The 53,846-nt window shown below is 42.9% G+C and overlaps 2 protein-coding genes across 22 annotated transcripts in view; both read left to right on the plus strand.

The window, feature by feature from the left end:
- Window positions 1–1,585, plus strand: part of LOC110491039 (CTD nuclear envelope phosphatase 1A) — an 8,630-nt gene extending 7,045 nt beyond the window's left edge. Inside the window, exons 7-8 of the mRNA XM_021564382.3 lie at window positions 609–693; window positions 811–1,585. Of these exons, the coding sequence (XP_021420057.1) occupies window positions 609–693; window positions 811–871 (146 nt within the window). The 3' untranslated portion in view covers window positions 872–1,585. The remainder of the gene's footprint in view (window positions 1–608; window positions 694–810) is intronic.
- Window positions 1,586–13,639: 12,054 nt separating this feature from the next.
- Window positions 13,640–43,898, plus strand: LOC110491040 (G protein pathway suppressor 2). Of its 21 annotated transcripts, none has more exons than XM_090201556.1 (13): window positions 13,640–14,014; window positions 28,856–28,973; window positions 29,209–29,318; window positions 29,412–29,524; window positions 29,817–29,896; window positions 30,040–30,119; window positions 30,411–30,588; window positions 30,878–30,961; window positions 31,159–31,235; window positions 31,453–31,548; window positions 31,826–31,909; window positions 37,457–37,527; window positions 43,547–43,898. In XM_090201556.1, the coding sequence occupies exons 2-12, from the start codon at window positions 28,880–28,882 to the stop codon at window positions 37,484–37,486; spliced, it is 1,026 nt and encodes a 341-aa protein (XP_090057682.1). In that variant the 5' UTR covers window positions 13,640–14,014; window positions 28,856–28,879; the 3' UTR covers window positions 37,487–37,527; window positions 43,547–43,898. The 21 variants fall into 21 exon arrangements, with proteins under 21 accessions (XP_090057682.1, XP_090057674.1, XP_090057677.1 ...); XM_090201560.1 differs by lacking the exon at window positions 13,640–14,014 and adding an exon at window positions 27,047–27,250 and having other exon boundaries at window positions 31,860–31,909; XM_090201555.1 differs by lacking the exon at window positions 13,640–14,014 and adding an exon at window positions 27,056–27,250.
- Window positions 43,899–53,846: the final 9,948 nt, after the last annotated feature.

Raw genomic sequence — 53,846 nt, forward strand, 5'->3', positions numbered from 1 at the left:
CCGAGGACAGACGATTTTTACACGCTACACGCTTCTGCACTCAATAGTCCTGTTCTGTGAGCTTGTGTTGCCTACCACTTACAGTTGACCGGGGCAGCTCTAGAAGGGCTGACATTTGACGAACTGACTTGTTGGAATCCATCATGGTGCCATGTTGAAAGGCACTGAGTTCTTCAGTAAGGCCATTCTACTGGCAATGTTTGTCTATGGAGATTGTATGGCTGTGTGCTCGATTTTATAGAACTGTCAGAAACGGATGTCTGAAATAGCCAAATCCACTAATTTGAAGGGGTGTCCACATACCTTTATATATGTATTGTATATTTGTGTTTTATTTTCAATAAATGTTTTAAAAAATCCTATAATTTTTCTTTCACTTTGACATAAATTGACATCCCACTTTGTAACATAACAATGTGTAAAAAGTCAAGGTGTGTGAATACAAGGCTCTGTGCTACAACTCACACAGCCAAATACACTTTAGATATAATTCCTATCTACCACACTATTATTCCAAACTAAGTTTCAAAAGGGGCTTTTCTTCTGTCATCGTGAATCTGTCCTGTCTCCTTATCCTCTTGTCAAACATCTGTGTGTTCACCTCACAGACAATGCAATACCCATCAAATCGTGGTTCAGCGACCCAAGCGACACAGCTCTTCTTAACCTGCTACCCATGCTAGACGCCCTGAGGTATGTCTCTTAGATATTACACCTGTGACCAAGTGGCCAAGACTAGTGGGAATTCATTAGTCTGTTGTTTTCCATAGTAATTCTCCAGTTTCTCTTCCATCTTCATCTCAATCTCAGGTTCACCTCAGATGTCCGGTCCGTCCTCAGTCGAAACCTCCATCAGCATCGGCTATGGTGATTCGCCATCGGCGCCAGCCTCAGCAGCTCCACTTCCTCTTTTTAGAATGCCTTCTCTGCTGCCCCCCCCCTCTGCTCACATCTCCCCCGCTCTGTGGTGTGTGTGAGTCTTTTTAAGAAGGGTGAGGACAAAGACTGGGGGCCACAAATACAGAGGAGGAAGCTATGTGTAAGGAAGGAAAACAAAGTGGAGAGGGCAAACTTTTTATTTGTATTTTTCCTGAATGGAAACTCTTGCCTTAAAGTCCTTGGATTCTGGGAGTGCATGTTGTGTGTTTGTGTAAACATGTGAGAGTATGCTTGCATTAGTCACTTTTTTGTTGTTGATGAAATATGAAATCTTTTAAACTATTGACTATGGAAATACTGATTATGAGACGATGAAGAAACCAGTCCTTATTTCAGAAAAATGACTTGAATGTTGTGTAGTTAATACAGATGTAAGATTTTGACCCTTCTTCTCCATCCACAGAGCAAAGTTAAGTTTTATTTTCATCAATCTTTCTATTCATGAGCATGTTTTCTTCCTTGGACTTTTTCAAGCCTGATTTACTCCCGTTCTCTTTAAACCATGTACCATGTACACATTATCCCATTTCCTTCAATGTAACTCCAACATCCTGGCCCATTGAAAAATGTAAGCTAAGGCCTTTGGTGGGTTTCTGTCGGTCAGACATCAAATCGATCAGTGTCCAATAAATTGCTTGGCATCATACTATTTTACTGACCTTAATTCATGATTGTTGTCTCATGTAGTGTTACTGCTTATATTTTGATCTTTGTTCGCTGCATTCCATGGTGAATCTCTGAAACATACATTTCTGAGCAATATTTAAAAAACAATATTGGCTGACATGGATCCATACGGTCTATGCATGGATCACACACAGCTGTGTTTGACTCGTGATTATTCTGCTTTTATTAATTATTGAATTGATAGACTTTTCCTGTCAGTGGAAATATATTTTTTGACGTACAGGTCTTTCATCCAACCTGGAGCAGGACAGAAGGGTTTGAATGGGTCAAATGTCCAAGGGGTGTTTCCTGAAAAGGGACCCCTTCTCATTTAGTCCTGTGAACTTGCCAAAAACTGTGATATTGACCATGATATTGCAATGAGGTGTAATTGCAGACTGTTAATTATCGATATCAACGCCCATTTGTACCTGCCATTGGTCAGTTCCCACACTGTCCACAAACTGTTTATAATCGAGGAAACTTGTTTTTTTACTTGAGTTTGAGTTATTTTTTATTTTTACAGGGACTGCACATTAATCAACGTTTCAGTAAAAGTGCCGGTTTTAGCCAGCCGGCTAATTTTCAACCGCAGTCCCTGGGCTGGTTATTTAAAAACAATTACAATATACAGTGGGGCAAAAAAGTATTTAGTCAGCCACCAATTGTGCAAGTTCTCCCACTTAAAAAGATGAGAGACCTGTAATTTCATCATAGATACACTTCAACTATGACAGACAAAATGAGAAAAAAATTAATTTATTTGCAAATTATGGTGGAAGATAAGTATATGGTCACCTACAAACAAGCAAGATTTCTGGATCTCACAGACCTGTAACTTCTTTAAGAGGCTCCTCTGTCCTCCACTCGTTACCTGTATTAATGGCACCTGTTTGAACTTGTTATCAGTATAAAAGACACCTGTCCACAACCTCAAACAGTCACACTCCAAACTCCACTATGGCCAAGACCAAAGAGCTGTCAAAGGACACCATAAACAAAATTGTAGACCTGCACCAGGTTGGGAAGACTGAATCTGCAATAGGTAAGCAGCTTGGTTTGAAGAAATCAACTGTGGGAACAATTATTAGGAAATGGAAGACATACAAGACTACTGATAATCTCCCTCGATCTGGGACTCCACGCAAGATCTCACCCCGTGGGGTCAAAATGATCAAAAGAACGGTGAGCAAAAATCCCAGAAAAACACGGGGGGACCTAGTGAATGACCTGCAGAGAGCTGGGACCAAAGTAACAGAGCCTACCATCAGTAACACACTACGCCGCCAGGGACTCAAATCCTGCAGTGCCAGACGTGTCCCCCTGCTTAAGCTAGTACATGTCCAGGCCCGTCTGAAGTTTGCTAAAGAGCATTTGGATGATCCAGAAGAAGATTGGGAGAATGTCATATAGTCAGATGAAACCAAAATAGAACTTTTTGGTAAAAACTCAACTCGTTGTGTTTGGAGAACAAAGAATGCTGAGTTGCATCCAAAGAACACCATACTTACTGTGAAGCATGGGGGTGGAAACATCATGCTTTGGGGCTGTTTTTCTGCAAAGGGACCAGGACGACTGATCCGTATAAAGGAAAGAATGAATGGGGCCATGTATCGTGAGATTTTGAGTGAAAACCTCCTTCCATCAGCAAGGGCATTGAAGATGAAACGTGGCTGGGTCTTTCAGCATGACAATGATCCCAAACACACCGCCCGGGCAACGAAGGAGTGGCTTCGTAAGAAGCATTTCAAGAGTGGCCTAGCCAGTCTCCAGATCTCAACCCCATAGAACATTTTTGGAGGGAGTTGAAAGTCTGTGTTGCCCAGCAACAGCCCCAAAACATCACTGCTCAAGAGGAGATCTGCAGGGAGCAATGGGCCAAAATACCAGCAACAGTGTGTGAAAACCTTGTGAAGACTTACAGAAAACGTTTGACCTCTGTCATTGCCAACAAAGGGTATATAACAAAGTATTGAGATAAACTTTTGCTATTGACCAAATACTTATTTTCCACCATAATTTGCTAATAAATTCATTAAAAATCCTACAATGTGATTTTCTGGATTTCTTTCTTAATTTTGTCTGTCATAGTTGAAGTGTACCTATGATGAAAATTACAGGCCTCTCTCATCTTTTTAAGTGGGAGAACTTGCACAATTGGTGGCTGACTAAATACTTTTTTGCCCCACTGTAGATAATCATTGAGCAGTGAGCACACGCAGTGCAACATAGGACAAGCAAGACGTTGCATACAGACAGAGCAGCAAAGAACAAAAAGCAGCAAGACAAAATTCATAAAAGCAACAAAGTGTTTCCACACCTCACAAGCTACAGACAACATGGAAAGTGGCAATACACAGCTAGGGATTATGTTCACAAATCTGAATGACCTTTAGCCATGTCTTCATGCATTTTGTGAAAGTGTGATATGTGGTGCAGTTATGTGTGTCTGATGGCAGTGTATTCCAGACATGGGAAGCTCTCACAGAGAAAGCGGATTTACTAAAGGTGCTTTTCCTTAAGGGAACTATACAGTCACCTCTCATGGCAGACCTTGTGGATCTGTTGCCATATGTTTGGGTTTTCTGTTTAACAAAAATACTGAGTGGAGGGGGAGCCAGGCCATTTAGGATCTTGAATACAAGACATGCGTCGGTGTATTGCACAAGATTTCCCCAACTCAGGAGCTCATGCTTTCTGAGGATGTAACAGTGATGATGGCTATTGGCTTTCCTATCAAGCACTTTGAGAGCCTATTTGTAGAGACTGAATAGGTTTTAATGTTGTACAGCAAGCTTAGGCCCAACTAGTCAAGCAGTATGTTAAGTGGGGGAGTATCATAGATTTGAAGTACAGTTTTATAACCTCTGTAGTCAAACAATGTTGTATAAATCGGAAATTAGCTAGGTTGAATTTGGTTATTTGAATTACCTTTTTCACGTGCTTTTTAAAAGAGAGGTTGGAATCAAGTATGATGCCAAGGCACTTAAAATCAGATACCACCTGTAGCTTCTCCCCTGACACATATACATCTGGCTCAGTAGCATCTGTTGCCCTCTTTATGAAGAACATGCAAACAGTTTTATTTCACATTGAGATGCAAACACGAGTAACTGAGCCACTTTGTAACCTGGACCATTACAGTAGTGAGTTATTGTGCAGCTTGTTGTTTGCTCTTTGCATGCACATATATCACTATCATCTGCATACATTTGAACTTCAGACCCAGTACAGACAGAGGGCAGATCATTAATGTACAGGCTGAACAGGAGGGGCACCAGTATTGACCCTTGGGGCACGCCCACATCATAGCTAAGAGTGGGCGACAGCTCATTGCTCACTCTGACAAACTGAGTTCTGCCTTCAAGGTAGGATTTCATCCATCTCAAGGCATCGTGGGGAAAAGTTTAACTTGGATAAATTTGTGATGAGAATCTCATGGTTAACGGTATCAAAAGCCTTCCTTAGGTACAGAAACACAGCCCCAACAACTCCCCCTTTGTCCATCTTGGACTTCACATTTTCCAGAAGAAAGCAGTTGGCCGTTTCTGTGGAGTGTTTCGCTCTGAAGCCAAACTGCATGGAGTGTAATGTGAAGGGGCTGTTTTTGAGGTGGGCAATCAGTTGTTCTGCTACACACTTTTCAACAACCTTTGACACCACAGGTAGTATACTAATGGGCCTGTAGTCACTCACGTCAGCAGGGTCCCCCGATTTAAAGATGGCCGTTATTATGGCCAACTTCCATAACCTTGGAAACACCCCGAGACCAATAGATGTGTTGGTGACCTTAGTAATGGGGGCAATGAGTAACTCTTTGTAGTTTTTAAGAAAGGTAGAGTCCAGCCCAAACACATATTTGGCTTTAGAGTTCTTTAGTGAGCTAATCACCTTGTTCACCTTTGACTCAGAAACCTCCCTTATGATGAAGACAGGTTGAGTGTCATTCACTAGCACTGAGCCCAAGAAACCAGCTGAGGGGTTCTGTGTCAGTACCCTGACAGAGTCAATAAAGTAGGAATTGAAGGTTATTGCTATTTCGACTGCATCCTGTGTTAGATTGTTATTCACCATGATTTCTAGTCTTTTTGCAGTGTTACTATGGTCTTTCCCTGTTAACTTTTTTAGATTCTCCCAGATAAATTTATGTTAATAAAAATGTTTGCCATGGCCTCTGATTTCTTTCATCAATTTCAATTTCTCCATTCAGCCAAGGAAGAGTGCTTTTTTGGCCTGGTTTGGATTTGATTTTCTTTAGGAAACCATTTATTGTAGTCTGGATTGTGGATAGAAAAACCTGACTATCAGCTTCCACGTCTGTATAGGACAAGAGGTCATTCCAGTTAATTCCCTTAATTGCGTTTTCAAAATAGTTTAATTCACTCTTAGGTATTCTTAGTTGATCCGGCTTTCTAACAGTAGAGAGGTTAAACCTGCTCTTAGACAGCTTTCTGGCTATAAGTGTCAGATTATGATCAGATAGCCCCGTAACCATATTGAATGATTTAGTCAATCTCTCTGGTTTATTACTGAACACTAAATCAATCTGTGTTTTAGAGCAACAAGTCACCCTGATTGGTCCTTTAACTAGCTGTGTAAGGTCAAAGGTATTAGTGATCCATTTGAGGGTTTTCCGACAAGACTTGTCTTCATAATTAATATTAAAATCTCCCATTAAGATGACCTCTTTCCCAAAATCACATTCCCTAAGCATGTTATTAAACTGATCAAAAAACACACTTTTGGTGGAAGTTGGCCTATACATTCCAATAAGGGTAAAAGACATTTGGGGAGACAGTGTAACGTTCAGGCCAATACATTCTAGTTCATTATCACATGACCACTCAATTTGTTTGCATCGGATATGTCCTGTAATGTAAATCATCACACCCCCTCCTCTTCCTTCAATCCTGTCTCTCCTGAGAACATTGTAGCCAGGCACAATCAAAGCAGCATATAGAGAGTTTTTATGGAGCCATGTCTCTGAGAGGCAGAGGAAGTCAAGGTTGGATTTGATCACTTTTTGGAATGACACTACGAATGTTCAAGTGCCCCCCTAGTAGTCCCTTGGGCTTAGCTCGTGGGTACCAGATGACTCGAGAGTGATTGACACATTGAAAAAAGTTACATTTTCTGTGTTTTCTGACGGCTAGGTTTAGGATGTTTTGTTTCGTTTTGATTAGGGGCAGTTCGGTAGCGCAATTAACAATCCCTCCCGCCTGCACTGGATGCGGGGAACTAATTTAAACAGCTTGCGTACCAGAAGCAGAGACAGGGATCGCATATAGCGACTTGGGTGTGTTTGAAGAGTCAAAATCTATCCTGGAGCCGGGTGAGTCGAGAGAAACCATGGGACCACAGCACTCACCCACTTACACAGCGGCGACGATCAGTGGACGAGGCCACCCACTGCTTTCCACTCCGGTGAGTATCGCTGGCTCGGTGATGTTAGGGCCAGGGTTGAGGCTGGCTCGGTGATGTTAGGCCCAGGGTTGAGGCTGGCTCGGTGATGTTAGGCTCAGGGTTGAGACTGGCTCAGTGATGTTAGGCCCAGGGTTGAGGCTGGCTCGGTGATATTAGGCCCAAGGTTGAGGCTGGCTCGGTGATGTTAGGCCCAGGGTTGAGGCTGGCTCAGTGATGTTAGGCCCAGGTTTGAGACTGGCTCGGTGATGTTAGTTCCAGGGTTGAGGCTGGCTCGGTGATGTTAGGCCCAGGATTGAGTTGCATATCCTCGGAGAGCAGGATGGTAGTGAACAGGTAGTTTAACAGTTTCCGATAAATATTGGACTTGTGTTTGTTACGCCTAAGCGGTTCAGTGGAATAGGGAGCGAGGTAGACTTGGCCATTATTCAGAACATTATGGTATGCTGTGTGCTGTCCTCTCCCGTGGAACGGTGAACCAATGTGTTTGGTGTTGGCATTCCCCAACAGTAGATTGATTGTGTCATCCCAGCAAGGACGCACTGAGATTATCAGTAGAGCAGCTACATAACTGACAATCATGGCAAAGTACTGGAGATAAAACACATCATTGCGCTTTAACTCTTTGCATGATTTACTTCGCTGGGGTCGGCGTACACCTGATGTTTTCGACAAAATAACAGCATTCGTATGAGAAGCGGCACCTGCCGCACCACCCTGTCTTCCGTCCGCCATTTTTCACCCACAGCAATTCAGCGTCATCCGCTATCCACTTCGCATAGCCTTCAACAAACAAACTGTAAAAAGGGTAGGTACACAGTTAACATTCACATTTATTGAAGACCATTAAAAGTTTAAAACTGTACAACAGTCTAACACTGACAAAATTAAACAAATGAGACAAGTGAATCTTAAAACATGATCTCTACTGTACAAATATACACTATATTTACAAAAGTATTTGAACACCCATTCAAATATGTAGATTTGGCTATTTCAGCACGCCGGTTGCTGACAGGTGTATAAAATCGGGCACACAGCCATGCAATCTCCATAGACAAACATTGGCAGTAGAATGGCCTTACTGAAGACCTCAGTTACTTTCAACGTGGCAATGTCATAGGATGCCACCTTTCCAACAAGTGAGTTCATCAAATGTCTGCCCTACTAGAGCTTCCCCGGTCAATTGTAAGTGCTGTTATTGTGAAGCGAAAATGTCAAAGTGGTAGGCCACACATGCTCACAGAACGGGACCCCGAGTGCTGAAGCGAGTAGCGTGTAAAAATAGTCTGTCCTCGGTTGCAATACTCACTACCGAGTTCCAAACTTCCTCTGAAAGCAACGTCAGCACAACAACATCGTCGGGAGCTTCATGAAATGCGTTTCCATGACCAAGCAGCCATACACAAGCCTAAGATCACCATGCGCAACGCCAACTGCGAGCCAGGCCTAATCGCCCAACATCAGTGCCCGACCTCAATAATGCTTGTCATGGAAATTACCACCAGGGACAGCTGAAGTCAATATTAAATGAATCATTATTTTATGTTAACTGGAGAGGTTCCAACAAACTCAATGCACCATAGTGCACGTCGGTCTGGAGCTCTACCAGGGCAGTCCCGTTAGTTCTCTTACATACTGCTTACACAGACAAGTTATATTTGCATGATTTACATTATTCATTATTCATAATTCATTCATCATTAATGTTTGGTTAATGCATTTGACTGACCAATACCTTACGAGTCTTCTTCTCTCCAAGCTGAAACCTTGAAACTGAGATACCCCTTTCACTTCTCAGAGTAATATTCTGTGCATACTGCCAAATTGCTTATACTGATAGTGAGGATTCCTCCCAGGCACAATCAATCAGTCACTTGCATGAACCCAGTCGAATTGGTTAATAGAAAAGCACAAATATACAATTTTACTTCACATACCCTCCTCTTATCAATCTGATAGTTGTCATACAATTTTAAGGTAAGCATAAGATTATAGCTTCTATTAAAAGGGGGTTCTATACTTCTATTAAAGTTAGTGAAATCAACACATAAAACCAGACATTTCATCCTTTCAAACCCTTTACTCTGGGTTGGACAATCTAAAATACACAAGGGATCTGTAGACTCACATTGTTTCTATAGCTTTTACCTATAAAACCATTGCAGTAGAATTTTTTAACTTAAGACCCTCTCTTCATACATTTACACATACAATGCTGTCGGAAAGTATTCAGACCCTTTGACTTTTTCCACAATTTGTTATGTTACAGCCTTATTCTAAAATGGATTAAACAAATTATAATTCAGCAATCTACACATAATACCCCATAATGACAAAGAGAAATCAGGTTTTTAGATAAAGAAAAAATTACTGATTGAGACTCGAAATTGAGCTCAGGTGCATCCTGTTTCCATTGATCATTCTTCCATTGATCATTGATCATTCTTGAGATGTTTCAGGTGTGTGCCTTTCCAAATATTGGACATGATTTGGAAAGGCAAACACCTGTCTATATAAGGTCCCGCATTTGACTGTGCATGTCTGCGGCAGGGTAGACTAGTAACCGGAAGGTTGCAAGTTCAAATCCCCGAGCTGTCGTTCTGCCCCTGAACAGGCAGTTAACCCACTGTTCCTAGGCCGTCATTGAAAATAAGAATTTGTTCTTAACTGACTTGCCTGGTTAAAAAAATAAAAAAACCAAGCTATGAGGTCGAAGGAATTGTCCGTAGAACTCCGAGACAGAATTGTGTTGAGGCACGGATCTGAGGAAGGGTACCAAAACATTTCTGCAGTATTGAAGGTCCCCAAGAACACAGTGGCCTCTATCATTCTTAAATGGAAGAAGTTTGGAACCACCAAGGCTCTTCCTAGATCTGGGGAGAAGGGCATTGGTCAGGGAGGTGACCAAGAACCCAATGGTCACTCTGACAGAGCTCTAAAGTTTCTCTGTGGAGATGGGAGGATCTTCCAGAAGGACCACAATCTCTGCAGGACTCCACCAATCGGGCCTTTATGGTGGAGTAGCCAGACTCTCAGACCATGAGAAACAAGATTCTCTGGTCAGATGAAACCAAAATTGAACTCTTTGGCCTGAAATCCAAGCGTCACATCTGGAGGAAACCTAGCACCATTCCTACGATGACGCATGGTGGTGGCAGCTTCCTGCTTTGGAGATGTTTTTCAGTGGCAGGGAGACTAGTCAGGATTGAGGCAAAGATGAATGGAGCAAAGTACAAAGAGATCCTTGAGGAAAACTCCAGTGCTTAGGATGTCAGACTGGGGTGACGGTTCACCTTCCAACAGGACAACAACCCTAAGCACACAGCCAAGACAATCCATGAGTGGCTTCGGGACAAGTCTCTGAATGTCCTTGAGTCGGAGCCCAGACTTGAACCTGATCGAACATCTCTGAAGGGACCTGAAAATAGCTGTGCAGCAACGCTCCCCATCTAAGCTGACAGAGCTCGAAAGGTTCTGCAGCGAAGAATGGGATAAACTCTCCAAATACAGGTGTGCCAAGCTCGAGGCTGTAATTTCTGCCAAAGGTGCTTCAACAAAGTACTGAGCAAAGGGTCTGAATACTTATGTTAATGTGATAATGTTTTTTTTTATCTCTCACCTAAGCCACCACCATCTTTAAGTTTAGTAAAAACAAGTCTCTATATGTTCAACATTCATTGGTTCTATTTAATTAACAGGGCATGGGTTTTGTTTCAAAATGTGGTGGGGTGAAGGAAATCCCATAAGCATTTATGGTGTTATTGGTTTGGGGTAAGTCAGGTCCTGTACTTTTACCAAAAGTGGACATGTGCCAATCTTTGTCTGAGACTTTATTTCTCAGACCATTTAGATTTTCATTCATTTTCATACAATGCGTTAACACTATCTTTTATCAAATAATCCATGAAAGGACTGAACATTTCTCAGAATACTTTCTACACCATTTACTATGTGGTGTGGGTATACATGTTGTATATTATTATATATTTCTTACCATTGTTACTTGATCAAATCTCTACTATTCATACAGCATATTTGGTAACAGTACTCTCTCCTTTCATATCTTCACATCACACAGAATCCCTACAAAACATTATAAATCAATCTAGGTATTTACATCCACACCACCAGCAACGATCACAGCACAGCCAGCACGAGAGGTACACATATCATGTTTGAGGAAATCTCAGTGTCCCGGGGCATCAATGAACAGCCCTTAGCCATTTAACAATATATATTTGACCTTTATTTAACTTGGCAAGTCAGTTAAGAATGATGGCCTAGGAACAGTGGGTTAACTTCCTGTTCAGGGGCAGAATGACAGATTTGTACCTTGGGGATTTGAATTTGCAACCTTTTAGTTACTAGTCCAACACTCTAACACTCCAACCACTAGGCTACCCTGCCGCCCCAGCTGTTACACTCTCAAACTTTTCAAGGGCTTCTCCTGTCAGTGCCTGTAGATCGCCGGGCGGTTGTGGACAGAACCCCTAGATAAAGTTATTGATAGAAAAACTCAGCTCACACAGAATTCATTGAGACATGAGACACAAATACACATTTCACCCCCGGGGCCAGTCCCCTGACAGATATCATTCACTTAGTTCTAATAATATATCTTATTCAGTGGCAACCCGTCATTCAGGGGGTTTTGAGCTCCACATTTTTTTTTTGTGGGGGATTGCCTGTTTTGCATGATATTTTGGCATTAATACGTGTCACATATCAGTTTGCAAACAATGTAAACAAAAATGTAAAAAATTAAGTTAATAATGCGGAATACAAACATGGTCCAGGGGTTGGTAATGTTCTCTAGCTGCGCAGTGATTGGCTCAGTGTTGTGTCACTCATAGGGGCACCACTGTGCATCACCGCAAAATATATGGGTAGAGCTCGAAAGTTCAAGCCCTTTGGGTGCTGCCATAGAGTTACATTAGAAGTGCCCATCCAAGAAGGCTTACGGTCATTGGACACAGATAAAATGATGTCAAATCACATTATATTTACAGTAGCTTTGCTTGGACTGATCATGTCAACATCATACTTTCAAAATCTTAGCTAGCAAGCTTGACAAGCAGTCATCATCATGCATCAAGTCGATAATCTAATGTCAATTCCTTTTCAATCCTTGTCATATGCCAATACATTAAAGATAAAATGTATCAGTGTCCATCGGCCATTGGACATAAACATTACACAACAAGTTGGAAATCGCAAATTCAACAATGAATGGTTTGGCCTGCTATTCAATGGAGTGGGTGTGTGGTCCAAGTCTGTGTTTAAGGGTCGCTTTTCCAAGCTTAAAAGGATAAACATTCAACACCATGGGCAAGAAAAGGTTGAATACATTGGCCATGTTGTCAATACAGCATGACTTCTGACGCATTCAAGACAACGGCGAACTCTGAAAAAAACTAGCTCCGACTAGGAAAATACGTTTTCAACGGTCATACAACTAGGGATTCCAAGTCGGGAACTAGGGCCTCTTTCTAGAGCTCCGACTAGAAGATCACTGACTTCATGATTCAACCTTGTTCCCAGTTGTCTTGAAAGCACCATAAATGCCAGACTAATGACAAAATTTGCCCACAAGGACCGCCGCACCACTTTCCTGTTCAATTGAGCGCAGCACAACAGGGTGATTCCAAAAATGTCTTCTATGCTGCTACATATATTATGTAATATGCCAGGGAGATACAGTTGAAGTAGGACGTTTGCATACACCTTAGCCAAACTCAGTTTTTCACAATTTCTGACATTTAATCCTAGTAAAAATTCCCTGTCTTAGGTCAGTTAGCTTCTTGAGGGCCAGGGGCAGTGTTTGGAAATTCGGATGACTGACGTGTCCAAAATAAACTGCCTGTTACTCAGGCCCAGAAACTAGGATATGCATATAATTGGTAGTATTGGATAGAAACCACTCTGACGTTTCCAAAACTGTTAACATAATGTCTGTGAGTATAACAGCACTGATATGGTAGGCGAAAACCCGATGAGAATCCATCCGGAATAGTTTTTTTGTTGAGGTGACCACCATTTAAAATGCCTGTCTATGGAAAAAAGAATACCTCCCAGATTGCAGTTCCTATGGCTTCCACTAGATGTCAACAGGCTTTCGAAAGTGTTTCAGGCTTGTTTTTTTTTTAAATAGCTAGAATTTGTAGTTTTTCTAGGTGGCTCTCATTTTGACTCTAGTGGCGCGCGTGGATGACGACGTGCATTTCGTTATTTATCTCCGGTAATGAACATACTATTCTCCGTCTTAACTTGTTGGGGATAGGGGGCAGTATTTTCACTTTGGATGAATTGCGTGCCCATAGTGAACTGCATCCTACTCTGTCCTAGATTACTAATATATGCATATTATTATTACTATTGGATAGAAAACACTGAAGTTTCTGTTTGAATTATGTCTGTGAGTATAACAGAACTCATAGGGCAGGCAATCTTCCAAACAGGAAGTGAAATTCTGAATACATGTCTAATTTCAAGTCATCGCCTATTCACTTACAAATAAGATATGGATCTGGTAGCACTTCCTACGCCTTCCACTAGATGTCCTCATTAAGTAGAACGTGGAATGGAGCTTCTGGTGTGAACTTTGACCGAATGGGAGGGGAAATAGTCACTGTCTTGGCAGAATACAATTTCCCTGTGGCGCATTTGTCTGTTGATATCACCATCGTTCCATTTGGCTGCAGATGAAAACGTATGATCCGGTTGGAACGTTATTGGATATATATGAAAATAACATCCTGAAGATTGATTCTCTACTTAGTTTGACCAGTTTATTCGACCTGGAATATACCTTTTAGAAGTTTTTGTCCGAGTTCTCCTGGACCAGCGTCAGCTTTTGGGCACGTGAGCTGAAAGTGCTAGCAAATGCAGCTAATTGGACACTAGTATTGGACATTATGGAACAAAACAACGATTTATTGTGGAACTAGGACTCCTTGCACTGCATTCTGATGAAAGATCATCAAAGGTAAGGGAATATTTATGATGTCATTTCGTATTTCTGTTGACTCCAACATGGCGGAGAAATATATTTACGTCTGAGCGCTGTCTCAGATTATTGCATGGTCGGATTTTTTCGTAACGTTTAAAAAAAAATCTGACACAGCGGTTGCATTAAGAACCAGTGTATCTTTAATTATATGTAGAACATGTATCTTTAGTCAAAGTTTATGATGAGTATTTCTGTTGCTTTCTATAATTCCTCCGGATATTTTGGAGGCATTTCTGAACATGGCGTCAATGTTGTAATGGAAATTTCCTGTATTACCAAATCATGAGAGAGCAAACCACACACAAGTCAGAGTTATCATAAAGTCCATCTTTAATTATATGAGCTCCATCACAACCCTGTGACTCTCAGATCAATTTGGTGTCTATAAATGAATTCTCTGAGAGTGCTTACACTTAACTGAGATCCTTTATAGCAAAGACACACATAGCCAGACAGCATTGGCAATAAATTATCGTTCAGCTTTGTCTCCTAAACTATGTTCTTATCTCGCTCTTGGTACCACTCAGGACCACAAAACAAAACCTCATTCACTAGCATATATCAAATACACCCCTCCCGGACAAGATCACAGAGACACGGTGACTGGCACACAGACATTGTGGAGCCAAGAGATAATTGGTTCCCCCTCAATCATCCCTTCACATGGTTTAAAATATATGTTTACATATGAAGACAAGCTTGACCTCTCTCCTCTCTGCGGCCCAAGTAACTGAACCCAGGACAGAGAAAGGATAACTGCAAATGGCCACCACTATAGTACAACAAGATACATTCTAAATGAGAAGTAACTCACAAGCATATAATGAAAATAAAACATCTTATCTATGTTACCCAACTATTCTGATTCATCCCCAACAATGTAAACCGAGATTTGTGGATATAAATATGCATATTATCGAACAAAACATAAATGTATTGTGTAACATGTCATATGAGTGTCATCTGATTAAGATTTTCAAAAGGTTAGTGATTCATTTTATCTCTAATCCTGCTTTTGTGACTCTATCTTTGGCTGGGAAAAATGGCTGTGTTTTTTTTTATTTGGTGGTGGTCTAACATAAATATATGTTGTGTTTTCGCTGTAAAACATTTTAAAAATCGGACATGATGGGTAGATGAACAAGATGTTTATCTTTCATTTGCTGTATTGGACTTGTTACAGTTTTTCTCAGTCGCTTTGGTGCATTTCTTAGATAAAAAGTGCAATTCTTGATACTACTTGTACAAATTCCAAATCATCTAGTCACTTGTGCACATCATTACAGCAATGACTTATTCCTTTGAACAAATTGCAATTGATAATGTACAAGTGTCAGCTTTTTTCCACATTATCAATTGCTAATGTCATGTTGATCAAAATATAGTAGATGGTTCTCTGTTGAATAGTCTTACCCCTCAAAACATCTAGGCATTAGTTCCTTGCTTAAGCCATTACACGCAAAATTGTTGAACTATTTGTCATAAACTGTCAAGCATAGTTTTACACATTTCTATTAGACCTTTTGTACAAAAACGTGAATTGATGAATCGTGCAGGTGAAATTGACCCTCACTCATGAAGGAATGTAAAGTGTTAGTTCAACCAACAATCAACCAGTTGTCTAAATTGCTCAAAGGTGCATCTCATGAAGAATCAATTGGCAAGCATATATAGACAGACCACAACACAGAGTTGCAATTTTCCAATAATGGATGGACCAGGAAATGAACAGGGTCAACAGCCAAGAGGAGGAAGAAGAGGAGCAAGGATGCGTGGTGGAAGGCAAAACAGAGGAAGAGGCAGAAGAGGACATAGGCGCATATCTGATGACATAAGGGCCACTATTGTAGACCATGTTGTCAATCATGGCCTTACAATGGCTGAGGCGGGTCGAAGGGTGCAGCCGAATATTGGGAGATCAACCGTGTCCTCAATAGTTCAAATTTTTCGAAGAGAGAACATGTATGTCTACCAATGTACAGTGCACTGTTACTGTATATAAGCAGTATACTGTATACTTCCTACAATGCTTCATATTACAGTAGTCCACTTGTATTTTACAGCATACAGAAATATATTCTATACAGATACATACTGCACCTTACATGCACCCACCTGTATGTTTTACAGTAAAATGTGTGTTCGCATAGTTTTTGTCTATGTGAAAGTGTGCGATGCATCACTGCATTTTTCCCCACATAGGACTACAAGATTACCCCAAACCGGTGGCAGAGGACGCCTTTTCACACCTCAACAGGAGGAGGCTATTTGCACCATCGTCCGAGCAAACAATGCAATGAGACTCAGGGAAATACAAAGGACCATTATAGAAGACAATGTCTTTGAAAACATCCATACGGTTAGCATCTCAACCATCGACAGGGTGCTGCATAGAAACCAGATGAGTATGAAACAGCTGTACTGTGTACCATTCCAAAGGAATGAGCTTACGGTACCAGTATGTACAGGTAAAACATGTATCTATGTAACTACTTTACAGCAACATTTTATAGTGATACATAGTACAGTAAGCATAAACTGCACACATTCCCATTGCTGTGGAAGGAACATGCAATATATGTACATTTTATGTCACTCTTCCTTACCAAAACAAATTCAACTGTGTGTTCTGGGATATAGCGTATAATGGAGTTGGTGTAACGGCGTTCGTCTGTAGGAGGAAGAGAAGCGGACCAAAGCGCAGCGTGGTGGTTATTCATGTTTTAATAAATCACTACACATGAACAAACTAACAAAAACAAGAAATGTGAAACCGCAAAACAGTCCTATCCTGTGACACCAAACACAGTGACAGGAACAATCACCCACAAACACAGTGAAACCCAGGCTACCTAAGTATGATTCTCAATCAGAGACAACTAATGACACCTGCCTCTGATTGAGAACCATACTAGGCCGAAAACATAGAAATGCCCCAAAACATAGAAAAACAAACAGACTGCCCACCCAACTCACGCCCTGACCATACTAAATAAATACAACACAACAGAAATAGAGGTCAGAACGTGACAGTACCCCCCCCCCCAAAGGTGCGGACTCCGGCCGCAAAACCTTGACCTATAGGGGAGGGTCTGGGTGGGCGTCTGTCCGGTGGCGGCTCTGGCGCGGGACGCGGACCCCACTTCACCATTGTCTTAGTCCGCCTTATTGTCCGCCTCCCTGGCTTACTCACCATGGCCACCCCTCTCAATGACCCCACTGGACAGAGGGGCTGCTCGGGACAGAGGGGCAGCTCGGGACAGAGGTGAAGCAGCTGCTCGGGACAGAGGGACAACTGCTCGGGACAGAGGGACAACTGCTCGGGACAGAGGGGCGATAGCAGCTCGGGACAGAGGGGCAGCTGCTCGGGACAGAGGGGCAATAGCAGCTCGGGACAGAGGGGCAGCTGCTCGGGACAGAGGGACAGCTGCTCGGGACAGAGGGACAGCTGCTCGGGACAGAGGGACAGCTGCTCGGGAAAGAGGGACAGCTGCTCGGGACAGAGGGGCGGCAGCAGCTTGGGACAGAGGGGCGACAGCTGCTCTGGACAGAGGGGCAGCTGCTCGGGCGGCCCCTGGCTGACTGACGGCACTGGCGGCCCCTGGCTTACTGGCGGCCCCTGGCTGACTGGCGGCCCCTGGCGGCCCCTGGCTTACTGGCGGCCCCTGGCTTACTGGCGGCCCCTGGCTGACTGGCGGCACTGGCGGCCCCTGGCTGACTGGCGGCCCCTGGCTGACGGGCGGCACTGGCGGCCCCTGGCTGACTGGCGGCCCCTGGCTGACGGGCGGCACTGGCGGCCCCTGGCTGACGGGCGGCACTGGCGGCCCCTGGCTGACGGGCGGCACTGGCGGCTCCTGGCAGACGGGCGGCACTGGCGGCTCCTGGCAGACGGGCGGCACTGGCGGCTCCTGGCAGACGGGCGGCACTGGCGGCTCCTGGCAGACGGGCGGCACTGGCGGCTCCTGGCAGACGGGCGGCACTGGCGGCTCCTGGCAGACGGGCGGCACTGGCGGCTCCTGGCAGACGGGCGGCGCTGGGCAGACGGGCGGCGCTGGCGGCGCTGGGCAGACGGGCGGCACTGGCGGCGCTGGGCAGACGGGCGGCACTGGCGGCGCTGGGCAGACGGGCGGCACTGGCGGCGCTGGGCAGACGGGCGGCACTGGCGGCGCTGGGCAGACGGGCGGCACTGGCGGCGCTGGGCAGACGGGCGGCACTGGCGGCGCTGGGCAGACGGGCGGCACTGGCGGCGCTGGGCAGACGGGCGGCACTGGCGGCGCTGGGCAGACGGGCGGCACTGGCGGCGCTGGGCAGACGGGCGGCACTGGCGGCGCTGGGCAGACGGGCGGCGCTGGGCAGACGGGCGGCACTGGCGGCGCTGGGCAGACGGGCGGCGCTGGGCAGACGGGCGGCGCTGGGCAGACGGGCGGCACTGGCGGCGCTGGAGAGGAGGAAGGCTCTGGAACCGCCGGACTGACGGGCGGCACTGGCGGCGCTGGGCAGACGGGCGGCGTTGGCGGCGCTGGGCTGACGAGCGGCACTGGCGGCGCTGGAGAGGAGGAAGGCTCTGGAAGCGCCGGACTGAGTAGCTCTCGTAGCGCCGAACAGGCGGGAGACTCCGGCAGCGCTGGAGAGGAGGAAGGCTCTGGTAGCGCGGGAGAGGCGGGAGACTCCGGCAGCGCTGGAGAGGAGAGAGCCCCTGCAAGGATGGGCCGGAGAGACAGCCTGGTACGGGGAGCTGCCACCGGAGGGCTGGTGCGTGGAGGTGGTGACGGATAGACCCCGGTTGAATGGTCCCGGTCGCCCTGCCAGTGCGGCGAGGTGGAATAGCCCGCACTGGGCTATGCAGGCGAACCGGGGACACCGTGCGCAAGGCTGGTGCCATGTAAGCCGGCCCAAGGAGACGCACTGGAGACCAGATGCGTAGAGCCGGCTTCATGGCACTTGGCTCGATGCCCACTCTAGCCCGGCCGATACGCGGAGCTGGAATGTACCGCACCGGGCTGTGCACCCGCACTGGGGACACCGTGCGCTCCACAGCATAACACGGTGCCTGCCCGGTCTCTCTAGCCCCCCGGTAACCACAGGAAGTTGGCTCAGGTCTCCTACCTGGCGTAGCCATACTCCCTGTTAGCCCCCCCCCAATAAATTTTTGGGGCTGACTCCCGGGCTTCCTTGCCAACCGTGTTCCCTCATATCGCCGGCTCCTCTCTCCGGCTGCCTCTGCTCTCCTCGCTGCCTCCACCTGTTCCCATGGAAGGCGATCCTTTCCCGCCAGGATCTCCTCCCATGTGTAGCAACCCTTGCCGTCCAACACATCATCCCAAGTCCATTCCTCCTTGTGCCGCTGTTGCCCGTTACCACGCCGCTTGGTCCTGTTGCGGTGGGTGATTCTGTAACGGCGTTCGTCTGTAGGAGGAAGAGAAGCGGACCAAAGCGCAGCGTGGTGGTTATTCATGTTTTAATAAATCACTACACATGAACAAACTAACAAAAACAAGAAATGTGAAACCGCAAAACAGTCCTATCCTGTGACACCAAACACAGTGACAGGAACAATCACCCACAAACACACAGTGAAACCCAGGCTACCTAAGTATGATTCTCAATCAGAGACAACTAATGACACCTGCCTCTGATTGAGAACCATACTAGGCCGAAAACATAGAAATGCCCCAAAACATAGAAAAACAAACAGACTGCCCACCCAACTCACGCCCTGACCATACTAAATAAATACAACACAACAGAAATAGAGGTCAGAACGTGACAGTACCCCCCCCCCCAAAGGTGCGGACTCCGGCCGCAAAACCTTGACCTATAGGGGAGGGTCTGGGTGGGCGTCTGTCCGGTGGCGGCTCTGGCGCGGGACGCGGACCCCACTTCACCATTGTCTTAGTCCGCCTTATTGTCCGCCTCCCTGGCTTACTCACCATGGCCACCCCTCTCAATGACCCCACTGGACAGAGGGGCTGCTCGGGACAGAGGGGCAGCTCGGGACAGAGGTGAAGCAGCTGCTCGGGACAGAGGGACAACTGCTCGGGACAGAGGGACAACTGCTCGGGACAGAGGGGCGATAGCAGCTCGGGACAGAGGGGCAGCTGCTCGGGACAGAGGGGCAATAGCAGCTCGGGACAGAGGGGCAGCTGCTCGGGACAGAGGGACAGCTGCTCGGGACAGAGGGACAGCTGCTCGGGACAGAGGGACAGCTGCTCGGGACAGAGGGACAGCTGCTCGGGACAGAGGGGCGGCAGCAGCTTGGGACAGAGGGGCGACAGCTGCTCTGGACAGAGGGGCAGCTGCTCGGGCGGCCCCTGGCTGACTGACGCCACTGGCGGCCCCTGGCTTACTGGCGGCCCCTGGCTGACTGGCGGCCCCTGGCGGCCCCTGGCTTACTGGCGGCCCCTGGCTTACTGGCGGCCCCTGGCTGACTGGCGGCACTGGCGGCCGCTGGCTGACTGGCGGCCCCTGGCTGACGGGCGGCACTGGCGGCCCCTGGCTGACTGGCGGCCCCTGGCTGACGGGCGGCACTGGCGGCCCCTGGCTGACGGGCGGCACTGGCGGCCCCTGGCTGACGGGCGGCACTGGCGGCTCCTGGCAGACGGGCGGCACTGGCGGCTCCTGGCAGACGGGCGGCACTGGCGGCTCCTGGCAGACGGGCGGCACTGGCGGCTCCTGGCAGACGGGCGGCACTGGCGGCTCCTGGCAGACGGGCGGCACTGGCGGCTCCTGGCAGACGGGCGGCGCTGGGCAGACGGGCGGCGCTGGCGGCGCTGGGCAGACGGGCGGCACTGGCGGCGCTGGGCAGACGGGCGGCACTGGCGGCGCTGGGCAGACGGGCGGCACTGGCGGCGCTGGGCAGACGGGCGGCACTGGTGGCGCTGGGCAGACGGGCGGCACTGGCGGCGCTGGGCAGACGGGCGGCACTGGCGGCGCTGGGCAGACGGGCGGCACTGGCGGCGCTGGGCAGACGGGCGGCACTGGCGGCGCTGGGCAGACGGGCGGCACTGGCGGCGCTGGGCAGACGGGCGGCGCTGGGCAGACGGGCGGCACTGGCGGCGCTGGGCAGACGGGCGGCGCTGGGCAGACGGGCGGCACTGGCGGCGCTGGGCAGACGGGCGGCGCTGGGCAGACGGGCGGCACTGGCGGCGCTGGGCAGACGGGCGGCACTGGCGGCGCTGGAGAGGAGGAAGGCTCTGGAACCGCCGGACTGACGGGCGGCACTGGCGGCGCTGGGCAGACGGGCGGCGTTGGCGGCGCTGGGCTGACGAGCGGCACTGGCGGCGCTGGAGAGGAGGAAGGCTCTGGAAGCGCCGGACTGAGTAGCTCTCGTAGCGCCGAACAGGCGGGAGACTCCGGCAGCGCTGGAGAGGAGGAAGGCTCTGGTAGCGCGGGAGAGGCGGGAGACTCCGGCAGCGCTGGAGAGGAGAGAGCCCCTGCAAGGATGGGCCGGAGAGACAGCCTGGTACGGGGAGCTGCCACCGGAGGGCTGGTGCGTGGAGGTGGTGACGGATAGACCCCGGTTGAATGGTCCCGGTCGCCCTGCCAGTGCGGCGAGGTGGAATAGCCCGCACTGGGCTATGCAGGCGAACCGGGGACACCGTGCGCAAGGCTGGTGCCATGTAAGCCGGCCCAAGGAGACGCACTGGAGACCAGATGCGTAGAGCCGGCTTCATGGCACTTGGCTCGATGCCCACTCTAGCCCGGCCGATACGCGGAGCTGGAATGTACCGCACCGGGCTGTGCACCCGCACTGGGGACACCGTGCGCTCCACAGCATAACACGGTGCCTGCCCGGTCTCTCTAGCCCCCCGGTAACCACAGGAAGTTGGCTCAGGTCTCCTACCTGGCGTAGCCATACTCCCTGTTAGCCCCCCCCCAATAAATTTTTGGGGCTGACTCCCGGGCTTCCTTGCCAACCGTGTTCCCTCATATCGCCGGCTCCTCTCTCCGGCTGCCTCTGCTCTCCTCGCTGCCTCCACCTGTTCCCATGGAAGGCGATCCTTTCCCGCCAGGATCTCCTCCCATGTGTAGCAACCCTTGCCGTCCAACACATCATCCCAAGTCCATTCCTCCTTGTGCCGCTGTTGCCCGTTACCACGCCGCTTGGTCCTGTTGCGGTGGGTGATTCTGTAACGGCGTTCGTCTGTAGGAGGAAGAGAAGCGGACCAAAGCGCAGCGTGGTGGTTATTCATGTTTTAATAAATCACTACACATGAACAAACTAACAAAAACAAGAAATGTGAAACCGCAAAACAGTCCTATCCTGTGACACCAAACACAGTGACAGGAACAATCACCCACAAACACACAGTGAAACCCAGGCTACCTAAGTATGATTCTCAATCAGAGACAACTAATGACACCTGCCTCTGATTGAGAACCATACTAGGCCGAAAACATAGAAATGCCCCAAAACATAGAAAAAACAAACATAGACTGCCCACCCAACTCACGCCCTGACCATACTAAATAAATACAACACAACAGAAATAGAGGTCAGAACGTGACAGTTGGACTCAAGTGAACCCTCTCACAACTTTGTATACGTGGATGAGGCTGGCTTCAACCTGACCAAATGCAGAAGGCGGGGTCGGAATATCATCGGTCACAGAGCTACTGTGGATTTGCCAGGCCAACGGGGAGGAAATATCACCATGTGTGCTGCTATTTCGGAGCATGGTGTCCTAACCCATATCCCCCTTATAGGGCCATACAATACCCAGCATCTACTCAACTTTTTAGAGACTCTCTACAGGGCTATCATCCCTGATTATGAGAGGGGTCTGTTTAGAGGGGATTTGCCAAAGTATGTGGTTATTTGTGATAATGTGAGTTTCCATCAATCAAACATCATAAGGCAATGGTTTGTGACCCACCCGAGGATGCTGATAGAATTCCTCCCACCTTATTCACCATTCCTTAACCCAATTGAGGAGTTATTTTCAGCATGGAGGTGGAAGGTGTACGATCGTCAGCCACACACACAGATGACCCTGCTAGCTGCAATGGATGCAGCATGTGAGGACATCACAGTAGACGCCTGCAGAGGATGGATAAGGCATTCCAAAATATTCTTTCCACGTTGCATTGGAAGGGAAAATATCCAGTGTGATGTGGATGAGAATATGTGGGCCGAAAGACGTCTGGATGTGTAGAGACAGCACAACAGTGCTGCGGGCAAGGTTGTGCCTTAGGGGTGGTTTCCTGTGTTTCTTCTCATTTCATTTTTTTTCCCTTTGTGCCCCTTGGGTTGTCCAGTCTTTTTCAATCAATAACCCACATACAGTAATATGCAAATAGTACTGTTGAAATTGATATATGTCATAGAAGTGCAGCCTTGTGCATTTTCAATACAGTAACTGTCATCCAAACTGTAGCCTAAGTTTACATCAGGTAATACTGTCAAAGTACACAGTTACATTGACAACATGCCTAAACATTTTGACGACCTTGTTCGTGAACAATGACTCAATTACTTATCATTCTGATGACACTGACATGATCATTGGCATGAATATTTACTTTTGAGAGATGTACTAAGGATTTTTTGTGACTGACTAGCTTTAGAAACATATCTATTGTATATTGCAGTTTGTACAAATTGTTCTGAGAAATGCGCTTATTATTTTGCACATGTTAGGGATGATGTGAAAAATGCACCAAAGCGACTGAGAAAAACTGTAAAGTGGCAACACACGGTGAAGGCTCCGTGCAGGATTTCGCCACACTCCTCCCCCCATGAAAAAACAACCTATCAGGGCCAGCGGGAAAGTCAAATCAAATCAAATGTTATTGGTCACATACACATGGTTAGCAGATGTTATCGCGAGTGTAGCGAAATGCTTATGCTTCTAGATCTGACAGTGCAGCAGTATCTAACAGGTAATATCTAAGAATTCAACAACAAAACCTAATATCTTACAAATTCCACAACAAAATCTAATACACACAATCAAGTAAAGGAATGGGATGAGAATATATAAGTATAAAATATATGGATGAGCAGTGACAGTAAAGAATAGATGGTGAAGGACACAGTGTACAGTATAAACATATTAGATGAGTAATGTGAGATATGTAAACATTCTTAAAGTGGTGTTATTAAAGTGACTAGTTTTCCATTTATTAAAGTGGCCAATGATATCAAGTCTGTAAGCCTTGTCCCTCCTTTCCCCAGGAAAAGTTGTGCCCCTGTTAATATCATTGCACTGTTTGCAAGGACAGCTTTATTGCAAGTAGGCATTTAATTGTATTGTGTAGCTAAGCTTATGCTGTATCATAAATAAACTTTGATTTGACTAGCTTATCTACCCTATTATAGAATAAAATAAAAACAAGAGAGATGAACTATCAATTCATATAATTAATTTGCATAGATTAAACATGCTATCAAATGAATTGACCAAGTAGTGAACTTAAATCATTACTATGTAGAATTGTAGGAAATTGAATTTAAAACAACCATAAAATCAAGCTTTTGGTGAGGTGTATTCATGCATCTCAATAAACTACAGTGCCTTGCGAAAGTATTCGGCCCCCTTGAACTTTGCAACCTTTTGCCACATTTCAGGCTTCAAACATAAAGATATAAAACTGTATTTTTTTGTGAAGAATCAACAACAAGTGGGACACAATCATGAAGTGGAACGACATTTATTGGATATTTCAAACTTTTTTAACAAATCAAAAACTGAAAAATTGGGCGTGCAAAATTATTCAGCCCCCTTAAGTTAATACTTTGTTGCGCCACCTTTTGCTGCGATTACAGCTGTAAGTCGCTTGGGGTATGTCTCTATCAGTTTTGCACATCGAGAGACTTACATTTTTTCCCATTCCTCCTTGCAAAACAGCTCGAGCTCAGTGAGGTTGGATGGAGAGCATTTGTGAACAGCAGTTTTCAGTTCTTTCCACAGATTCTCGATTGGAGGGTCTGGACTTTGACTTGGCCATTCTAACACCTGGATATGTTTATTTTTGAACCATTCCATTGTAGATTTTGCTTTATGTTTTGGATCATTGTCTTGTTGGAAGACAAATCTCCGTCCCAGTCTCAGGTCTTTTGCAGACTCCATCAGGTTTCCTTCCAGAATGGTCCTGTATTTGGCTCCATCCATCTTCCCATCAATTTTAACCATCTTCCCTGTCCCTGCTGAAGAAAAGCAGGCCCAAACCATGATGCTGCCACCACCATGTTTGACAGTGGGGATGGTGTGTTGCTTTTACGCCAAACACAACGTTTTGCATTGTTGCCAAAAAGTTCAATTTTGGTTTCATCTGACCAGAGCACCTTCTTCCACATGTTTGGTGTGTCTCCCAGGTGGCTTGTGGCAAACTTTAAACTACACTTTTTATGGATATCTTTAAGAAATGGCTTTCTTCTTGCCACTCTTCCATAAAGGCCAGATTTGTGCAATATACGACTGATTGTTGTCCTATGGACAGAGTCTCCCACCTCAGCTGTAGATCTCTGCAGTTCATCCAGAGTGATCATGGGCCTCTTGGCTGCATCTCTGATCAGTCTTCTCCTTGTATGAGCTGAAAGTTTAGAGGGACGGCCAGGTCTTGGTAGATTTGCAGTGGTCTGATACTCCTTCCATTTCAATATTATCGCTTGCACAGTGCTCCATGGGATGTTTAAAGCTTGGGAAATATTTTTGTATCCAAATCCGGCTTTAAACTTCTTCACAACAGTATCTCGGACCTGCCTGGTGTGTTCCTTGTTCTTCATGATGCTCTCTGCGCTTTTAACGGACCTCTGAGACTATCACAGTGCAGGTGCATTTATACGGAGACTTGATTACACACAGGTGGATTGTATTTATCATCATTAGTCATTTAGGTCAACATTGGATCATTCAGAGATCCTCACTGAACTTCTGGAGAGAGTTTGCTGCACTGAAAGTAAAGGGGCTGAATAATTTTGCACGCCCAATTTTTCAGTTTTTGATTTGTTAAAAAAGTTTGAAATATCCAATAAATGTCGTTCCACATCATGATTGTGTCCCACTTGTTGTTGATTCTTCACAAAAAAATACAGTTTTAGATCTTTATGTTTGAAGCCTGAAATGTGGCAAAAGGTCGCAAAGTTCAAAGGGGCCGAATACTTTCGCAAGGCACTGTATTTATTTGTTTTGTCATTCTATTGTTTTTCATGGAATTTTTGTGGTAATTAAATAGCATTTATTTATAATTTTTGATAATACCTTTCCCAGAAATAGTTTTACCAGCTCTGTGCATTCTCAAATTGAAAAGGGTGAGGGAGCGCTGCTCTTCCGCACTCCGACAGCACTACACCCCTGGGTATGAGTTGAGAAACATGCCTATTTTGTAATGACACAATTTAAAAGCTATACGATATTAAGAACAAGTTAATTATCTATATTCTCTGAAAATATTTGTAATATTGAGTTTTGTTTAATGTAATTCATGCTGGGTTTTTGAGCTAGCGCCCAATTGACTCCCATTCACTTCTTGTGGGATTCTACAGAGAATGCACTGCATAGCCCATTGTTAACTTGTTAACGCACGGGCAATGTACACAATGGACGTTAATACGATTCCAAGTTACAATTTATTGCCATCTCCTCAAAAGTGGGGTAGCAGTAAATGTAAAAGTTAACCAACTGAAGTGGAAGAATCCAGCAGTGTTTGTGATGCTCGTTGTTTGGTGCGACGCAGACAGGGTGGCAGGGTGAGTTTTGATGTTGAGCCTTTGCCAGACAAAGTGATGTTAGGATATATAAAGTTATCCTGTACGAGCTTTTGTGGTGATGTCCCATCCTTTCAAGTTGTTGGCATGTGGTAGGACTAAATATATTTAAATAGTAGAGTAATGTGGTGCAATTTTAACTGTATTTATTTATTCCATTATTTTTTTTGTGAGTGTAGTGTTAGAGATGATAGGGTATTTGTTTATTTTTATTTTTTATAGCGAAGTATAAAGGTACTCCAGTCTAGTAGGTGGCGGTCATGCAACAATTTGGATGCCAACCGCCGTTAAACCTCAAAGAAGAAGAAGAAGGGTTCATGCACATTTAACGTGTGTTTGCGGACCGCTACAACACCATAGAAGAAGACCTCTTCCGTTTTGTTCAGTTTGGGTTCCTAGTGAATACACCCAACTTGTGTCAACATTGGGCTTTTTTTTTTTTTTTTTTTTACGTTTTACCTGCAAACCAGCCTAACAAAGACATATTTTCTGACAAGGAAAAAGTGCGTTTTGAGGAGATTCCACGCAATTGTATTGCAAGACTGCTAGATATGCGAGTATGTGCAGTTTAGCTAGCTAGCTAAACTGACGTTGAATTATTGATGCTAAATCGGGATTTGCTTTGCAAATGTGTTTAGCTAGCTAGCTCACTATAGAGTCAGCCTTGGCGTATGTTATTTAAAAGTAGACAGATCACTGACTTTTCAAATCAATATCGCTAGTTAATGCTAAACTGCTAGTGTGAGATTACCTACAGGGTAACATAGCCAGCTTGTAAGTAATACAAGCTAGCTAACGCGTAATATTTCTAACGGGTTGTTAGCCAGTGGCAGCTAACTAGCGATACAATTTAGACTAATGTATTATTGACTAACGTTATAATTGGTAATTATTAGACTTAAATAGGGTAGATCGAGGATGTGATTATGATTTTTTGATAGCGGTACAGGTAGGCCTAAGAGTTTCCCGTTTGTCCGGTACAACTGCAGTCCTTCCGTGGGGTGATGAAATTCATACTTTTAATAAACACGTCCAGTCATCAATACTCAACTCTGCGTCGATATAAGAGAACAGAGTTGAGCGTTCCTCAGCTGCTTAAATTCCTGACTTGGAAGACGCAACACGTCTTCTAGACTTCCATGTCTAGTTGCAGGGAGTTCGTTTGAATTGAGAAAATACTATATTATTAAATATGTTGCTCCATTTCGTAATCCAACAATGTGTACGCAGCCATCTTTTCTATGTCAAATCTGATCGTTGATCGAGACAGGTTAGTGTCATGACATGCAGCACTTTGGGGTGGGACACCCACCTGTCTCAATCGATGACAGAATATTTTAAATAGACAAGATGGTGGCGTATGCATTGTTGGATTACTTAATGGAGCAAAACAATTTTTAAATTTAATAACCAAGCATTTTCTAAATTCAAACAAACCCCCTGTTACTAGACATGGAAATATAGAAGATGTGTTGTCTTACAAGTTGGGAATTGAAGTATCGCCACATAAAAGTTGGTCTCAAATTCTCAGCACTATTATTTATACTACTGTGTAACTGCTGTATGGAAGTGTTCACATATCACCGCTTTTTCAAAGTGTAGCTACTGACAGTTGAGCTAGTCAGACATATTTTAGCTGGCTCTGGACATGGCTAGCTAACTGAATATATTATTATAATGTAGGTTAAAGTTTCGAGAGTTCGGGACTTTATAGTTATATGAGCATTTTTGTCAAAATTGAGTTATTGACATGCCTTGTTCTGTTCAATGTTCGACCTATATAGTACTCTAAATACCCCTAATTAATGTTAAGGTCAAATTAATACAGTATAAAAAATTGCATAAACTGTTGAAACCAAAGATGGATCGGAATGTTAAAGCCAGTTATCTCAATCATGTTTTTGCAGATAGAACCTTGTAGTCCTAAGCTCTCGCTCCATTTCTGCTGTTGTGATCTAATTATTAGGGACTTTATCATAACAGCCTGATTGAGCATTGTATTGTTTGATTAATGAAGGACTGTGGTAGGTAAATGGATGTAAACATACAATATGTCAGTGGTGATTATTGTGCTCACTTTCATCCTGTGTCAATCTGTCTGTTCTTAGCTGGCCCCACCAATTCCTACCATCATGCCTGCTCTACTAGAGAGGCCCAAACTGTCCAATGCCATGGCACGTGCCCTGCACAAACACATCATGCGAGAGCGAGACCGCAAGAGACAAGGTAAGAACGAACCCTCTCTACCCAATGACACTGGTAGTTTGCAAACTCCAACAAAGTTGCAGGTAACACGCTGATATCAGCTCCTGAGCAAGGTAGTTAACCCACTGTTCCCCGTATTCAGAGGGGTTGGGTTAAATGCAGAATCCACGTTTCAGTTGAATGCATTCAGTTGTACAACTGATTAGGTATCCCCCTTTCCTATTCTGTAACCCTCTCACCCAACCTTGTGTCACAGAGGAGGAAGAAGTAGACAAAATGATGGAGCAGAAGCAGAAGGAGGAGGAGGAAAGGAAGAGAAAGAAAGAGGTGGAAGAGAGAATGTCTTTAGATGAGACGAAAGAGCAGGTGAGTTATTGAGCTCTTTAGTGCCTCACTCTCTCTTTCGGGGTTCCTCTTACTTAACTCCTCTTTATTTTTGTCCCTCTTTCTCTCCCTTAGATCATGAAGATGGGGGAGAAGCTACAGGGGCTACAAGAAGAGAAACACCAGCTCTTCCTCCAGTTGAAGAAAGTGCTCCATGAGGAGGAGAAGAGACGGAGGAAAGAACAGAGGTAAAGGCTCTGGAGGTCTTGAAAAATCCTTATCCCTAGCATGGTGGTCCCAGATCTGGTCCCAGATCTGTTTTGCAAACATCTATGGTTGTTGTTGAAAGCACATGCATACAGCACATACAGATCAGGCACCACCAGGCTAACGCATTCCCCAGCAACCTACGTATGTTATTGGCGTTTTATATGAAAGTCAGTCCTGTTTGCTGATAAACTAGCATTAACATTGTTACTATACTCACACATTGTGACTATGGACGATATCTTACTTTCTTTCCCCAATGTTTTCTTGTAGTGACATGACAACCCTGACATCTGCTACGTACCAGCCCAGCATGGCTATCCACTCAGGACAACATCTGCTCAGCATGCAAGGTAATTCACACTGATTGATATAATACAAGCGTAATTGTCTATACACACATACTGTTAGTTGTACTATGCACATTACCAGCCTCCCTCTCTCCCTCTGTGTATCTTTCTCTCCATGTAACCCTCCTCTCTATATCAATGATCAGCAGGTCAAGTGAGTCATGGCCGCTCTGCTGCTCTGCTTGGAGAACGCAGTAAACAGCTCTTCCAGTCCCCTGTCCTTCCTGTGAGTGAGCAGATTTCATAAATACCAGGGTTTCCAGTATTTGGCCTCAAGCCCCTCAGTGTATGTAGCAGGCACTTGTTCCTGTTGATTATAATTAGGACTTCAGTGGCTTGAGGACTGACGAATGGGGACCCAATATGCCCTGATTTTATAAAGTGTTCTATACTTAATTTAGGTCTGGCCTGAATGTAATCTACTAATAGTATATGGAATTTAGTAGACCCTTTTATCCAAGGCGACTTATAGTACATTGAATGTGTGTGAAAACATGTCCTGTATGTTACTTGACAGGGGCGTCACTACCAGAGCCAGCCAGGGATGAGCTCCGTGGGCTCCGAGCATGGGCAGTATTCAGCCAGCCAGGCAGCCCATGGCCCCTACGGCCAGCTCACCCAGGCACAGCACTCCTCTCCCTTCGCCACCAGCCAGCATGTCCCTGTCAGCTACGCCAGCAGCTCGCAGCTCAGAGGTAACTGCTTTCAGTTTAATTGTTATTTGAGAGACATGTTGTCTATGTGACATTGAAAGCCTAATATAATATGTATCTGGTAGCTTGGTCCCAGATCTTTTTGGTCTGGTTTGCCAATTCCTATGGGCATTGTTAAGCCAAACATATTTGACAAACAGATATGGGAGCAGTCAGGTTTGTGTTGTTTTTCAAGGTGACCATGTTGTGGTCATTATGAGAAGTTTATTGTGTATGCTGTTTGTGTGTGTGCTTCACTCATAAACCGCTCCTTAATGCCGTCCCCGTCCAGGTGCCTCAGCGTTCCAGGCCATGCAGTACCTGCCTCACCAGCAGCAGGGCTACGCTGTACACAGCCACTTTACCTCTCAGCCAGGTACCTTACACCTGTGTGTCTGTGTCTAATAATGTCTATAGGTTGTTGTAGGCCTCACACTTGGGATTGTGGCATATTTCATATAAGGTTTATGCGTAATGACACTAGGATGGGTGTGCTGACTTTACTACTCACTTACTACTCTCTTGCTTCACTCAATTTTTCTCTGTTCACCATTTTATATTTTTTGTCCCCAGGATTAATCCCCAGTGCTGGGATCCCTCTACAGAAGCAGCTTGAACATGCTAATCAACAATCTGGTTTCACTGACTCTGTAAGTTCATTGGGCCCCATATCGACTGTCAAAATAGCATGACACAGGATGATATGGTTATATAACAGTGTTATAAACCGTAGTGTTTAAACAATGCATTTAAGAGGTTGATCACAAGCAGTGTACTGTATTTCAGTTTGTGAGCGGGTCATCTGTGGTTATCTTGCACGTAACTGGCCCTTAATCCTTTTCTGCTGTGTTTTTGTGGTGGCTTCAGAGTACTCTACGGCCCATGCACTCTCAGACACTTCATGCCTGTGCTGCAGGCCTGCTGCCTACCCCCTCCCTCGCGGTGCAGATCCCCGCTGCCAAGGTAAAGCCCACCTACCCTGGGTCATGTTCATTAGGGCACGCAGCAAAACATTTTGCAATGAAAAAGCAAAACAAGTGTTTCTTATTGGAAGCATTCAGTTAGTACCTCTCCATTTCACTCCACTTTTTTCAGTTTTGTATATAAACGAACACAACCCTGCTTTATGCATTGCTCTCTTCCTTCTATGGTATGAAACACACCACAGGGTTACGAAGTAGGTCAGCTTTGTTAATTCATAACCTCATCTTTTCCTGCGCCTCCTGTTCTTTGTGAATAGTCTGGCTTACCGTATGCCCATCCCCCCCGTCCAGCCTCTCCGGGAAGCTTTACCCATGGAACACCTCCACAGCAGGCTCACCCAGTGAGTATCCTATCAGACATCACCCACATCTGAGCAGCACAACCCCTTATATACAGCCTTGGTGCTGCCGGATAGATCAAATGGCCAATGATAATGGCCTCGACGAAATACAATGAATACGTCATGAAAATCAACACCAGTCGTGTAGTGATATGGTTTAGCGTATTCATCACTATTTTAGACTAAAGCAGGGGTCTTCAACCTTTTCTTGCCCAGGCAAACCGGTGACCCATTGCTTGTCTTGTGAATAATGGCAAGGACATGTAATCAACATGTTAAAATGAATAGATTTGGTCGATAGCTTTTCATTATTTTGACCTCCCCACATTATTATTGGAGAAGTGTGATCTCTAATATAGCCTATTAGTTAGAAAGTTAACTCCAAGCTAGAGCTGGGACGATTATGCAATTTAGTGTAACGATTGTCATGCAAATGACCACAGATGCTAGCTGTGTTCGAATACCCATACTAACATACTGTATACTACATACCTAATGAGTTTATACTATGTACTATTAGTTCATTTTAGTATACTGTAAACAAACAGTATGCTTTCAGTTGAACGTACTAGCTCTTTGCATGTCTACCGGAAGTTGATGCTGTTGCTAGTTAGCATAACAAATTACTAGTTAGACATTTTACGACTTCGGGTGTGTTCTTAAATTCAATCTGGAGTTCCAGAGTGCGCTCGTAAATTCAGAACGTTCTCCTTTTGTAAATTCAGAGCGGTTTGCTCGGGCTGAGGAGTCGGGTTGATTTGACTGTTCTGACCTTAGCTTGGGTGCTTGACTGCCTTTGTAACGTTGGCTAGCTACTTCCAGACACAAATGAGACCATTCTGACAATTTCACTCGCCCTAGCAGAGCTGGTTAGGCAGTTTTCATGTTATCCAGAGCGTTTGTGGCTGTGACTGTGCTGCTGTCGACAATTTAATTACGCTTTTTTTGTCGACGTTTACTGACACCGGCCATATTCAAGGGGTGTTGAGCGTTCGTAAATTCATTATTCTGCACTGTCTAGAACACTCAGATGAGAGTGCTCTGAAATTGGAGTAGATGGCCAGAGCGAATTTACGAAAGCACCCGGATGTCAATTGTGAACGCGCAACGACACGCGCAACCACTATACCATTTAGTAAGCTAAGAATGACAGGAATAATGAAGTCAGTAAACGTTGGTTAGTTAGTCTATGGTAAAATACTGGCAAGTTTGATGTAGCCAACTAACGTTAGGAAGCTCGCTAAGAACATACCAGTACATACTACTGTAATGATATGCTAGGTTGTTCGTAAGGACAGCTCAGCCAACATAACATGTAAGGTAACTTATTTGAAAAGTCATTACTTTATTACATTGCTCCACATTTTCTTAACACTTGTCATAATTAGTTAAAGCAATGAATTTGTATCCGCTATGGTTGTACTTCGACTGCATGTTTTCTTCAAATCTGGAAACGATGTGAAGCCATGCCCATTTCCTGAAGAATTGCATTATGGGCCTGAAAGTACAGAAATAGTGTCTTCTGCGTGTGTACTTCATATTTTGGCAAATTTAGTACAACATCCTAGAACTTTTGGCCTACTAACTATATCTATACTATGACCAATAAGCATACCTTATACTCAAGTCACGTCATAATTAGTATGGTTAGTGCGGTTAGTATTCGAACACAGCTATTGTCATTTTTGTAAAACAAATGTTTAAATTGTATTGCATCGTTGAAAGACATACCTAATGAATACAACTTGTCGTGGAAATACTAATCAATAATGAGAAGAGACGATCACAATCACCAATCAGGATATTACTTTATTCAAAACTTCTTAACATCGATTCGTTATTGAAATAATGAAGCTGGTCAACGAACCACCCTAGATGATTCGTTGAGAGCCCAACGAGCGGATTTGAGCCACAGCATTTTATAGCAAAGTACCTCCTTCTGAATGTTCATGACAAACAGCAGATGCATGGAATGGGTCACACAGTTAGGATTTGTATGAAATATACTAATAATTCACAGCAGACAGTATCTGCTGTAAAGACCGTTTTCAGTGTGTGGAAACCAGGGTCTGGCCCCCAAAAGAAGGTTCCCCTCATCATTATCCATACCCGAGCCATCCTCACCCTGGTACCTCCTGGCACACAAACACCAACTCATGCTATGGAATGCGGTTTTTAGGCTTTATCACCAAAGGCATGGTAAATCCACTGTCAGCATTAATCCCCCAGAGGCCCAATTCAGAAGACCACGCACAGATGAGTGTTCTAAAATCCCTATTCTACTCCATAAAAAAACCATTTGATGCAATAACAGTATTATAACATAATCTTGTAATTTTTCTCAACCTAAAAGTAAATTACAAGGTTTTAAAACATTCACATGTAGAAAACAAATAGGTCATCAAACAACTTTTAACTCAAAACATGTAGAAAAACACCTCCTTGCACTAGTATACTGCTCCTGACCAAGGCAGTTAACCCACTGTTCTTAGGCCGTCATTGAAAATAAGAATTTGTTCTTAACTGACTTGTCTAGTTAAATAAAGGTCAAATAAAAAAAATACTACTATTGTAAATTGATTCGTTGAGCCTTTTAACCTTGACATAAATTATCCTTCATTGGGAATGATATAAACATTAATATTGTTAAGAAATGATCAGCAATCTAAATCAGAGTACATTTTTCATGAGTACGAAACAAAACATGTTGATACTGAGCATACTTACCTTGGTCAGCATAGTGGAAATAACTATTTCCGTCCCAGAAACTAAAATAAGCATATTTTGTTGGACAAATCCAGGTTGTGAATCCTGGTTTTAAGTAAAATGTATTGCGTTGGTGCCTAATGAACATGACCCAGGACAAGCAACATGATTCCACTATTTATAAGGCAATACCTATAGATCAAATAGATTAGGGACACTTTCAGTCTCAGGATCTGGGCATGCTAGTACACAACAATCAAAACAATCAATCCATAATACATTAATTTCTTCACTCATAGTTATTAACATACTAAACTCAGTCATTTTAAAAATCATTCGGTTTCCAAATCGTAATCAAAACCCAATTATCCGACCCATTTTTAGAATGAGATTGCTCATTGATTGACATTTGTCCTATCACTCAAACTTAAAACCCTCAATTTAACACACATCAACATTGGCAGAATGTACATATACAGTGCCTTGCGAAAGTATTCGGCCCCCTTGAACTTTGCGACCTTTTGCCAAAATTCAGGCTTCAAACATAAAGATATAAAACTGTATTTTTTTGTGAAGAATCAACAACAAGTGGGACATAATCATGAAGTGGAACGACATTTATTGGATATTTCAAACTTTTTTTAACAAATCAAAAACAGAAAAATTGGGCGTGCAAAATTATTCAGCCCCCTTAAGTTAATACTTTGTAGCGCCACCTTTTGCTGCGATTACAGCTGTAAGTCGCTTGGGGTATGTCTCTATCAGTTTTGCACATCGAGAGACTGAAATTTTTTCCCATTCCTCCTTGCAAAACAGCTCGAGCTCAGTGAGGTTGGATGGAGAGCATTTGTGAACAGCAGTTTTCAGTTCTTTCCACAGATTCTCGATTGGATTCAGGTCATGACTTTGACTTGGCCATTCTAACACCTGGATATGTTTATTATTGAACCATTCCATTGTAGATTTTGCTTTATGTTTTGGCTCATTGTCGTGTTGGAAGACAAATCTCCGTCCCAGTCTCAGGTCTTTTGCAGACTCCATCAGGTTTTCTTCCAGAATGGTCCTGTGTTTGGCTCCATCCATCTTCCCATCAATTTTAACCATCTTCCCTGTCCCTGCTGAAGAAAAGCAGGCCCAAACCATGATGCTGCCACCACCATGTTTGACAGTGGGGATGGTGTGAGCTGTGTTGCTTTTACGCCAAACATAACGTTTTGCATTGTTGCCAAAAAGTTCAATTTTGGTTTGTGGCAAACTTTAAACAACACTTTTTATGGATATCTTTAAGAAATGGCTTTCTTCTTGCCACTCTTCCATAAAGGCCAGATTTGTGCAATATACAACTGATTGTTGTCCTATGGACAGAGTCTCCCACCTCAGCTGTAGATCTCTGCAGTTCATCCAGAGTGATCATGGGCCTCTTGGCTGCATCTCTGATCAGTCTTCTCCTTGTATGAGCTGAAAGTTTAGAGGGACGGCCAGGTCTTGGTAGATTTGCAGTGGTCTGATACTCCTTCCATTTCAATATTATCGCTTGCACAGTGCTCCTTGGGATGTTTAAAGCTTGGGAAATCTTTTTGCATCCAAATCCGGCTTTAAACTTCTTCACAACAGTATCTCGGACCTGCCTGGTGTGTTCCTTGTTCTTCATGATGCTCTCTGCGCTTTTAACGGACCTCTGAGACTATCACAGTGCAGGTGCATTTATACGGAGACTTGGTTATACACAGGTGGATTGTATTTATCATCATTAGTCATTTAGGTCAACATTGGATCATTCAGAGTTCCTCACTGAACTTCTGGAGAGAGTTTTCTGCACTGAAAGTAAAGGGGCTGAATAATTTTGCACGCCCAATTTTTCAGTTTTTGATTTGTTAAAAAAGTTTGAAATATCCAATAAATGTCGTTCCACTTCATGATTGTGTCCCACTTGTTGTTGATTCTTCACAAAAAATAGTTTTATATCTTTATGTTTGAAGCCTGAAATGTGGCAAAAGGTTGCAAAGTTCAAGGGGGCCGAATACTTTCGCAAGGCACTGTATTAACATGCAGTATAATTACCCTATAATCCTTGTATTAAGTTATCATGATTATTATTCTCGATCAGTATCTTAATGCATTGTTAATCTAAATGACTATAAATTTAGCAGTGTGTTGACCTCAATCAACCTGATTCCCCAAAATAAACAATTTTAAGACAAGTCAATCAATTATGGGCACTGTTGACCAACCCCCCCCCCCCTTCCGGCATCTCTTCACATTCTTCTTCAGATAGCTTTACAGTTCAAAGTGGATGGCCATTGATAATGTCCCAATTTCCATATCTCACCTGGGCCGCCACCACCTTCACCACCCATTATGTCTTGTCCATTTGTCAACCAGTATACCAGCAACGTAAGATAAGCTTCGGAACAGATCTCTCCCCATACTCACTTCATGTGGACTCCTGTCACACTCCTGAGAGAAGGCATGAGAGAAAAAAAACAGTTGATATCTTCGATTGGATGCTGTCCACCGGTTGCTGGCTCGGACTCAGGTCTCTCGGTAGAAATGGTGTAGACAGGGCAGTTTTGAACACCTTTGTCGCTCTTCTTCAGCCAGTTAGAGGGGGTTCACACCGTTTTCTGCCAAATTATCCCTGCCATGCATCAAGAGGACAGATCAGAACAACAGTTTAGTTCAGTTTATTTCTGATTCAGGAAATCCAGACAAGCATTGATTATATGACAAACTATTACTTTCACCAATTATTCTTAATACAAATTTCTAAAAACTTGTCAGAGAATAACACATTCTGTTGAAACCATTTTTTCAAATTGGCTTATGCTCCCCTCATCGCAGAGCCACAGGATCGGGAAGTTAGACCTCTAACCCATCGGGAGAAATCCCAACAATCCAGCAGACCCAATCTGGTGAGATTTGTATCAAAACAGAACAAACAACACGACAATACACTCCTTCATATACAGTTGAAGTCGGAAGTTTACATACACCTTAGTCAAATGCATTTAAACTCAGATTTGAACAATTCCTGACATTTAATCCTAGTAACAATTCCCTGTTTTAGGTCAGTTAGGATCACCACTTTATTGTAAGAATGTGAAATGTCAGAATAATAGTAGAGTGAATGATTTATTTAAGCTTGTATTTCTTTCATCACATTCCCATTGGGTCAGAAGTTTACATACAGTACATACACTCAATTTGTATTTGGTAGCATTTCCTTTACATTTGTTACTTCTTTTGACAACAACCAGTGAAATTGCAGGGCGCCAAATTCAAACAACAGAAATCTCATAATTAAAATTCCTCAAACATACAAGTATTATACACCATTTTAAAGAAACTTCTTGTTAATCCAACCATGGTGCCCGATTTCAGAAAGGCTTTACGGCGAAAGCATACCATGCGATTATGTTAGGTCAGCGCCTAGTCACAAAAAACAAAATTTTCCAGCCAAAGAGAGGAGTCACAAAAAGCAGAAATAGAGAAAATTAATCACTAACCTTTGATCTTCATCAGATGGCACTCATAGGACTCATAGGATGTCGATACAGTTCATATTTATATCCAAAAATCTCAGTTTACATTGGCGCGTTATGTTCAGTAATGTTTTGCCTCCAAAACATCTGGTGAATTTGCAGAGAGCCACATCAATTTACAGAAATACTCATCATAAAGTTTGATGAAAGATACAAGTGTTATACATAGGAATAGAGAAACTTCTCCTTAACTTGTAATGGCTGCAATCCCCCTATCGGGATAAGTGTCATCAACAACCACTAAATAGCATAGCGCTACATTCAATAAATATTACTACAAATATTTATATTTATGAAACCACAAGTGCAATATAGGAAAACACAGCTTAGCCTTTTGTTAATCCACCTGTCATGTCAGATTTTGAAATTATGCTTTACAGCGAAAGCAATCCAAGCGTTTGTGTAAGTTTAACGATCGCACAACAAAACATTAAGTACACTTAGCATCAGGAAGCTTGGTCACGAAAATCAGAAAAGCAATCAAATGAATCGTTTACCTTTGATGATCTTTGGATGTTTTCACTCACGAGACTCCCAGTTACACAACAAATGTTCCTTTTGTTCCATAAAGATTATTTTTATATCCAAAATACCTCCGTTTGTTTGTCGCGTTATGTTCAGAAATCCACAGGAAAGTGCAGTCACGACAACGAAGATGAAAATTCCAAATAGTTTCCATAGTATCCACAGAAACATGTCAAACGTTTTTTTATAATCAATCCTCAGGTTGTTTTTAAAATACAGTGCCTTGCGAAAGTATTCGGCCCCCTTGAACTTTGCGACCTTTTGCCACATTTCAGGCTTCAAACATAAAGATATAAAACTGTATTTTTTTGTGAAGAATCAACAACGAGTGGGACACAATCATGAAGTGGAACGACATTTATTGGATATTTCAAACTTTTTTAACAAATCAAAAACTGAAAAATTGGGCGTGCAAAATTATTCAGCCCCCTTAAGTTAATACTTTGTAGCGCCACCTTTTGCTGCGATTACAGCTGTAAGTCGCTTGGGGTATGTCTCTATCAGTTTTGCACATCGAGAGACTGAAATTTTTTCCCATTCCTCCTTGCAAAATTCCGTTAGAAAGGAAAGGGAACGGAGCTCGCGCTCACGGCTCGAGACTAAACTAAAGGCTTTCAGCCTGACCAATTGTTGAAACAGCTCTTATTCACTCCCCTTTCACAATAGAAGCCTGAAACAACATTCTAAAGACTGTTGACATCTACTGGAAGCCGTAGGAATTGCAATCTGATCCAATTTACACTGGATATTGGATAGGAAATCACTTGAAAAACAACAAACCTCTGATTTCCCACTTCCTGATTGGATTTTTCTCGGGTTTTTGCCTGCAATAGGAGTTCTGTTATACTCACAGACTCACCTCGACAACATCCGGTGAAATTGCAGAGCGCGAAATTCAAATGACAAAAATCGTAATATTAAACATTCATGAAAATACAAGTACCATACATAATTTTAAAGCTTAACTTCTTGTTAATCCAGCCGCTTTGTCAGATTTCAAAAAGGCTTTATGGCAAAAGCACACCATGCAATTATCTAAGGGCAGCGCCCCGCACACAAAATCATTGCATACATTTCCAACCAAGCAGAGGCGTCAGAAATAGCGATAAAATAAATCACTTACCTTTGAAGATCTTAATCTGGTTGCAATCACAAGGGTCCCAGCTGCATATCAAATCGTCCTTTTGTTCTATAAGGTCCTTTATAACCCAAAAAAGCCATTCAAAATACATCGTTCAAAATACATACAAATGAATCCCGTAAGTTACCAATTAACATCTTGGCACATAATAAAGACACAATTACCAGAAATGGCATGAATGGTCCTCCAAGTGTTTCTCCGCAGAGATTTTCACATGCGCAAAAGGGATTTATTCACCATCATAGCAGTCAAACAAATGAAATCGACATCCACTGATGTAAAACCAGATATTGCGCCTTGTAATAAAAGTGGATTACATTTTCTCATGCGACGTATTTAAATTACTTCATTACATCACATTTGCTCTGTAATGATAATTAGTTTGACGGAAAACCCTAAGTTAGGCTTTGTGCTACGTTTGAAGTTACGTTGATTTTCCACATGTGAAAAGGGTTTATACGATAATTAACTCCTCTTAGACTACAAAAAAAATAAACACATTTTCAGGCAATATGGGCAGTTTTATTTTAAATGTAGTACCTGGACGGAGACAATCCCATAAGCGTTTCATAGCGACATCGTTAGGGTAAGTTAACCAAAAGTGGACACACTCCAATCCAGTTTCTGAGACAATTGCCCTAACTTTGTAGACAGTTTAATAATGCTTAAACCTCCTCTTCATCAAATGATCCATAAAAGGGACCAACTCAGAAAACCTATCTATTATTTTCCCAACCCTGACGTACGTCTACGTCTGGGTGCGCAAGTTAGTATATTATTATCGTTTAGTTCCATCATTACTTCATCAAATCTCTAGTAATCCATTATGCACGCATACCATTCGTCATATTTTCATATCTTCACAGAATCAATATGGAACGTTAGAAATTCTTAGGTACTCACATCAACCAATCCATTGGCTCAGCAAACATTCTCCCAGTGGAAAAAAAACCTGGAAGTTTCCCGGACACTGCCCTGCCCGGTCATGGAATCCTAGATGGTTCTCTAGCTTCCCAGAAATCACGGCAAAGTCTAGCCTCCCAGAAACTATAGACTTGCTGCTACTATCTAAAATAACATCCCTCTCTCAATACCACTCTTGATATTCTATGGGCAGTGATGGACGGAACCCCAAGATAACGTTATATCAAGACTTATTATCCAAATTTCAATCATCTTATTTAGCCAATTTCTATATCTTATTATCCAAATGTAAGATTAACACTTATTTCTACCCTCACACAAACTCCTATCACATTCACAGAACACAAATAAATGACAGAGGTGAATGAGACGGACAAGGAAAACCGGTTAGCGCTGTTTTTTTAGATTTCAATCCCCATGTGAACAGGGAAACCCATACCATTATCAAAATATTGCCTAATTAGTGTTTCCAAAACAAAACACTCACAATAGTCTCTAACAATAGTAACCATAGGGCATACCTGTTTACCTCATTTATCAAAACATTTAATCAAAACATTACATGTTATAATTTGAACTTCACCAAGCCAGATGCCCTCGCAAGGCATCACCTGCACTCTAGTTCCTCGTTCAATACATTAACCTCACCAGTCCTACTGTGATCAACCCAGTACCATGGATCTGGACTTTTGGTTGCCCGCAAATGGCATATCCATACCCGAGCCACCTCCACCTTGGTACCGCCCGGCACACAAACACCAACTCATGCTATGGAATGCGTTTTTTACGCTTTATCACCAAAGGCATGGTAAATCCACTGTCCGCATTAAGCCCCCAGAGGCCCAACTTGGAAGACCACGCACAGAGGAGTGTTCTAAAATCCCTATTCTACTCCATAAAACAACCATTGGATGCAATAACAGTATTATAACATAATTTTGTAATTTCGCCCACAACAAACTACGACATACCTAATGAATAGAACACAGCGTTCACACCCCTGTCTTAAAAACAGATGGTTTTGACCGCTTAGATCTTCTGGAAATGAAGCTTCCACTCAACTGCCATTCTACTCGTTTAAGTATTACTAACTTTACCCACTTCATGTCAAAACTGATATTGCGTAAACTATAGCTACTTGAATATAAAGTTTAATCCCGCCTTCTCAAATAAGCGATTATGATGACTATTATACGATAATTGTGCCAGCCCTACTCCAAACATGTTTGCCAATATCAGCTGGTTAAACAAAGATTAACCTCTTGGAACTACCCATCCTGGATCCGGGAGAATTGTCATCAACTACACTAATTAGCATAGCGCAACGGTCAAAAAATATTACTAGAAAATATTCATATTCATGAAATCACAAGTGAAATATAATGAAACACAGCTTAGCCTTTTGTTAATCACCCTGTCATTTTAGATTTTGAAATGATGCTTTACAGCCAAAGCAAGACAAGCGTTTGTAAGTTTATCGATAGCCTAGCATAGCATTATGTCCAGCTAGCAGCAGGAAGCTTGGTCACGAAAATCAGAAAATCAATCAAATTAATCGTTTACCTTTGATCTTCGGATGTTTTCACTGACGAGACTCTCAGTTAGACAGCAAATGTTCCTTTTGTTCTATAAAGATAATTTTTATACCCAAAATAACTCCTTTTGTTGGTCACGTTATGTTGAGAAATCCACCGGAAATAGCGGTCACGACCAAAAAAATCTAAATTATGTCCATAATATCGACAGAAACATGGCAAACGTTTTTTTTATAATCAATCCTCAAGGTGTTTTTCAAATATCTATTCGATAATATATCAACTGGGACAATTGGCTTTTCAGTAGTAGCGAGAGGAAAAATGACTACCTCTGTCTTTTACCTAAGAATCACTCTGAGAGCCCTCAGCTGGCCACTGACGCAATGTAGTCATTTACGCTCATTCTTCAAAATAAAGGCCTGAAACTACGTCTAAATGCTGTAGACACCTTAGGGAATACGTAGAAAAAAGAATCTGGTTGATATCCCTTTCAATGGCCAATAGGGGTGCATAGGATCACAACGGTTTCAAAATAAGAGGTACTTCCTGATTGTATTTTCCTCGGGTTTCGCCTGCAATATCAGTTCTGTTATACTCACAATGTTTTGACAGTTTTGGAAACTTTAGAGTGTTTTCTATCCTAAGCTGTCAATTATATCCATATTCTAGCATCTGGTCCCAAGAAATAGGCGGTTAACTTTGGGAACGTTATTTTTCCAAAAATAAAAATAGTACCCCCTAGTTTCAAGAGGTTAACAATGGTTTTGCAAAAATGAATGTCCAAGTCAAGAAAGCTTGCCAGTAGCCAGTGTCACTTGCCACGACTGGTACTCGTGGGTGCTTTTTCAAAGCCTATGTCAGATACTCCAGGGAGTGTAATTATCTCCAGTGAGTGTAATTAGCTCCAATTACTGTAATTAGTTCAATATTAGGAGTTGAGAAATAAATATGAAGATATTCCCCTTTTCTACTGTATGGTATGTAAATCAAAATTGGTTTAGTCAACTGTTGCTAGCGATATGCATTAAAATATTGAAATAAACAAAATTTTTCCACTTATTTTATATATTTTCGTGGACCCCCTGCAGTAATTGAATAACCCTGGGCTAGAGGCACCCTAGTTTTGATTTGACTGACTCAAGTATATTCTCATATTATATATGTTCATGTTTAGTTGGAAGTGATACTTAGAAAACTAGATTCTACTTATATAGTATGATGTTTCCAAATGATCTGTTCATGCTCTTTTGTTTCAATTTTACAGACAACGTTTCAGAGCTCTCCTCAACCTACCCCTCGGCATGCCTACCTCTCCCACAGCCAATCAGGACAGAGGTTCTACCACAACAAGTAAACTAGCCACACCCACCACCAGCAATTACTGAAGGGCATCATTCTCCACACAGTTTGTCTTCAACTGCTGACATAGTACATCAATGTAGTTTCTTCTGCCAAAAGACTGTACTGTCAGTGTATATATAAGCATGTTTTTTCCCCCTGTATCAGTATTTCAGTAGAATCAATCATGACAACACATGAGAGAATTTGTATATTCAGAACAATGGTGCTGTTTACATTGTTGATGTATTACCAAATTAAACCACTCTTAAAAGCTCTGTGCTCCTCACTTTTTTACTGATAATAAAAGCCTCTTAAAATACTCTTATTTTAATCTTAATCTTATTTAACTAATTTTAAATGATTCAATGTAAACCCTTCTCAAGGTCCATGGAGAAAAAGATAATTTGCGAGGAAGAACATTCCTCTTCCATTCACATAAACATATTTGTGGAAGCCATATTTTCCTAAACTTTTTAAATTAAAAAAGTTTACAACTGAATTTTATTAAATTGTACTTGAAAACTAAACATGGAATGGCTTTTATTTGTATTTTTTTTTAATGCGTAAGCGTATGATGTGTTACAAGGGAACATGTGGGAGGGAAGTGAATGCGAACTAAATGCTAACGAGCGCATTGCAAGAATGTTGTTCAGTTTCTGACCTAAACTATACAAGTAAATCAAAAATGCTAGTCAGTTTGTGCCACGCTACTAAATTAGCAAACCAAATGCACATTTTAGACAGTTCACTTAATTGTTATAAAATATCTAGCTGGCAAACATTTAGTTGTGAATTCCATACTGTAATTAGATCACCTGACGCATACTGCACAACAGTGAGTGACTCAAGAATCCGGTCTCTCGTTGTGTGCTTGTAAACAAACACTGTGTGACACGTTTATGGGAACTACGATAAGCTTCATAATAATGTGACAGGTGAAATTAAGAACACAATGTTATTTATTTAACGTATTGCACAAGTTGATTGCAGTTATTTACTTAAAAAGTAGCTACAGATATTCAGATTTATTAAAAACTTCAAAGATATTTTCAACAGTATTGAAAAACAATCCCATGGCTTTTTCCAAATACCCCGGTATACGGTATACCACCCAAGCCTACTTGTATATATTTTTATTTCCCCTTTATTTAACCAGGTAGGCTAGTTGAGAACAAGTTCTCATTTACAACTGCGACCAGGCCAAGATAAAGCAAAGCAGTGCGACACAAACAACACAGTGTTACACATAGAATAAACAAACTTACAATAATACAACAGTCTATATACAGTGTGTATATAGGGCCAGAAGTATACAGAATGGTGGCGTCTGCGTAGAGGTGTACCAGAGAATCACCAGCAGCAAGAGCAACATCATTGATGTATACAGAGAAGAGAGTTGGCCCCGAGAATTGAACCCTGTGGCACCCCCATAGACTGCCAGAGGTCCGGACAACAGGCCCTCCGATTTGACACATTGAACTCTGTCTGAGAAGTAGTTGGTGAATCAGGCGAGGCAGTCATTTGAGAAACCAAGGCTGTTGAGTCTGCCGATAAGAAAGCGGGGATTAACAGAGTCGAAAGCCTTGGCCAGGTCGATGAATACAGCTGCACGGTATTGCCTCTTATTGATGGTGGTTATGATATCGTTTAGGACCTTGAGCGTGGCTGAGGTGCACCCATAACCAGCTCAGAAACCCGATTGCATAGCCGAAAAGTTACGGTGGGATTCGAAATGGTCAGTGATCTGTTTGTTGACTTGGCTTTCGAAGACCTTAGAAAGGCAGGGTAGGATAGATGTAGGTCTGTCGCAGTTGGGGTCTATTGTGTCTCCCCCTTTGAAGAGGGGGATGACCGCGGCAGCTTTCCAATCTTTGGGGATCTCAGATGATGAAAGAGTGGTTGAACTCGCTAGTAATAGGGGTTGCAACAATTTTGGCTGATCATTTTAGAAAGAGAGCGTCCAGATTGTCTAGCGTGGCTGATTTGTAGGGGTCCAGATTTTGCAGCTCTTTCAGAACACCAGCTATCTGGATTTGGGTGAAGGAGAAATAGGGGAGGCTTGGGCAGGTTTCTGTGGGGGGTGCAGGGCTGTTGACCGGGGTAGATCGATTCTTCCTTTTTAAGTCAACTGTCTTTTCTTTTTCACTGTACAGTGCCTTGCGAAAGTATTCGGCCCCCTTGAACTTTGCGACCTTTTGCCACATTTCAGGCTTCAAACATAAAGATATAAAACTGTATTTTTTTGTGAAGAATCAACAACAAGTGGGACACAATCATGAAGTGGAACGACATTTATTGGATATTTCAAACCTTTTTAACAAATCAAAAACTTGGGCGTGCAAAATTATTCAGCCCCCTTAAGTTAATACTTTGTAGCGCCACCTTTTGCTGCGATTACAGCTGTAAGTCGCTTGGGGTATGTCTCTATCAGTTTTGCACATCGAGAGACTGAACATTTTTCCCATTCCTCCTTGCAAAACAGCTCGAGCTCAGTGAGGTTGAATGGAGAGCATTTGTGAACAGCAGTTTTCAGTTCTTTCCACAGATTCTCGATTGGATTCAGGTCTGGACTTGGCCATTCTAACACCTGGATATGTTTATTTTTGAACCATTCCATTGTAGATTTTGCTTTATGTTTTGGATCATTGTCTTGTTGGAAGACAAATCTCCGTCCCAGTCTCAGGTCTTTTGCAGACTCCATCAGGTTTTCTTCCAGAATGGTCCTGTATTTGGCTCCATCCATCTTCCCATCAATTTTAACCATCTTCACTGTCCCTGCTGAAGAAAAGCAGGCCCAAACCATGATGTTGCCACCACCATGTTTGACAGTGGGGATGGTGTGTTGCTTTTACGCCAAACATAACGTTTTGCATTGTTGCCAAAAAGTTCAATTTTGGTTTCATCTGACCAGAGCACCTTCTTCCACGTTTGGTGTGTCTCCCAGGTGGCTTATGGCAAACTTTAACCGACACTTTTTATGGATATCTTTAAGAAATGGCTTTCTTCTTGCCACTCTTCCATAAAGGCCAGATTTGTGCAATATACGACTGATTGTTGTCCTATGGACAGCGTCTCCCACCTCAGCTGTAGATCTCTGCAGTTCATCCAGAGTGATCATGGGCCTCTTGGCTGCATCTCTGATCAGTCTTCTCCTTGTATGAGCTGAAAGTTTAGAGGGACGGCCAGGTCTTGGTAGATTTGCAGTGGTCTGATACTCCTTCCATTTCAATATTATCGCTTGCACAGTGCTCCTTGGGATGTTTAAAGCTTGGGAAATCTTTTTGTATCCAAATCCGGCTTTAAACTTCTTCACAACAGTATCTCGGACCTGCCTGGTGTGTTCCTTGTTCTTCATGATGCTCTCTGCGCTTTTAACGGACCTCTGAGACTATCACAGTGCAGGTGCATTTATACGGAGACTTGATTACACACAGGTGGATTGTATTTATCATCATTAGTCATTTAGGTCAACATTGGATCATTCAGAGATCCTCACTGAACTTCTGGAGAGAGTTTGCTGCACTGAAAGTAAAGGGGCTGAATAATTTTGCACGCCCAATTTTTCAGTTTTTATATGTTAAAAAAGTTTGAAATATCCAATAAATGTCGTTCCACTTCATGATTGTGTCCCACTTGTTGTTGATTCTTCACAAAAAAATACAGTTTTATATCTTTATGTTTGAAGCCTGAAATGTGGCAAAAGATCGCAAAGTTCAAGGGGGCCGAATACTTTCGCAAGGCACTGTATTTGTCATTCCATCATGTGGCTATTGGCTCATGTTCTTTATAAATTTTCCTCACAGATAACGTGGTCTTTGAGGGCGTTCCATTAGATTTACAAAAAACGGTTGCTTTCTACTTCTGAATTTTTTTAAACAATACAATTGGTTACCAATGATCAAGTTCAAGTTTGTTTATTAGTCATATATATACGAATGAAGTGCCATGAAATGCTCACTTGCAGGTTCGCTTCTCGACAATTCAACAACAAAAAAAGTAATTAAATTCATAAATGGTCAATGAATAAAAATCGGATAAACATTTTGCCAAATCATATTTTAAATAAAAACAACTACATTTTAAGTGAGAAGTAGGCATTGGTCTGAAGCCAAAAAATTCAGATAATTCACATGAGCACCACAATGCGTGCTTCACCCAGGCTCTACCAAGGTTTTCCAGCACACAGCTTTGACCTCCTACAGTAACTATGTTGGTCTATTGTACTTCCAACAATGTGTAGGCAGGTTGCATAGGATTCAAACCTCCTCAAACAGCCTAATTTATACTCTTAGAGGAGCTCAAGAGCTCAAGAGCTCAATCACAATAACTCAAAATTCAACACCAACACCAGCCGCTGAGTGTTGGTGAAATGCGTAACATAATGAAAGAAGCGCCTGACCTGGTTACAGAGGGTCGTTTCCTGGGGAAACCAGGCCGAATTTTTGGATTCCACGCTGGTGATTATGATAATGATCCTTATTACCGAGAGCAATGTTGGCACAATTAGTAGGAAACTATTATACTCTCATTTGCAACTGCGACCTGGACAAGATAAAGCAAAGCAGTGGGACACAGACAACAACACAGCGTTACACATGGAGTAAACATGGATATACAGTGCTGAATTACCTCAAGATGAGGTAAAGTTGATTAAGGCCACCGCACGTGTATATCAGGTGGCTATGGAAGAAGGAAGAAATGGAGCTAAGTGAAAATGACTTATGAACATCTCTTGGAGCCTGTGGCTGGAAAGGGGAAGACTGGGTGAAAGCACAGGGAGGTTTTTTAGGGCCTTCATTTTTGTGGAACCCAGCAGGAAAGTATCCTTAAGGCATAGAGTCCGGTGGACAGAGAGTGAGAAATGTTATCAAACTCTGGTTTTTCTTTGCATGCATAATTATGCATAGCTTAACACATTAATATTGTTATGTCTTGTGTTTCTTTTTGCTTGTCAAGTCTTGTGCTACCACTCTCTTAGGAACCAGAAGCTGAAATGGAGGAAGCCAAATACTCCAGCTGAAATGTCATGCTGTTCGACGAGAAATATATATGTGTGCATACTGTGATTATAGAACAGAGGCCATAAGTATTGGGTTTAAAATTAAATGAATCAACTGTAAATGTCAATCATGTTTATTTTTTTGTTAGTATTTTATTATCATTGTTTGTTCATTTATAAGTAATTTCCATGTTTATTAATGTTGAACAATATGGAGTTAAATGTTCAAAATGGGGGACTGATGTGCTCTGACTCCTAAACTTGAAATATTGTTAATTATCAGGTATCCTATGGAAATGAGGAGTGCCATAGTCTGGTTGTACACCAGAAGTTAATGGTTGTCTGTAGGAGGGATGTACAGTGCCTTGCGAAAGTATTCGGCCCCCTTGAACTTTGCGACCTTTTGCCACATTTCAGGCTTCAAACATAAAGATATAAAACTGTATTTTTTTGTGAAGAATCAACAACAAGTGGGACACAATCTTAAAGTGGAACGACATTTATTGGATATTTCAAACTTTTTTAACATCTCAAAAACTGAAAAATTGGGCGTGCAAAATTATTCAGCCCCTTTACTTTCAGTGCAGAAAACTCTCTCCAGAGGTTCAGTGAGGATCTCTGAATGATCCAATGTTGACCTAAATGACTAATGATGATAAATACAATCCACCTGTGTGTAATCAAGTCTCCGTATAAATGCACCTGCACTGTGATAGTCTCAGAAGTCCGTTAAAAGCGCAGAGAGCATCATGAAGAACAAGGAACACACCAGGCAGGTCCGAGATACTGTTGTGAAGAAGTTTAAAGCCGGATTTGGATACAAAAAGATTTCCCAAGCTTTAAACATCCCAAGGAGCACTGTGCAAGCGATAATATTGAAATGGAAGGAGTATCAGACCACTGCAAATCTACCAAGACCTGGCCGTCCCGCTAAACTTTCAGCTCATACAAGGAGAAGACTGATCAGAGATGCAGCCAAGAGGCCCATGATCACTCTGGATGAACTGCAGAGATCTACAGCTGAGGTGGGAGACTCTGTCCATAGGACAACAATCAGTCGTATATTGCACAAATCTGGCCTTTATGGAAGAGTGGCAAGAAGAAAGCCATTTCTTAAAGATATCCATAAAAAGTGTTGTTTAAAGTTTGCCACAAGCCACCTGGGAGACACACCAAACATGTGGAAGAAGGTGCTCTGGTCAGATGAAACCAAAATTGAACTTTTTGGCAACAATGCAAGACGTTATGTTTGGCGTAAAAGCAACACAGCTGAACACACCATCCCCACTGTCAAACATGGTTGTGGCAGCATCATGGTTTGGGCCTGCTTTTCTTCAGCAGAGACAGGGAAGATGGTTAAAATTGATGGGAAGATGGATGGAGCCAAATACAGGACCATTCTGGAAGAAAACCTGATGGAGTCTGCAAAAGACCTGAGACTGGGATGGAGATTTGTCTTCCAACAAGACAATGATCCAAAACATAAAGCAAAATCTACAATGGAATGGTTCAAAAATAAACATATCCAGGTGTTAGAATGTCAAAGTCCAGACCTGAATCCAATCGAGAATCTGTGGAAAGAACTGAAAACTGCTGTTCACAAATGCTCTCCATCCAACCTCACTGAGCTCGAGCTGTTTTGCAAGGAGGAATGGGAAAAAATGTCAGTCTCTCGATGTGCAAAACTGATAGACATACCCCAAGCGACTTACAGCTGTAATCGCAGCAAAAGGTGGCGCTACAAAGTATTAACTTAAGGGGCTGAATAATTTTGCACGCCCAATTTTTCAGTTTTTGATTTCTTAAAAAAGTTTGAAATATCCAATAAATGTCGTTCCACTTCATGATTGTGCTCCACTTGTTGTTGATTCTTCACAAAAAAATACAGTTTTATATTTTTATGTTTGAAGCCTGAAATGTGGCAAAAGGTCGCAAAGTTCAAGGGGGCCGAATACTTTCGCAAGGCACTGTATATGGTTGATGCAATTAAGCTTGGGATGTATTGGGTAAAGGAAAGACAATCACATGGTTACGGACACTGATAAGCGTGGAGAGATGTGTTTTAGTGAGGAATGGGGGCTGAGGTCAGGCCACATTAAGGGAGAAGGAACCGTTTATTGCCCGCATCACTTAACTTCCTGCCTAGCAATAAAGTTGTAATGTTTAGAGAGAAGGAGGAGACTTCACCTAAATTGGGGTATGTTTACTTGTGCTGGGGGAAACATGTATTTTTCTGTTCAGCTGTCCGACCCATTGGGTGAATAAACTTGGTTTGAGCTTTTCATAGTTGTCCGTCAGTTTTTACCCTGTAAAAACCCTGTTATTTAGAACTTAACAATATATACAGTACCAGTCAACATTTTGGACACACCTACTCATGCAAGTGTTTTTCTTCATTTTCACAATGTTTTACATTGTAGAATAATAGTGAAGACATCAACACTATGGAATGACACATTTAATCATGTAGTAACCAAAAAAGTGTTGAACAAATCTAAATATATTTCATATTTTTGCTTCTTCAAAGTAGCCACCATTTGCCTAGATGACAGCTTAGCACTCTTGGCATTCTCTCAACCAGCTTCATGAGGAATGCTTTTTCTTGAAGGAGTTCCCACATATGCTGAGCACTTGTTGGCTGCTTTTCCTACATTCTGCGGTCCAACTCATCCCAAACCATCTCAATTGGGTTGAGGTTGGGGGATTGTGGAGGCCATGTCATCTGATGCAGCCCTCCACCACTCTCCTTGGTCAAATAGCCCTAACACAGCCTGTTGAAAAACAAATGATAGTCCCACTAAGCGCAAACCACATGGGATGGTGTATCACTGCAGAATGCTGTGGTAGCCATGCTGGTTAATTGTGCCTTGAATTCTAAATAAATCACAGACATTGTCAGCCAAGCACAACCACACCATCACACCTCCTCCTCCATGCTTCACAGTGGGAACCACACATGCAGAGATCATCCATTCACCTACTCTGCATCTCACAAAGACACAGCAGTTGGAACCAAGAATCTAATATGGACTCATCAGACCAAAGGACAAATTTCCATCGTTCTAATGTCCATTGCTCGTGTTTCTTGGCCCAAGCAAGTCTCTTATTATTATTGGTGTCCTTTAGTAGTGGTTTCTTTGCAGCAATTCGACCATGAAGGCCTGATTCACGAAGTCTCCTCTGAACAGTTGATGTCGAGATGTGTCTGTTACTTGAACTCTGTGGAGCATTTGTTTGGGCTGCAATTTCTGAGGCTGGTAACTCTAATGAACTTATCCTCTGCAGCAGAGGTAACTCTGGGTCTTCCTTTCCTGTGGCGGTCCTCATGAGGGCCAGTTTCATCATAGCGCTTGATGGTTTTTGCGACTGCACTTGAAGAAACTTTAAAAGTTCTTGAAATGTTCTGCATTGACTGACCTTCATGTCTTAAAGTAATAATGGACTGTTGTTTCTCTTTGCTTATTTGAGCTGTTCTTGCCAGAATATGGACTTGGTCTTTTTACCAAATAGGGCTATCTGTATATCACCCCTGCCTTGTCACAACACAAATGATTGGGCCAAACGCATGAAGAAGGAAATAAATTCCACAAATGATCTTTTACAAAGGCACACCTGTTAATTGAAATGCATTCCAGATGACTACCTCATGAAGCTGGTTGAGAGAATGCCAAGAGTGTGCAAAGCTGTCATCAAGGCAAAGATTGGCTACTTTAAAGAATCTCAAATATAAAATATATTTTGATTTGTTTAACACTTTTTGGTTACTACATGATTCCATGTGTTATTTCATAGTTTTGATGTCTTCACTATTATTCTACAATGTAGAAAATAGTGAAAATAAAGAAAATCCCTGGAATTAATAGGTGTGTCCAAACATTTGACTGGTACCGTATATATAAAAAAATGTTTCAAAAACATAAGTAGTGTGTCCACTTCCTCACCGGTGTAAAATTACAAACTCACTTTGATGTGCTAAACTGTGTAAGCGACCAATACAAGCCCCCATTGCCACAACAATTGAAGTGTAATTTAATTTAGAACAAATGACATAAAATTGCTTTTTTTAATACGGTCAGCCACCTTGCATACATCATTCTCAAATGTAAAAATAAATAATCATAGCAATTTATAATATCACAATCCAAATTGTGTTGAACATATCAATACACTAGATATTAATATCAAGTATACTCATGGCTAAGCAAAGGGAGCTAGGAAAGGTACAGTAGAGGAGCTAGAATAGAAAAGGAGGAACGGAAAGGGAGATGGCTAAGGAAAGAAAGAAATGGAGCTAGGATATGAGGAAAGGAAATTATGAAATGGAACCGGGAAAGGAGAAAAGAAAAGGAAGCTGTTATGAATTTTATGTATATTGACTAAATTATGTATACATTTAAAGTAATGATAGGACTATATATAATATAATTCTACCCTTTCTCTGTATAATGATGAAGAATGTTTGTCCAAAAGAAAAAAGGAAATGTGGCAGACAACTTGTGACCACTGTGAAACTGATAACAAGGAAGGAAGTCTCCCCACCTAGGGAGGGGAGAAACTGTTGGGCTTGCAGGAGATTGTGTAACATGTTAAAGGATGTGATAAGCAATGTATGAGTAGGAGAAGACTTGTAAACTATATTGTCATTGTCTGAGAGGAGGAGGGACATTTATGACGAAATGAGAGGTATATACAGTGGGGCAAAAAAGTATTTAGTCAGCCACCAATTGTGCAAGTTCTCCCACTTAAAAAGATGAGAGAGGCCTGTAATTTTCATCATATGTACACTTCAACTATGACAGACAAAATTAGAAAAAAAATCCATGAAATCACATTGTAGGATTTTTAACAAATTTATTTGCAAATTATGGTGGAAAATAAGTATTTGGTCAATAACAAAAGTTTATCTCAATACTTTGTTATATACCATTTGTTGGCAATGACAGAGATCAAACGTTTTCTGTAAGTCTTCACAAGGTTTTCACACACTGTTGCTGGTATTTTGGCCCATTCCTCCCTGCAGATCTCCTCTAGAGCAGTGATGTTTTGGGGCTGTTGCTGGGCAACAGGGACTTTTAACTCCCTCCAAAGATTTTCTATGGGGTTGAGATCTGGAGACTGGCTAGGCCACTCCAGGACCTTGAAATGCTTCTTACGAAGCCACTCCTTCGTTGCCCGGGCGGTGTGTTTGGGATCATTGTCATGCTGAAAGACCCAGCCACGTTTC

Source organism: Oncorhynchus mykiss, chromosome 2 (genome assembly GCF_057628025.1).
Source record: "Oncorhynchus mykiss isolate SJ-2025 chromosome 2, ASM5762802v1, whole genome shotgun sequence".
NCBI lineage: Eukaryota > Metazoa > Chordata > Actinopteri > Salmoniformes > Salmonidae > Oncorhynchus > Oncorhynchus mykiss.

What these genes read in the sequence shown, in the direction of transcription:
- LOC110491040 (XM_021564387.3), top strand. An exon ending in ACATCTGCTCAGCATGCAAG is followed by an intron (nt 29,897 to 30,039) that starts GTAATTCACACT and finishes ATCAATGATCAG; the next exon opens with CAGGTCAAGTGAGTCATGGC. An exon ending in TGCAGATCCCCGCTGCCAAG is followed by an intron (nt 31,549 to 31,825) that starts GTAAAGCCCACC and finishes CTTTGTGAATAG; the next exon opens with TCTGGCTTACCGTATGCCCA.